Source organism: Helianthus annuus, chromosome 6 (assembly GCF_002127325.2).
Source record: "Helianthus annuus cultivar XRQ/B chromosome 6, HanXRQr2.0-SUNRISE, whole genome shotgun sequence".
Lineage (NCBI taxonomy): Eukaryota > Viridiplantae > Streptophyta > Magnoliopsida > Asterales > Asteraceae > Helianthus > Helianthus annuus.
The window spans coordinates 25939970-26012058 of NC_035438.2; the positions used below are offsets into that span (position 1 = coordinate 25939970).

At 37.8% G+C, this 72089-nt stretch overlaps 2 protein-coding genes and 2 long non-coding RNA genes across 4 annotated transcripts; 3 read left to right on the forward strand and 1 right to left on the reverse strand.

Annotated features, from left to right (window-relative positions):
• Nucleotides 1-11063: 11063 nt before the first annotated feature.
• Nucleotides 11064-11801, forward strand: LOC118479739. Its single transcript, XR_004860359.1, has 2 exons — nucleotides 11064-11177; nucleotides 11580-11801. It is a non-coding gene; the product is annotated as an uncharacterized LOC118479739 (long non-coding RNA).
• Nucleotides 11802-19944: 8143 nt separating this feature from the next.
• LOC110863867 lies at nucleotides 19945-20720 on the forward strand. Its single transcript, XR_002549428.2, has 3 exons — nucleotides 19945-20310; nucleotides 20392-20474; nucleotides 20559-20720. It is a non-coding gene; the product is annotated as an uncharacterized LOC110863867 (long non-coding RNA).
• Nucleotides 20721-20850: 130 nt separating this feature from the next.
• On the forward strand, nucleotides 20851-21247 carry LOC110863869 (protein SCAR2-like). Its single transcript, XM_022113117.2, has 2 exons — nucleotides 20851-21018; nucleotides 21117-21247. Exons 1-2 carry the CDS (start codon nucleotides 20860-20862, stop codon nucleotides 21204-21206), a joined length of 249 nt encoding a protein of 82 aa, XP_021968809.1. The 5' UTR covers nucleotides 20851-20859; the 3' UTR covers nucleotides 21207-21247.
• Nucleotides 21248-29419: 8172 nt separating this feature from the next.
• Nucleotides 29420-30912, reverse strand: LOC110865046 (60S ribosomal protein L38). The gene is made up of 3 exons (XM_022114240.2): nucleotides 30785-30912; nucleotides 29706-29889; nucleotides 29420-29628 (listed from the first exon to the last, which is right to left on the reverse strand). Exons 1-3 carry the CDS (start codon nucleotides 30785-30787, stop codon nucleotides 29606-29608), a joined length of 210 nt encoding a protein of 69 aa, XP_021969932.1. The 5' UTR covers nucleotides 30788-30912; the 3' UTR covers nucleotides 29420-29605.
• Nucleotides 30913-72089: the final 41177 nt, after the last annotated feature.

Consider the following 72089-nt stretch of genomic DNA (forward strand, 5'->3'; position numbering starts at 1 on the left):
AGGCATGAAAGCGTTTGAAGAAGAGAAACCTGAAGAAAAGAATTCTGGTAAGAAACAAAGTGTCAGTTATAACAAGTGTCCACCTCCGATCAAAAATGGATATACTCCACGAAATCCTAATTCAGAAAGAGTCAAAAAGGCTACCAATTTAAAGTGGGAAAATGAACCTTCAGATGGATTGCCAGACAACATTGATGTCACATTCACATCGTCTAACACTGATCATGAGTCTGAGTTAATAAAGAAAGTGGTCGATTAGGTGTTGGATAAAGATGAAACAGAGGAGTCAAAGTCAAAGTCCGATACTTTAAGTCAAACCGTCGAAAAAGTGAAACGGGTTTACAATAAAGATTTTCTGTTATAACAAAATAATTTGAATGACGAAACATTCAAAGTAGCTTATACTTTGAATGATTCCGACAAATTATATTCTGATGAAGAATTTCCAATAAGAGGTGGTAAAATTGAAATGATCAACAAGGTTTTCAAATTAACAGAAATTAATATTTCAGAAATAAAAGATGTAAATTTTACTGAAAAACCTAAAAAATACACCTCAAGAGTTCAACAAAGGTTAAACAAGAAAAAAGGTTACAGTTCTGGTTCGAGTTTTCAAAAGAAACCAAACCATAACGGTAATTTCAAAAAGAAAGGTTTAGGTTTTATTCCACCAGAAAATCATAAAAATGAGAAAACTTATAAACCAAAAACTGTATTTGTTTCAGGATCAAGTTCGGAAGAAGAAGAAAAGAGCTCATTCTAGAAGCAGACGAACAAAGAATTCCTTGCTCAGAAGCAAGAGGGAATGAAGAATGATGAGCAACATCAAAGGAAGGAGACGAGAACCTGTTTTCAATGCAAAACAGTTGGTCACATTGCCAGGAACTATCCAAAGGCAATCCAAACAAAACAGGGAGTCTCTGATAAACTCAAAGAAAAAGTTGTTGAGAAAACCAAACCACCAACCAAAAAATTTAAAGTTTTTGAAAATTCAATATTTGAGGTTGGTGAGTGTCCAAAAGGTTTTTACAAAAGAAAGGTGAATCTTAACAATCAAAAGTGGGTTGTTAAGAAATCTGATGTTAGTTCTGACGATGAATCTGACTCGTCAAAGTCAGAGGAGTTATGTGCTGGCGATGAATCTGACTCGTCAAAGTCAGAGGAGCCACCAGTTGAGCTAAAAGAAGAAAATTCGGTTCCGCCAATGGATGACGTCAACTTTCCACCGTTGCGGACTGAAAATTTTAAACAAAAGGTTGGAAAAGTCGAGATTTCAAATCAATTCTTTTCTGAAAAGAAAGAATTTGATGTTGAAAAAGCCTTTAACCCCAAAGTTCAAAATATTTTTGGAAAAATGGTTGATGGAAAGGTAAAAGGGGTAAAGGAATTTTATGAATTGAAAACGAGTAAACCAGATGAAGATGGTTCACCCATGTTCGTATCGTCATGGGATAGAACCTATCAAGAGTAAAATTCGGACTTGCCGGAGCTCCAAAGTTGGTAATCGTGGAGCAGGAATCAGCATCTTTCTTAAAAATCTCAAAATTGTCATATTTCAATTTACAAATGGTATTGTTGATAAGTGAACCTACTAGTGGTTAATCAAGGTCATTAAGTTGAACTTGAGTTAACTTTCATGCAAGTGGTTTAAAGAACAAAGTGATGAATGAATCCCAGATCCTTAAAGTGTTTGTGAAATAACAAACAAACTAATTTTCTGGAAAAACCATTTTGATTAAAACAAACCTAAGTATTTTGAAATCATAATGGGAAAATAGTTTGTTGTCAGGGGGAGTTCTGATTGTTTATGCTAAGTGAATGGAGAATTGAAGCAATTCACATCGGTTTGTCAAATTTTCTTTAAATGATTTTGAATTTTAGGGGGAGTAAGAAATTTCAGAAAATCCAAAAACATTAGAAAATTTGAAAAATCCAAAAACATGATAAAATCTACAAAATCCAAAAACATCGAAAAATAAAAAATGAGTTTTGTTGTGAAAAAGAGGAAATGATAGTACATCAGTGGACTATCACAGCACGCTAAAGAATTGGAAAGTCAAAGGGATAAACGGTCTCACTGATGATATGCCAGTAGGTTTTTATACATTCAGTAGATTGTTTTCGAGATATAAACCTAAATATCAATACTTTCTTATCTCGTGGGGAACATCTCTCGGATATCTGGGTAACCCCCGAAATCTTGTTTGAAGGGCTTTCTATTTTTGACATACTAGGTCTTTGTGCGTGATGATATCAGGGGTATTATACCTGGACTTCTGATTTTGCGGGAGCAATAGCCTAGTCCTCGTATAATTCTCTGCACTGCTTTAATCATAAAGCTCACCCTCAGCATAAAAAATGATGAAACGTTGAAAAATGCTAATCATGTGCTGTTGTAGAAAAGATCCACAAACGGGACACACCTAAAGACGAGCCATCATCTCTTTGTCTGAACGGAAGTTCTAACCTGAGCTTTCATGGTCTCGCATTACCCGTTTACAGATATCATTAGTGTACACTCACCTGTAAGACTGAATATATGAGTCTGGATACAAGAGTATATCTGAGATGGGACACGCGAATAAGTTTAAGTACTTAAAACACTAATCTCGCATCTCGAATCAATTGAACTTTGTGTGAAAATTTAAGTGGATCAGTATACTGAAAATCTAAGTCAATCGTTTAGAACTTAAAATGTTTAAAGCTTAACGGTGTTAGTGATGTGTCTCATAAACTGATATGATCCTCTTACACAAACTCACAAAAATATTGTCTGTAAATATTTCTTTACTGCTTTTCATTAAAAACAAAAAATCTAAAAAGATTGTGTTAGCATCAAATTTTTGAAAAACAAAAAAGATTTTGTTTCATCTTATTTTCGACAACTGATGTTGAAAAGCTGATTTTCAAAATTCCAAGTGCTAAACATGATGAACAATAGGTTTGGAATAGTTTGTTTAGAAATAAGAAAAATGGAATTCTTTCAAGTGATCATCAGGGAATATAAATTGTTGATGATAGAACAATATCTACAAGTGGTCTCTAAATTTGTCAAATTTTTAAATTTGTGAAATTTATTTTGAGGTAGAGTTTGTGCAGGTAGAAGCAGCTAGGTTTCGACTCCTAAGGATATGCAGATTCTAGCCAGGTTCAAGATCCTGTGGATACGAAGAGCCAGGCAACGTTCCTGAACCAGTAAAAGCTGCAAAGCATGATAAGCAGAGTTTGTGCCAGGTTTCCGATCCAAAGTCTGTAGATTGTGAATTCCAGACTGCGATCCCAGCGTATCGAAAGGGGGAGTCTGAAGACATTAAAGCCAGAAGCTGCTGATGCTGAAAAAGGATAGAGCCAGGATTGAGTTTCTGGAAGAGAAAGAGAAAAAGAGAGAGATAGAAAGAGATTGAAGGATGCGTACAATGGAGAACACTTTGAAGAGAGCGAGAAGACTGATCAAGATTGAAGACTGGTCATACTGAAGACTCGACACCGAAGACTTCGTCAACATCCAAGGGGGAGTCTGATGGTGCATATGTCTGTCGACTTCGTCTTGTATCGAGTCTTATAATATGTTAGATAGATCAGGGCACGTTATACGAGAAAAACGAGAAACATGTAAGATATAGTCACTTCGCACGAACTGGTAATGCCAGTTCGCACGAACTGACACTTCGTGTGAGGCTGTTCAATGCGAAGTGGGTGGTCTATAAATAGGTGCCTTGGTCATTTCATTTGTAAGGTTTGGATTCCGGTAGCGAAGCTCTGCCGAAGTATCTCCAGGCTGTAAATCATCATCAAATCAATACAAGAGATAGTTAAAGTGATTCTTTGTGCAAATCAGCTGAAATAACTACGATACGTCTGATTCCGCCTTTCGTATTGTACGAGATCTCTTCTGAGTCATAGTGATCGGGGTAGCAAATGCATTGTAGAATTCGTTTTCCATGTTTCGGTTTTGAAAATTCACACAAACAGACTTTCAAACGAACTGGAGAATCTCAAACAAACTGGATTTGGTGCGAACTGGTCAATTTCAAGCGAGCTAGGGAATTACAAACGAACTGGAGTCTTGATGCGAACTGCAGACCTTAGAGTCACTTTCACACGACCTGAATAACACTCTCACATGAACTGGTGAAGTTTCAATTCGTGCGAGCTGGTATTTGAACCTCAAACGAATTGGGACTCAATTCGTGCGAACTGATAGATTTCAAATGATCTGAGGTCGACTTCGTACGACCTGGCAAGCAAATTAAAACGAATTGAACCTTTTCAAGCGAACTGGATGATCTGGTGCGAAATGGAGTCCACTTCGTGCGAAATGGAAGTTCAATTCAAGCGAACTGACATATCTCCGAACGATCTGATGAGTTTTTGACAAAATTGATCAAGTTATAGGTCGATTTTAGGTCTGATTCTTTCAAGGATTTGTTAAAACTGTGTTTCGCGTATTATATGTGAAAATTAGCCCATTTTAACCGTAAAATTTTGGTTAATTTAATGAAAACTTGTAAAAGAATGAGTAGAAGTCAAAATTTTCGGTGAAAACAAGCTGAAATGGTAAGAACTCTTCCTCCTGAGCTCTGATACCACTTCTAGGATCGTTGTGATGACCAAACGAGTCGTTCAGAAGAGATCTCGTCCAATACGAAAGGCGGAATCAGACGTATCGGAGTTATTTCAGCTGATTTGCACAAAGAATCACTTTAACTATCTCTTGTATTGATTTGATGACGATTTACAGCCTAGAGATACTTCGGCAGAGCTTCGCTACCGGAATCCAAACCTTACAAATGAAATGACCAAGGCACCTATTTATAGACCACCCACTTCGCATGGAACAGCCTCACACGAAGTGTCAGTTGAACTGGCATTACCAGTTCGTGCGAAGTGGCTACATCTTACATGTTTCTCGTTTTTCTCGTATAACGTGCCCTGATCTATCTAACCTATTACAAGACTCGATACAAGACGAAGTCGGCAGACATATGCACCAACAGAGGCTTGTGAATACCATGTCCATTGTGGTTCTTCACTGACGTCAAGAATGATAAATGGTAATCCAGTTTTGGGGCAAAACCTTTGACTCGAGGAAGCAACTTCGTCTGAGAAAACACAGTGAGGAACAAAAAATTCAGAAAAACGCCATGAAAAATAGAAAATGTCTCGTAATAACATTATAGGTTAAAACGTCATTAATTGAATAATAAACAAGACATAATAAATACATAATTTGAAAACGCCATGATGAAAACGCCAAAATACGCACACCATAACTTTATTGATTAATAAAAATAATGAACTAACAATACTAATGCGACGTGATAATGAAAACGCCATGAGATGAATAGTTAAAAACAGTTAACAACATAAATAATTAACAAAAGTATAACATCATAATGAAAACGCCATAGTTAACAAAACTGATGTTTACACAAATTAACAAATAGTAATAACTGATGTTTACAAATACTACTAAATAATATTCAAAACTAATCAGGTGTAAAACGCCAATGATCGTAAAAACATAAGAAATATACTAGATCCCAAACGACAATTAAAATTAATAATGAAAACTCCAATTATCAGTTCTTACTAATTGTTTAACTACCAATTAAAACGCGAATAAATTGGATACATGAACAACGCCATTGAAATCATACAACACATTATCAAATATTAATTTGAAAAAAAAAAACAAGGAAACAAGCATAACAGAACAAAACGCCATATCTGTTGCATGATTTGCTGGAACAAAAATAGGAAACGTCATCGAATTTTACTTTGTCGAACAGAATCCACGTTAGACGCCATAGATCTGAGAAAGCTTGCAAAGGAGGTAACAGCTAACACGAAATCTTTGGAGTTTTAATTTGAAACAGATTTATAATGCGAAAAAGGAGGGAACGTATAAAAGGACAATCGTACCCCTGCATATCAATTAGCGCCCCCTGCCACGTGTTGAGCCAGGATCCGTTCTCACACTTTTCACCGTTTTCTTTTGATCTCGTACCTATATATATATATATATAGGGAGAGGATCATTAGAAAACTACATATAAATGAGAAAACTAAAAAAACTAACTAAAAGAAAGACTAAAAAACATGGCAATTTTTTTACAATTTTTTTTATAAAAATTCGCTACTTTTATGTATAAAAAAACTTTTTTTTTCAAAAAAAATCTTGTACTGCATATGTGCATTATATGTATATGCTGCACATGTGGATTATATGTATATCCTGCACATGCTATTGAGTTTAGTTTAGCTTTTAGGGTTAGATTTGAGTTTAGTTTAGCTTTTAGGGTTAGATTTGAGTTTAGTTTAGCTTTTAGGGTTAGATTTTTTGAAGGTTTAGGATTAGGATTAGGTTTTCGAGTGTGAGGGGAGGGAGTTAAGGTTTTTTGAGGGGTGAGGGGGGGGGTTAGGTTTTTTGGAGGTTTATGTTTATGGTTTAGTTTTTAGGTTTTTTTTAGGGGGAGGGGGGCTTAGGTTTTTTGGGGGTGGGGGTTTAGGCTTTTGGTGGGAGGGTGGATTTGGGTTTTTTTGGGGGTGGGGGTGTGGGGTTTAGGTTTTTGGGGGGCGTCGGTGGGGGTGGGTTAGGTGGTTCAGTTTTTTTCGTATTATTACACTTGTGCAGTACAACTTTTAAAAAAAATGTTTTTTTTATATATTAAATATAGTGAATTTTAATAAAGAAAATTCAAAAAAAAATTGGTATGTTTTTAGGTTTTTTTAGTTAGTTTTTTGCTTTTTTCATTTAAACTAGTTTTTTCATAATCCATCCCTATGTATATATAAAGATTATTTCAGAACTCTAAATAATTGCAAAACTTTCAAAACTCCTAACAAACAAACATTTTATAGATATATTATTATATTTAAGGTACTTTTATCATTTATTATATGTATTTTTATGATTTCATACATGTTAAGAGTAGTTTACATATGTGTACCAACCAAAATATATATATGTCTAATAACTATTTACATATTTGTAAAACAACTAGTTTACATATGTGTAATTGTAAAATTACATATAGTAACATGATAAAATTACTCTTAACATGTATGTAATGATAAAAATACATATAACAAATGATAAAAGTACTCTAAATGCAAAAATATATAAATAAAAATATCGTTTAGTAAGAGTTCTGAAAGTTCTGCAATTATTTAGAGTTCAGAGATGAACTCAACGATATATATAAAGGGGTTGGATCATGAGAAAACCAAAAAACTAGCTAAAAAAGTCAAAAAAACATACCAATTTTTTTGTATTTTTTTATTAAAAAATATCTACATTTAATATATAAAAAAAATTCTAAAAAATACGAAAAAGCCTTAACCACCTAACTCATTCACCACCTACACACCCAAAAACCAACCCCCCCCCCACCCCCCAAAAACCTAAACACCCCCCTTTCCCAAAAAAAAAAAAAAAAAAAAACCTAAATCCACTCTCACACCAAAAGCCTAAACCCCCCCCCCCCCTGCAAAAAAAAAAAAAAAAAAAAAAAAAAAAAAAAAAAAAAAAAAAACCTAACACTAAACCCTTAATGTAAACCCCACAAAACCTAAACCCCCCACCCGCACCCCCAAAAAACCATAAACCCTCGCCACGCAACCCCCCCACCCACCCACTCAAAAAACCTAATCCTAATTCTAAACCCCCAAAAAACCTAACCCTAAAAGTTAAACTAAACACAAAAGCTAACTTTGAGCATATAATGCACATGTGCAACATATACATATAATGCACATGTGTGTAGTACATAAAAGTAGCAATCTTTTGTAAAAAAAAGTTGGTATGTTTTTTAGATCTTTTTTAGTTATTTTTTAGTTTTCTCATTTATAGTTGGTTTCTCACCATCCTCTCCCTATTTTATATATAATATATATATATATATATATATATATATATATATATATATATATATATATATATATATAGGACAAAGATCCGTTAGCAACACAATTGCACTTTCATTTATACTACCACGTGTAATACACTACTTTTTACGTTAACAATATTAGAAATGCACATATGTATATATATGTATCAACATCAAATAAGGTGTTTTGGTACATCTATCATTCCATCCATAATACACAAACATGCACATGTGCATTTTTGTCATTTTTTGACAAATTCCGTAATTCATTACAACTATTAGACAATTGCACTTTCATTTACAGTGCCATGTGTAATACAATAGTTTTTACATTACCAATATTAGAAATGCACATGTGCATCTATATGTATTAACATGAAATAAGGTGTTTTGGTACACTACTTTGAATACACTTTCCCTTTCATCTATCATACCATCCATAATACAATACCATTATATCCTACCATCCATAATACAATACCATTACCTCCTACCATCCATAATACAATACCATTACCAATATTTTCACTTTATTACATGTATGTAAACACCATTTATACCATCCAATCAACATATTACATCATAAATTGACAACTATAACCAAACCATCAACCACTAGATATAACTAACCAAAAAACATGTATATGGGCCTACTTCTCCATTCAAAATCACAAACTTTTTGTAACAAAACACGTTATATCATGGTTATACCTAATGATGCACATGTGCATTTTGAATATTGGTAATGTAAAAGTAGTGAATTATGAATGGTATTGTAAATTAAAGTGCAATTGTCTATTCCCGATAACGTATTACCGAATTTGTCGAAGTAATGATACATATGCACATGTGCATGGATAACTGTTAATCGAAAAAAAAAACGTTTTTTTTTGTAACTAAATATAGCGAATTTTTTAGGAAAAATATTAAAAAAAAAATTTGAGTGCTTTTTTGATTTTTTTTTTTAGATTTTATTTTGTGTTCACATTGGTTCTCGCAATAAGGGTGGTTCTCGCATGAACCTTACCCTATATATATATATATATATATATATATATATATATATATATATATATATATATGGTGAAAACCATGCAAAGTGTGAAAATGGTGAGAACGGATCTAGAGGCGACACGTGTCCATGGCGCTAAATAATTGGAGAGGGTACTATTGTCATTCAACATTAATTTTTGAACTTTCCCTTATTTTTTAGGGCCTTTTTATTCCTTTTTAAAACAAAACTCTAAAATTATCGTGATAGCTGTTACCTTCTCTCCAAGTTTCAGAGATCTATGGCGTTTGATATGGATTGCGAGTTACAGGGTATTTCTGTTAGATTTTTGTTTGAGCTTATTATATAAAATTCATCGCGTTTTTTATTTTTTGGTGTTTTGTTCTTGGAGCAAATCATGTAAAAGCAATAGCGTTTTGATTATTATATATCTTAGAGTAAACTTCCGTTTTGCTTCCCGTGGTTTGGTCACTTTAACGGTTTTGCCCCAAACCTTTAAAAATAGCCATTTTACTCCCTGATGTTTTGGTTTTGTTGCCAGTTTGCTCCCTGCGGGGAGCAAAATGGAAAAACAAACAATTTGGATGGAGTTAGAGGCGGGGAGCAAACTGGCAAAAAAAACCGAAACATCAGGGAGTAAAATGGCTATTTTTAAACGTTTGGAGCAAAACCGTTAAAGTGACCAAACCACAGGGAGCAAAACGGAAGTTTACTCTATATCTTATAATGGCCTTTATTTTGATATTAGTATAAATTAAAATTAGCAACGAAGTTTATTTTATTTCTCTTAATTAGGTTTTGATTTGTTAAATGTTGTTTTAATTCCGACAAGATAAATATGATGGCATTTTGTTTTGTTTTATTTTATTTGATTTTATTTTTTTTGTCAAGCTATTCATGTAAATGCTACCTGGGTTTCTTAAATAGAGACAACTGAGATCTTGTGTTCATAAAATAATCTTCTAACGCACATCGCTTTCTTCGTATCACTTCCTCCTCTTAAATTAATTTACAAAAAAAATTCATTTAGCACCACTTTTCTCTTTTTCCCCCAACTGCAATTTCCACACCCTGCTCAAAATCGCCCAAATCTACCCCAATTTTCATACCCACTTCTAAAGTACCTGCCACTTCTGGTTCATTCCCTATATCTTGAATTTGTTCGCTATACTTCCTTGATCGAGAAACCCCACCACCCGGGTCATCCTGCACCTTACCATTAAATTCTGCCAAAAAAAAAAAAACTCTCCCCTCGTTTTGTAAAGCATCATCAAGGAGAAAAGTATGAGAAATAGGATCAACCCCTTCCTTTTCCTTGCAGATTTTTGTAAACCCCCCCCCCCCCCCCCCCCCCCTAAATTATACAGTCAATATCAAAGGGATCATCGCCCTTAAATTAAGATCAGGAAGAAAGTCTGGTTTAATGGATCTCTTTTTAGAATTAGTCGTTTCCAAGCCTTTATTAACTTTAACGAGTCCAGATTGAGCATCGCCCAACCCATCATTATTAAAAGAAACCTCCTTCACCTAGGCTCCACCACGTCCACCTAAAACATCCTCTTGGACAGGAGTCGCATGGAAGAAAAAAAAAACATTCCCCTTCTTACCTGGGGACCCCACTTAAGAAGTCTTTTGAGGACTCACCACCTTACGACTGCTTTTAAACATGGTATTGCCTAGACCTGGCAATTTTTACCCAAAAGCTGGAATATGGGCTGATTTGGACTTTAAAAGTAAAGCAATGGGCTGTTTTGGGTTAAGATTTTTAGTGGAATGGGTTAGAATTGACATATCAAAAATTAATTAAAAACATGAATGGTCAGGATGGGCCAACTTAAAAAGAACCGTGGGTCAAGATGGGTAACCCTAAAATAACATAACAATTAACAACTTAAGAGGTCTTCCAAAGTCGTCTTCCAAAGTCCAAACGAAGTAACTCAAATTGGCAATCGTTGCAGGTTTCTATTGAACGTGACCATGCGGCGAGTTCTTTGAACGCGAACCGTTGTTTCAGCAGGTTTTCTCTATCAAGAATCCATTGTTTCAGCAGGTTTTCTCTATCAAGAATCCATTGTTTCAGCAGGTACGTATACATTCGACACCATTTTAGTAATTTAGTCTTCCTTAAATGGATCCTGATGTTGTTGTTTGACATCCTGACTGACAACGACCCTAATCGACTAATCGGTCTTCCCTCTTCAGTTCCGTTTGAATTTGATCGATCTTCAGACTTCAGTCAAGTAGTGAACAGACAGTTTTCGCTGTCTCCATCTGTAAGTCTAATTTTTAACAAAATTGACAACTTATTTGACCTTTTTATCAGAATTTGAGATTTTATGTTTATTGTTATCAACTAGGAATGATAATTTGCACGATGATTATTGTTATAACATGTGTTTTGGGGATAAATTGATAAGAAAATGACGTTACTACATTGGATTTAATTTGTGCATACCAATTGTTCGATGAAATGCCTCTGTGAGTATTTGAGGTGATTTTGGTACTTGTAGTTGTGATCCTCCGTTACTCTTACATGTTGATAAATAATACAACATTTGTAGTTGTAATACCCATGTCAAGTATCTATCTTTCGTGGGCTTTCGTGGGCGGTTTAATTTATTATTATTGATGGTTAATTGATTATGTCATAATACCCGTGTTTTGCTTTATTGCAGATTAAATTAAATATGTCGGGTAACGATGAACACGAAGATGAAGTTAGTTCATTTAGTTCGGGCAAATATTCTTCCGTGGTTTGGAGCTATTTTGATAAATTACCAGTTGGACCCGGGGGAATTCAGAAGGCCAGTTGTACGGGTTGTGGAAAAGTGTTTAGTGCCAATTCGGGAACATCTAATATGAAACGACATCTTCCCAAGTGTTTTGATCTTAATGAACCCGGTCCACCAAAAAAGCGTGCCCCGTTAGATCAAGCAATGTATAGGGAGAAATTAGCATACTCTATCATCAAGCACAACTACCCTTTCAGCTATGTTGAACATGAGGGAACAAGAGATTTGCACAAGTTTTTACACCGCGATGTGAAGCCCATGACAAGAAACACTGCGAAGGCGGATGTTGTAACAACTCTCACAAAAATCAATAATTAGGATGATAATTATCTATTATGGAAACCCTAATTAAGACACCCAAGTGATTCTACATAAACCCTAAAATTTTCAGAACAATCGGAATCAGGATCAGGGCCCCTAAAACTCAAGGGGGGTAAACCCTAGTGACGATTATCAACAATTCTCACTGTCTAAAATTCGTTTGAGAAAAGTGTCAACTCAGCAAAGCTAGTCCCAAACCTAGGCAGCCTATAAATTAGATTGCTTCCCTTACGGACCGTAAGGGATATGGCTTACGGTCCGTAAGCATGCCAAATTTCGTGTATAAATAGTAGACATTGGCACTTGCTTTCTGTGATTGAAACGACGTCAATAATCACTGTGTACGTCGAATTAGAACAGTAGTAGTACAATTAAACACACACGGGTCACGAAGTGCTGCTACGATACAGGGTATTAACTCGATCGCTATTACGATTCATTTTCCGACCGATCAATATATCCAATGGATGTTTAAGTGCCGCCCACATTAGGGTTATACTTTGTCGTTCGTCGTTAAATCGATAGATGTTTAAGTATCGCACTTTGTCGTTCGTTGTGAGAATTTGATCTCGTGAGTTATCGTAATTGCTGTATTAAGTTACCTACCTAGTTCATGTGCACTAGGTTACAAGGCTAAATCAATAGGCTAAGCTCTTCCTGTATAAATCTGCAATATATCAAGGCTTACCTGTAAACTAAACTTTGGCCGTATGAATCTGCATGATTATAATGTGAGTCATTCTCTTTTCTCACAGTTTGTGAGTCATTCTCTTTTTATCAAATGTTTTACAATACTCCAAATTATTTTCAGAATTATAATTACAGTGATTAAGTTTATGTAATCACGAAATTACAGCCAGTATGTGGGGTATTGTGCACATTACTACTGTTTTAATCACGTTAGGTGGGCGAACCTAAAATTAAGTGATATACGTCATTCATTGGGGCAGCCAATGGTGATATGACCACAGTCACAGATCCGGTCGAGTGACAAATACTGTGGGTAGTTGGTAGATATCAGAAACATATGTAAAAACTCTTAATACTGTAAATTATAACAAATCTGTTTTGTATAAAACCTGAATGAACTCACTCAGTGTTTCCCGCTGACAAAACCTTTTTAAAACGCGTTTCAGGTAATTACAGTAGATTGGGGTAAGACTTGGATCCAGCACTGAAGGACTTCAAGAAGTGGCTTATTTTATTAATTTAAATAAAATTAAGAAATATTGTTTTTATTAAAAGCTACCTTTGTAAAAATGGAATTTATTCCATCTATTTAAATAAAATCCGGTGTTTCTAAACTCTGATATTTTTCCTAACTCACGGTCCTAATGAAATTTCCGCTGCAATGTTTTTCAAAAATAATCACCGGTACCACTGGACTGCTCGCGGCGCCCGATTCCGGCCAGGGTGGGGTCGGGGGTCGTGATAGAAGGTGGTACCAGAGCCACTGCTTTAAGCCTATAAGTGTTGTGATAATAATACTTAAGCTTAAATAAAAAGAGTTAGGAGATTACTGTTAAATGGTAGCACAGCCGATAGCAGTTAGACTTGAACATAAGAAAAGATGCCTTAGCATAAGCTAAGCTACTTGTTTACGCAATTAGGTATTATAATAATACCTAAGTTTAAACGGAAAATTTAAAAGCTTAATATTATCTGATAGCACTCCGGATGATATTTAGACTTGAACTTAAGATTTTTGCCTTAAATAAACTTTAAGGTAAATTACTCATATAAGTACAAATGTAATGGATATTGGTATTCCATAAAAATGACGATTAGCAGGCAATAGCACGTAATTGCTTCTTGCTTATTGATATTATTTGGTCGAGAATAAGATATGTTAGGGAGATACAAATTTCCTTGATTCTGGATAAAAGTCCTAATAAAAAAGGCACTTTTAAAAATCTTAAAAAAATACTATTTATGGGAAATAGAAAATTTTCTCCGGCAAAACTAGGTAAAGAGTAGCAGACTCTCCAGCTTGTCTGGATATACTGAAGTTACCTCTCCGGCGCGAACCGGATAAGACGGGGTAAATAATATGTCAAATCAGTGACAAGATTTCCCTAAATAAAATCATGACCAGATATTTGACTTGTTTTTGGAAATATGAATCTGCTAAATGCATTGATCTTATAGAATGTATGTATATTATAGCATGTGAAATATATAATTATATAGATATGTATATCTATAAGGAATTCCAAAAGTCGATTAGGAATAAAACACAAGCATATGTATCTAGATTTCTTTATTAGGAATCTCTTTTCTGATATCAAACATTATTTCGTTTGATCATTTGTCTCGTAATTCGTGTGACAAAATAAACAATGGAAACTCTATAAATTGGAACACCATCAAAAATATAAGAATTACCAATGTGTTATCATAAACTATTAACGCAAGTAAGAAACATCTAAAGTTGTGCTAATGCACAAGAAAACACATAAAACTTAAATTATATATATCCACGGACGTCGAAGTTTATCACACACGACTTCCAAGGCAAGACCTTTGAAAAATATAAATTGGACACGACAACACCGATACTAATTCCGTCAGCATAAGTACTACTAAAAAGCGGCACTTTGCCACATGATCTTACAAACCATCTAAATCTCACTGAGGTACGTTAGAACAAGATTTCATAATCATTAGTGCACAGTCTAATCAGAGTCATAATTATTGTTATTGCAAAAGAAGTCATATACTTTTGCAATTCCTCTATTCTCTTTATTACAAATATACCATATTCGACATTTTCTTAAATGTCACTTACCAACGATTAGCACACGAAATTCCAAATAAAGTTCTTATATTTCTTTCGTTGCAATTCTAACTTCTGCCTATAAAATAAGTTAACTTCCGCGTTTCCATTTCCCCTAAATGGTCATCATACCATGAGGATTTCTTTTATAATAGCAAATATTAATCCATTTCATTTCTTGGTAAATCCACACGTTACACATGCACTGTTTGTTGCGCATGTGGTTCATTTGAGTTATGAAAAACCATAGGAGGGCTTCATTCCAATTTGTATTTTTCTCAAAAGCTCAAATATCATTTCGCTATACTTGATCTTTTCATTGTAAACCGCGTTTTTACAAAGCGATGACTCTTTAATATCGAATCAATAAATTTCTTGAAAAACTCGATTTTCTTTTAAAGGGTATACATGGTTTCAGTTGTGATCATGTCCGAACTTCCTTACTAAAACTCGTTTTATTCAAACCCAGTTAACTTACTTGCGGTACGTATTCAATTCAAGATCCCATATGATGGATTGCAGCTATCATATTCGAAATAATCCCAACAAGCGCTTCGATTCTCTTAAACTATAACATGCTTTCTTGGCCTTCGACTTCACTGAATTATTTCTTTGATCACGATCACCTTGTGATGACATTTTCACAAAATTTGAAGATTGCGCTAATCTAGGATTTAATTATTTATCTATATTGAATCCGCTTTGTTGATTTATTTTATAAAAGCAATCTTAACACAATTGTGTGCTAAGATAATGATCCACCATTTCATGTCCTAATTCCGTAGTCCTTACAACCTAAATCAAGCCTTTCGTGATAATTCTTACTTTATCATCATTGATCGAAAAACATTATATAAATTTAATTGATTATATATAGAAACTTACAATATAGTATTCCTGTATTTAAAATTTCTGTTAAAACCATTAAGGTAAAGAATTTATATTTTTACGTATAAAATTTTGTTTGAAGTATACTCTCATTTAAGTTTATGCATTTATTATTCGCAATTAATATTAGTTTTATTATTAGTAATATTATTAGTATTATTATTTTTAGATACTAGAGTTATTATCAAGGGCATGTATTGAATAGCCTAGCCTTAGTTAGGCATGGACTGGCCACCTATGCTTAAACAAGGCAGCACTAACCAATATCCGCCGTGATAATGACTAGTTAATTAAGTCATCATACTTATTTAGTAAATTTCAAATTATATGTAAAAATATTTTTATATTATATATATAGAAATATATATATACTTCGTACTGTAAAGAGAAAACATATTTTCATAAAACAATTAAAGGAACGAATAAAATTATCTAAATAATTTTCTAAGTATTCATGAACAAGACATATTATAAATAAATGTTCATCTTGATTAATATTTCACAACCATTAAATACTTATAGAAATATTCTTTTATAATAATATATATATATTAAAATATCAAATGTCATTTACGCAAGCCAATATTTAGGTATGCTTAATATTAAAATAAACATTTATTATTTTACTTTTATGATTTAAAATACCCTATTATAAAATCTTATAGTTAAACATACTTGATTTTAAAAATGATAATCGTGAGTTCTAGAATATTGGGTAAACCTATTTATAAAACATATATCATAATTTTGTCAAAACTACCACGGGTTTTGATATCTTAAACCTATCTATATATATTTATTATTTTATTTTATGATAACATAAAAGGAAAATGTATTTAATAAATCAAAATATCACCTATCTTTAAATCAAACATTTTGATTAAGGTCATCTGAATACAATTATGTATTAAGACAAAAATACACTAACTTTATTGTCTTTTCATGTATTCTTACAAATCACCCATCTCAGCACATTGATTTTCTCATATCATAATTCAATATTTGACAAAACATTTTCATGTTTTCATTTCATTTTGAACCTGTCAATCTTAAGTCTTCTTTAGGTACCAATCAAGTAAGTTTTCTTTTGACAAAGAATTTTACTAATTCCAAAAAATTCTTCACATTCATTCTAAAAATCTATAGACCATATATCTTTTGGCTTAAACATAATCACCTTGGAAACTATATCATTTCATCGGAACGTCTCATCTTTTGAAATATCTAGATTCGTTTCCTTGAAACTTTTAGTTAATTTCAAAAATGGTAAAATTATCATAACAATACCTTGCAGTATCCATATATATTTGTAGCCTGTGCTAATAATAAACCATATTCATACGCCATTCGTTTGATTTGTCATATTCTTGGTACAATAATGTACTCAGATTACGATACACTAAATTCTATTGTCCAGTACCATTTAAGTAAACGATATTGATTTTCAGATAATCATTAACAAATCATTTTTCATACTTCCATTTACAAATAGAGATTTATCAATTCGGAATCTCCCTCAATTGATCAAAGTAAGTTCATTTCGAATATTGAATTCAGTTGTTTCTATAAATCATCTTTATTTTCAAAAATTCATACCCCTCGAAATATCTTTTGATTCCATTCCACGATACATTATTTCTCTTAATTAAAAAGAAGAAACATAACCCCAAGAAAATATCATAGTCCAAATCTCGAGGACGAGATTTTTATTAAGGTGGGGAGGATGTAACAACTCTCACAAAAATCAATAATTAGGATGATAATTATCTATTATGGAAACCCTAATTAAGACACCCAAGTGATTCTACATAAACCCTAAAATTTTCAGAACAATCGGAATCAGGATCAGGGCCCCTAAAACTCAAGGGGGTAAACCCTAGTGACGATTATCAACAATTCTCGCTGTCTAAAATGCGTTTGAGAAAAGTGTCAACTCAGCAAAGCTAGTCCCAAACCTAGGCAGCCTATAAATTAGATTGCTTCCCTTACGGACCGTAAGGGATATGGCTTACGGTCCGTAAGCATGCCAAATTTCGTGTATAAATAGCAGACATTGGCACTTGCTTTCTGTGATTGAAACGACGTCAATAATCACTGTGTACGTCGAATTAGAATAGTAGTAGTACAATTAAACACACACGGGTCACGAAGTGCTGCTACGATACAGGGCATTAACTCGATCGCTATTACGATTCATTTTCCGACCGATCAATATATCCAATGGATGTTTAAGTGCCGCCCACATTAGGGTTATACTTTGTCGTTCGTCGTTAAATCGATGGATGTTTAAGTATCGCACTTTGTCGTTCGTTGTGAGAATTTGATCTCGTGAGTTATCGTAATTGTTGTATTAAGTTACCTACCTAGTTCGTGTGCACTAGGTTACAAGGCTAAATCAATAGGCTAAGCTCTGCCTGTAAATCTACAATATATCAAGGCTTACCTGTAAACTAAACTTTGGCCGTATGAATCTGCATGATTATAATGTGAGTCATTCTCTTTTCTCACAGTTTGTGAGTCATTCTCTTTTTATCAAATGTTTTACAATACTCCAAATTATTTTCAGAATTATAATTACAGTGATTAAGTTTATGTAATCACCAAATTACAGCCAGTATGTGGGGTATTGTGCACATTACTACTGTTTTAATCACGTTAGGTGGGCGAACCTAAAATTAAGTGATATACGTCATTCATTGGGGCAGCCAATGGTGATATGACCACAGTCACAGATCCGGTCGAGTGACAAATACTGTGGGTAGTTGGTAGATATCAGAAACATATGTAAAAACTCTTAATACTGTAAATTATAACAAATCTGTTTTGTATAAAACCTGAATGAACTCACTCAGTATTTCCCGCTGACAAAACCTTTTTAAAACGCGTTTCAGGTAATTACAGTAGATTGGGGTAAGACTTGGATCCAGCACTGAAGGACTTCAAGAAGTGGCTTATTTTATTAATTTAAATAAAATTAAGAAATATTGTTTTTATTAAAAGCTACCTTTGTAAAAATGGAATTTATTCCATCTATTTAAATAAAATCCGGTGTTTCTAAACTCTGATATTTTTCCTAACTCACGGTCCTGATGAAATTTCCGCTGCAATGTTTTTCAAAAATAATCACCGGTACCACTGGACTGCTCGCGGCGCCCGATTCCGGCCAGGGTGGGGTCGGGGGTCGTGACAGATGTCCTCAAAATATATGATAGAGAGAAGACAATTCTTAAAGAAAAATTACAAAAAGTAAATGGTAGAGTATGTTTGACTACTGATTTATGGAGTTCTATCACGACAGATGGGTATATGGCTCTAACGGCTCACTACATTGATGAGAATTGGGTTCTAAGAAAAAAGGTCTTGAACTTTAAAGTTATACCACCTCTGCATAGTGGTAAAATTTTAGCAGAGTACATGATTAACTTTTTAGCAGATTGGGGCATTCAGAAAAAAGTTTTTACGATCACATTAGACAATGCTAAATATAATGATGTTTTGGTAAATTGTTTAAGCAGTCACTTGCGTTTGAATTATGTGTTAGTTTGTGATGGGGATTTTACTCATGTACGTTGTTCTGCACATGTGTTAAACCTTATTGTTCAAGAGGGCTTGAAGGTAATTGAAGGAGCTATTGAGAAGGTGCGAGAGTCGGTGAAGTTTGTTAGAGGAAGTGGTGCAAGAAAGTATAAGTTTGCAGAATGTATACACCACCTTTCATTACAATGCGGGAAATATGTGCGTCAAGATATTGTAACTAGATGGAATTCTACATATCTTATGCTCGATAGTGCGTTGGCTTATCGTAAAGCTTATGCTCGGTTAGCACTAGTTGATTCTAGTTATAAGAGTTTTCCAACAGAAAAAGAATGGGCAAGGGTGGAAACAATCACAGAATTATTGAAGCCTTTTTATAACATCACAACTTTGTTTTCTGGTAGCTCTTATCCTACTTCCAACCTATATTTTCATAACGTGTAGAGAATTCAGATGCGTATTGAAGACGCTATCAACAACGCTGATAATGTGATAAGTGGCATGGCAAAAGAAATGAAAAAGAAGTTTGGTAAATATTGGGAAAATTATAGCATGGTGTTGTCTTTTGCAGTTGTTCTAGATCCGCGATATAAGTTTAAGGTTGTTGAGTTTTGTTTTAAAAAACTTAATATGGAGGACAAAGTGCGCAAAGAGAAATTGGACATTATTTTCAACAGTATGCATAAGCTATATGATAAGGAGTATGGTATCTTTTTTCAACAACAAGTTCTTCAACTGTCAAGAGTTCAAATACTAGTGTCAGCACAAGAGACGACTTGGATGGATTGGAGTCATTTACAAGCGAATTTAAAAAGGTTGAGAACGAAAAATAACAATTAGACATGTATTTGGAAGAGCCTGAACTTAATAGGAGAGAAGAACTTGACGTCTTACAATATTGGAAGGATAATCAAGGTAGATATCCTCAATTGTCTCTCATGGCTCGTGATATATTGAGCATCCCAATCACTACTGTTGCTTCAGAGTCATCTTTTAGTATCGGGGGACGGGTTCTAAGTAAATACCGAACTTCACTGCTTTCATCAAGTGTCGAGGCTTTGTTATGTGCTCGTGATTGGTTGTTCGATTTAGAAGGTATTAAATTCTTCTCTTTGTGACTTAACTTTATATAGGATCATAATCATAATTTATCGTTTACTTTTTTGGCATATCCAGAGGAAGATGAGGATGATACGGAGGATGGACTTGCAGAAGATATTGAAGCATTGTATCCAACGTATCAAAGTAGCCAAGTTTAGGTGATATTCACTTTATTTCTAAAACTCGAGCTCAATTCTAAATTTTTTACCTATTGCCAATTCTAAAGTTGTTGTAATTTATAGGGGTCGTGGGACTACGTAGCTTGATGGTGAGGTTGAATGGACCGACTTATGTTGTGATGATTTTGGAGATTTGTGTTTATGTTTTGGTTATATTGTATGTTCGTGGTTCCTTATGTTTTGTATGCGATGATTTTAGAGATATTAACGCTTGGTTAAGATTAACGAACATAGTGATTGTGTCGGAAACTTGAGCGAGAAAGATTTGGGATTGCCTTTGAATCTAAATCTTTGATATATGATTTTAGTGCTTTCATGGCTGTTTTTTCGTATGATTTTATTGCTTTCATGGCTGTTTTTTCGTATGATTTTATTGCTTGGAGTTGCTGAAATTATTAGGCTACCAAGCACATCTTCACTTCCTTCGGGTGATGGTGAAATGCCAAACGGTATTCGGCCAATGAAAATTCAGAGACCTCGTACTCCTCTCATTGATGCAGTTGCTGCTCATGACAAAAACAAGGTAATGTTATTTTTATATAAAAAATAAAGCTTATTTATGTTTTAGATAAATAATAGCCTAAAAGGTGTTTTTTTTCTTTTTTATTTTTTCTGGTGCAGTTGAGGAAGGTGACAGAAAGAGCAATGCCTCTGTTCCCTAAGGAAGAGGAAAAAGACACTTTTCTTGAACAGATTAGGGCCAAGGTATAAAGTTATTTTGTTTGGATTTGTTTTTGCCTTTTATCTTTTTACATAATTTGACAGTTTTATTAAAAAATTGGATTATTATAAATACAGTATACAAAATTTCTGACAAAAAAGTGTTTCGGGTCAATCCAAACCCGACTTTCATCTCATACAGAAGTTACCCGTTTTGACTAGGGGTGTGCACGGTTCGGTTTCATGGTAAAACCGAAACCGTAACCCAAATTTTCGGTATTCTGTTATTGAAAACCAGATTATATCGGACTGATTCTGCAGTGCGGCTAAATAATAAACAGAAACGAATCTGATTTGCAGATCCGTAAAACAGATTCTGCAGTGCGGCTAAATAATCGGACTGATTCTGCAGTGCGGCTAAATATCGGACTGATTCTGCAGTGCGGCTAAATAATAAACAAATGAAACGAATCTGATTTGCAGATCCGTAAACATATTATATCGGCTAAAACAGATCCGATTCTGCAGTGCACGGACCTGTTCTGCACGTTTGTTTAATTTTTTTTAAAACAGATCCGCAAAATAGATTATGTCGACTGATTTGCAGATCCGTAAAACATATTATATCGGCTAAAACAGATCCGATTCTGCAGTGCACGGACCTGTTCTGCACGTTTTTTTAAATTTTTTAAATTTTTTTCGTTTTTATAATTTTTTTTGTTTTTTAAATTTTTTAAAATTTTTTTTGATTTTTTTCATTTTTTAAATTTTTTTTATTTTTTTATAATTTTTTTTCAATTTTTATTATTATTGATTTATTCTCAACCCATCCTGACCCAAACCCATCCTGACCTTCTTCTTTCTTTTACCCATCTTAACCCAAACTCATTCTAACCCAAACCCATCCTGACCCAACAACCAATCCAACCCATGCAAAATTTCACCCCCCACGAACTCCTCCCCATGCACTAATTTCTCTTCCAGATTTTTTGACTCTAGATCATAAAGTTGCCTTACCTCCACCCACGCTTTTTTTTTTTATTATACTCCGACAACGACACGTCATCACCCCAACATACATAATTAGGTGACTACTGTTGGGGAATTTCAGTTTGCCGGATGATCAGAGAGGCGTGTAATCACTCTCAGATCAAATTATTTCGGTGGTTCACCCGAATAATTCAATCGGATACAACTCTGATTTTGAGAAAATGAACCAGTGTATGTGTTTGCGTGAATTGTCTGAACCAGAGGATTGTGACCAAAAAACTCAATACGGATTTTGGGATTTTTGCAGGCAACTGCCAGAGGCAGTTATTTTCGAATTTTTAATCAAATTGAATTAAAAACTGCAATGATTTTTTGTCTGAAAATTTATGACGAATTTTCATGATTTTTTTGCCAGAGGCAGCTCGACCCCAGCCAGGGGCTCTGCCCCTTGGACCCCGCCAGGGGCTGCCGCCCTTGGAACCCCCGTAGAGTACGGGCTTCGCCAGTACGCTTCGAATTATAATAACTCAAATAAGCGTGCACTCCCGCACCTCCTAACTTGCTTGATGTGTATTATTATTCGCTTTGATAACCAAGTCAATCCTCGATTACACTAAAATATCTAACATTCCTCCCCCATTTTAGCGTAATCCTTGATTAACTTAAACAAATTCACAACAATCAAACTTATGCATAACTTAATATCGTGACGATTGAATTTCACATTAGCATATTACACATTCCAAATATTCGAATATAGGGGTGTCGCTAAGGATTGAACCCTTTCTATTCAGTGAATACATGAAGATAATATACACACAAGTTTACATACTTTAATGTTCTTTCCTGACACTATTTTTACTAGCCTGTGTCCCATCCTTCAATGAACATATCAAAGCCAAGTCCTAGCTTCTTGAAGCGGCTAAACTTCATGCTCATATAGGTAGCTCTTTATTCTTGCACCTACATATGCAATTTTTCAAAGAACTATTAAGAAGAAAACCTTCAACCTCCTTTAACTTGTAGGTCTGAACACATACCTTGGGATGATGCTACTAATGTGTTCCAATTTCTAGATGTTAAGCTTTCCACGTTGAATTCAGCACCTAACGTCATATTAGGTGGGAATTGGGTATCTTAACACGAGAAATCTCAGGTGGACTTTAATCCCATCCCTACAGCCGCCTTGTGCACAAGATCTCTACATAACTCTTTGGTTAAGTGGTCGGCTAAATTCTGTTGAGTTCTTACAAACTCCATCGATATCACCCCTTGCGTGATGAGCTCACGAATCATGTTGTGTCTAACACCTAAGTGTCTAGACTTCCCATTATACACTTGGCTATAGGCCTTAGCCAAAGTAGCAGCACTATCAAATCTAATAGATATTGGTGATATAGGTTTAGGCCACAATGGAATCTCATAAATCAAGTTTCTTAGCCACTCAGCTTCTCTACCAGCTGCGGCTAATGCTACAAACTCAGACTCCATTGTCGAATCAGTAATGCAAGTCTGTTTCTTAGATGCCCAAGATATGGCAGCTCCTCTAAGTAGAAAAGTCCATCCACTTGTGGAAGAATGATCTTCCTTGTTCTTAATCCAGCTTGCATCTGAATAACCTTCTAGAACTGAAGGAAATCCGGCATAAGTCAAACCATATTTCATAATTCCTTTCAAGTACCTAAATACTCGATTCATTGCTTGCCAATGACTTGCACCTGGATTGCTAGTATACCTACTAAGCTTTCCAACAGCATAAGCTATATCCGGTCTAGTGTTAATCATGGCATACATGAGGGATCCAATGGCTCTTGAATATTCAAGTTGGCTTACAGCTACACCTTCATTAGGTGAGAGCTTAAAAGCAGGATCCATTGGAGAGCTAACTGGAGAACTATCATGAAAATTAAACTTTTTCAATATCTTCTCCATATAATGAGATTGAGAGATAGATATGCCATTGTTCTCCCGTTTGATCCTTATACCAAGGATCACTTCCGCCTCTCCCATGTCTTTCATGTCAAAACAAGATGACAAAAATTTCTTTGTTTTATCAACTTGATCCTGGTCAGTACCGAAGATCAACATGTCATCTACATATAGACAAATTATGACTCCTTTCCTAGAATCATCAAATTTGCTATATACACACTTGTCTGCTTGGTTTAATACAAAACCATTAGACAAAACCACATCATCAAACTTTTGATGCCACTGTTTGGGTGCTTGCTTTAAGCCATACAATGACTTAACTAGCTTACACACCTTATGCTCATTACCAGGCATAACAAAACCCTCTGGTTGTTTCATATATATCTCCTCATCCAAATCACCATTCAGGAAAGCGGTTTTCACATCCATTTGGTGAATAACAAGATTGTGTATTGCAGCTAAGGCAACCAACAATCTAATAGTGGATATTCTTGCTACAGGAGCATATGTATCAAGGTAGTCAATTCCTTCATTTTGTCTAAAGCCTTGGATAACCAATCGGGCTTTAAACTTATCAATTGAACCATCTACTTTCATCTTCTTCTTGAAGATCCATTTACAACCAAGTGGGTTACACCCAGGGGGTAGATCAGACAGTTTCCAAGTGTTATTCTGCATAATAGAGTCCATCTCATCATTTATAGCTTCTTTCCAGAAAGCTACATCCCGAGATGCCATGGCTTCACTATAGGTTCTAGGATCTTCCTCAATATTAAAACAATATTGATATTGAATTTTAATTTCATCTCTAGATCCTTCAACCAAGTATAGCTGAAAATCATCACCAAATGATTTAGCTTTTCTTGCTCTACCACTCCTCCTAAGATCCGGAGAAGTATCAATCACTTGATCAGCCACGTGAGAGTTACTAGAGCTTGGAACCATGTCTCTAGGCCTAGGTATTGAAGAGAATCTATTCTCATCATACTCTGCAGTTCTTGCCTCAATTACCGTATGCACTAACACGTAGTCATTTGGTTCTATAACATAGAACCTATGAGCAAATGAATGCTCCGCATACCCAATGAAAATGCAGTCTATACCTATTTCCCCTAAGTTCCTTATCTTAGGATCAGTGAGCCTTACCACAGCTCTACAACCCCAAACTCTCAGCTTATGCAGCTCAGGTGGTTTTTTATACCAAAGATCAAAAGGAGTGGTCTTGTTCCTTTTATTTCGAACCCTATTTAGCAAATAGCAGGCTGTCAACAAAGCTCGACCCCAGCCAGGGGCTCTGCCCCTTGGACCCTGCTCCCAGGGGCGCTGCCCCCAGACCCCCGCCAAGGGGGCGCTGCCCCCTTGGAACCCCCATAGAGTACGGGCTCCGCCCATACGCTTCAAATTATAATAACTCAAACAAGCGTGCACTCCCGCACCTCCTAACTTGCTTGATGTGTATTATTATTCGCTTTGATCACCAAGTTAATCCCCGATTACACTAAAATATCTAACAACTACTCCCCTCCTCTTCTTGCACCCACACCTTAATCCAACGATCCTACTATATAACTATAACCTCTTCATTAACCTTCCTACCATGGTTGACTACAACATCCGATATATTAAACGCCAAACACCCATCTGAGGATGAAGCTTCCAACATTTGAACTACCAATCCAAATCTCTCTCCAATAGCATTAACCACCCTTTATCCCATAATTCTGACGGAGTTCCCCGAATTATTAACCGCACAAGCCGATTACACTCCGTTACTTGACCACCCCAAACCTCCATACTACTGGCCCAAACTTCCCTAAAATGTTTCAGCATCTCCAAAAATTCTAATTCCATTCTCGCCTCATTGAAACATATGAGAATTTTCAAACCACCGACATAAGCGGTTTTGGCTCCACTCATATAAATTTCTGAGAAAGGAGCATTCCAAATTATTCAAAACATCTAATGATCTCACCTATGTAAATCAATGACTTACCATTCCAAGCGTTATCAACTTTCGTAATTACCGGGTTTATACAATTAACCTTCTCCTCTTCTGATCCTCGTTTGACTCCACTGAAGATGAAGTGGTACACGAAACTGATGGAGGTGAAGTAGTATCCCGGAACATCCAGAATGTTTCAAGAATGAACGTGAAAATTTTCCGGATTTGTATCAAGTCGTAACAGTTGAAAACACTGGCGTTACTGACAAAATCATTAGATGAAAATATTGTGGTTTGAAAGGGGTATTCATTGTGAAGAGAAAAGGAGGGGTAATTCAATACTTTAGAACAGGTCTTGATCTTCAAACATTGCCAACATGGGATGCTCGCGAGTTGGGAAAGCTAGAAATGATAAATCCAAGCAACAGTAGCATCAGAGCAAATTTTGAAACACTTATTTTGCGTGAATGTCTGGGAGGCTTCTCAATCTTCAAGCCTAGACGGCCAAGATGAAGAGTTTCAAAAACAAGGGATCCAATCACAGGGAAGGAAGAGTAACATGGGTTATCGATCCAGCAAAGGTTGTCACGAGAGTAAAGATACCCCCAGAGCAAGCAGTTAAGCTTACGAATTTCAAAAAGTGGTTTTATGATGGAAAAACTGGCGAAGCTGTAATCAGATCAAACAACAACGAAGACATCAGAATCTTTGATCCGAAGGATGTATTTATATTTTTCTTATCTGGCCTGAACATACTCTACGGGCATAAAATACATGTAGGAGTTGGAAATGAATATCTTGAAGAAGGGATGCTATTTCAAAGAGCCGTAGAAAAAGCTCACCAGAGAAAGAAGGCGATGATGGAGATCATATACCGTATTCAAAAAACAAAAGGAGCTTGACGAAGCAACAAAGAAGAAAGAAGTTGAGCAATCGGCTGCCTCTCAATTTAAAACATCAATTCCAACAGACAAGGATCCGTCATCTGAATTAGAAATTCAAGAAAGTACCACCTCCGACTCCATCCACAAATGAAGCCACAAAGGAGAACCGACAACAAACTTGTGACGCTATTGATACTCAAGCCTCAACACCAAAAGATGCTGAAGACTCCTCAGCAAGCCCCAAGGTCCAAGACAAGGAATGAAGACTCTCAAATACGCAACGGTTAGGGGGATATTGTTAGAGCTTTTGAGACCCTTGGCATTCGAGTTTAATATTTTAGGGCCATTTTGTAAAGTTTAATAGGGGTTTTGTATAGCCTACGCGGCATATTTAATTACCCTGCATATTATAAATACGCAGGGTAGCCAACTTATATAAATGAATCACTACCACCTAGCCATTCCAAGTTTCTTTGACTAGGTGTGTGTTTATTGTGTATTCTCTGGATTGCTCTTATGTTTTTTTTTTTTGTATCAGATCTTTACATCCACGCTCTTGATTAGTGATAAACATTATGGGATTCCAAATCAACATTGGTTGATTCACACATATCATTAAGATTCTTCATCTTCTACTTTGTTTTCTAACTTTCATCACTCAAATACCTAATCAATAGGTGTTTGTGTGTTTATCAATCACTAACATTGTGCTCCATAGTGAATTTGGGACTCACACAAATGTATTAATTGAAGAGTAAATTACTTTTCGATTTCCTGTGTTTTAGTAGTTTTAACCACTTGAGTCCAAAATCAAAAAATTTGACACCCTGACTCCCTAAATTCTCATTTTATAACGTTTTGAGTCCAATTTGCCAACACCATCCACCAAGTCTGTTAACTACGAGGGCATTTTACTCATTTACACATAGAGTACAACTCTTTATCCACAATGTATAAGGAATAAATCTTTAATGAATACACACAAACATCTTTCACATACATACATATGCACTTCACCATCACCACTACACCACCACCATTGCACCACCACTCACGTGCCACCACCACACCTGCCACCATCATCGCACCACCACCACCACCACCGCATACCAACATCCACACAACCACTGTCACACATTCACCACTATCACAACCACCACCGTCCCATACTATCAGACACTTCTTCACACTACCAAAACCCCCAATTTCAACATAAACCCTAGAGTTCTAAACGAGCTTTGACCCGATCTAAACCCACTACCAAAACCCCCCAATTTCAACTATCCTCACTACACACCACTACCATTTAAACACCCCATCTGAACCATCTCTGAACCACCATCCTATTTCACCAACACCAACCGTTGCCTTCCTTACACCAATGACAACCTAGTCTTCAACCTATAACCACTTACGACTATTATCACCACCTTGTCTTTAAATAAAAGAGTAGAAACAGACAAGGGTTGTGTGTGAGAATTGTTGTTGGTGTGTTTTAGAGAGAGAAAGCGGGTGTGGCATAAAATGAGGTCGGCGGCTAGATGTGATTTCAAAATTTAGTACCATTTTCTACTTGGAAGTATCAGTGGGCCAGGAGTTTAATTTAGTGGCGGTGGTGATGGGGCGGTAGTTAATGATTTAATAGCGGTAATTTGTTCATTTAACAATCGTTAACATAATAATTCAAACAACATTAAAAAATAGAGTTAAAAGGTTACAAAATGAGAATTTGGGTACCTAGGGCGTTAAATCTTTTGATTTCGTACTCAAGTCGTTAAAACAACTAAAACACAGAAACTTAAAAAACAATTTACTCTTAATAAAATAATATTGTAATTCTTTAAAAGAAACTTAAGAGGCTGTAAATAGCGAGTATTTGAAGACATATTTGGAAATTTTTGACCCATTTCATCTATCTGACATAGTTCATTTAATTTAATTGACAGACCAAAATGGAGGTTAAAAATACCATACCACTTTTAAAATGTACCGATTTTACTATTGAGGAATAATTAAAATCACGCCAACCATTTTTATAGTTTCCTTTTGTTTGTGGCAATATGGAAAATGTATTGTATAAAAAAAAGGTAAAGTCTTAAATGCAATTAGGTTATGTGGTGCGGTATAAAAGCCCATATGGGCTTTATCACGTCGTATGAGCGCCACGTAAGCAAGGGTAGAGGCGCACAAACCCTTTTTTATTTTTATTTTGTTTAAAAGGGGCTTTAGAGGTGCACTCACACTCCCTTACCAAAGCCACCGTGTGACGACCACCACATGATTGAACTGCCGCTAGCATCTCCGCCCTATTGCCGCAAAGACGTCACAACCACCTAACTAACTAAACTAACCATACCATAGAGGGTCTGATAACTGATGTAAACCGAGTAACCAACGTATGAAGAAAAACTTATGCCTATTGTTGGATTTTAAAACACAAAATTCACCACTACTAAACTCAGTTCCCTAACAAGACTGGAAATAGGCAGAGATAACTGAATATAAACTCACAGAAAGACCGTTAAAATTAAGAAAATTTGTAAATAACGAATCATGACTAATTTCAGAACCATAAAGTCTCAAAAAACCAAAACGGGAACAAGTTCATACAACGCCTAATTAATAGCATGTAGAAACAACAATCTTTTTGATAAAACAAAACCTGAGTTGAAATCAATCCAACTAACATAAAGAACTCGCGTCTAAAGATCTTGTACGCTCAAACCTGCATCATTTACAATCAATTAGTAAAAATAAAAATAAAAAAAACCCAAGTCAATAAAGAACGTCTTTGAAATATACCTGGAGGAAGAGATTGCTTCAACTTGTTAGCCTTCTCAGCATCATGGACACATAATGTGTAGAGATACTTTGAGCATCTAACCTTGAACTTGACAACATCCTTGCTCCTTTTGATTTTCACGGACCGCGCATCCTTCCTTCTTGCGGTGAGGAGAAAATCCTTAATCTCGTGAATTTGCTTCGGCTGATAAATTAATAACATATCACAGAAAATGTATATCAATATCAAATCAAAACTAGACATAACAAAGGGCAGATTCAATTACAAGTATAAACATTTTAAATAACATTGTTTCGGTAATGAGGTACTCAGGCTCAGCTAGAAAATTCGAAACAAGTTCGTTTAGTAAATGAGCCCGAGCCTAAAAACAAGCTTCGCTTATCAAGCTCAAGCCTAAAAACGAACCCGAGCCTAGAAACTAGCCTGAACCTAGGCTTGGCTTATCATGCTAGAGCCAGCTAGCTAGCCTAAACAAGCCCATTATTTATATATTATTTAATTAATATTATATAAAAATAATTAAATAATAATATTTGATATTATTAAAAACTATGAAAAATAACTAAATTATATATGCAATAATAATTATAATTAATTAATAAATAATAAACAAAAGTCGAGCCAAGCTCAAGCTTGAAAAATTTAGAAACAAAGCCTAGATCGAACCAAGCTCAAGCTCGAGCTTTCATATGTTAAACAAGTTCGGGTTTGGCCCGTTTGCACAATTGCACCCGTAATCTCAATCAAATGCAAATGTACAACCCTAAAACTTAATAACCGATTAAAACAGGATCAAATTGAACGTTTCAAGGGACTGAATTCAGGTTTATTATGCAACACGGCCAATAAATAAATTCAGAGTGGCATAAAACAGATACACAGTGCTCAATTAACATCAAATCATACTTAAAAATAGTGAATATGCATATAAACTTTTAAGTTGAAAACTAAAGTTTAATATACTCATACAGGTGATGTGATAACAGAAGGTTATGAACTCAAAGATCAGATCACACCAAATGAAGAACATAATATCTATTTTCTTTATCAAGTGTTAAGAAAATGAAGGAGAGCATACCATTTTGGAGAAAGATTGACGGCCGAGAAGAGGAATACGATGAAACCCTGCCAATGAAAATAACCTAAAATGTGAAACTTATATGGATAACCTAGTGGGTAAGGATGTGGCCCATACTTTTGGATTGGGCTTAACGGATACACCGTTCAAGATTAGGCCCGTCATCCTCATACGGTACCATTTGGATAAGCTCAAATATCCAGAATTTCTATTTATTATAGGTTTTCGTTTGTGTTTTTATTTCTAGGTTTTGTTTTGTTTTTTTTTTTTCCTTTTTGTGTGAACGTACACTCTCCAACTCATCACTGTTAGAAATAACCCGTTGATGTGGCCTTACGGATCATTCGGTAACATTACCAATATGGCATAATAGTCTGGTTTTATCAAAAGCTTTCCCCTTTTTAAAACCGAGTTCACTATAACCAATGGCTCTGATACCAATCTGTCACACCCCCAAAATCCACACGCGGAGTATCACCGCTTGGAGGCGTGACTGACCAGGATCAAGCCACCAACATATTGAACAAGCATATAAGTAAGTTATAAAATCCAAACACAATACGATCGGTGTCCAAACAAAACATAGTTTAAGTTGCAAGAGGAACCATAATGTTGAAAACCAAAACATAAGTTTAAACGTTTCAAATGTTTAGCATGGCACACAGCTGTCCATGTCCCACAACGACTCTTTCCACTCCCACGCAAGCTTCATAGATACCTAACGACCTGCAAGGCATGTAACAAAGAGTCAACAATAAAGTTGAGCGAGTTCACAGGAAGTGTGTGTGTGTGTGTGTGTTTTAAAGTAGTTTCTCAAGAACTAGTTGTTTGTTTCCGACAGTAGGTTAAATCAACATTCCTTATTTTCCAAACCATAAACGGTGGGGGCTACCCCATGTTGTAAACCACTAGACTAGATGTATCTATAGGTGTCCTTCCCAATCCGAGGACAGAGGTACGTATTCAATACATAGGTTTAGCGTCAGTGTCCTTCCCAATCCGAGGACAGTGGTACGTAGTGTATACGTAGGTTTTGCGCAGGCGTCCTTCCCAATCCGAGGACGGAGGTACGTAGCGAGTACGTAGGTTTTGCGTTGGCGTCCTTCCCAATCCGAGGACGGAGGTACGTAGTATATACGTAGGTTTAACGCTGGCGTCTTTCCCAATCCGAGGACGGAGGTACGTAGTATATACGTAGGTTTAACGCTGGCGTCCTTCCCAATCTGAGGACGGTGGTAAGTAGTCTATTAGTGGTGAGAGTACAAGTTCTGTCGTAGCTATTCAATCCCATTCCCAACCCACCGGGAATCCCATGCCTTAGGAGTGTGAACTCACCTTGGTTTGCTCGGCAGATACATGAAAAGATCACTTGATCTATATGTGGTCAACCACGTCCTAACACGGTTACCATACAAGTCAGGTCTAGGTTCAAGTAGTGCACGTAAGTTTACACATAAGCTAACAGGTTACAAACACGCACCGATCATGGCAACACATTAACAGTCAAGTACATAACATATTCATACTTGTGCGATTCAAAAGATTGGGCTCGCACAAGTCTAACAGCCTTGTGCGATTCACCCATTGAAGCCCAAAGATACCCGGCCCAGTAACATAGCAGTCTAACATGTATACGGCCCAACAAATAAACATGAGTCTTGTGCGGTCCGGATGGTCTTGTGCGACTGACCCGTCCTTGTGCGATTGGGATTGGGCTTTGAGGCCCAATTGTCCAAACGTTCGTGTGTGGCCCAAGCCTTGTGCGATCGGCACTGTCTTGTGCGATCCACAAGGTCTTGTGCGATCATGCATAACCAAACAGTACCCTGTGCTTAGATGGCTGTACCTAGCTTGTGCGATCAGATCAGATCTTGTGTGACCTGATCTTGTGCGACCGACAAACTTGTGCGATTGGTTGTGTGATTGCCGTAAATCATGGTAATCAGTTACAAATCATTCAAACAGTTTCCTATTTCATATGTATTTCACCAAATCAATGATAACAGTTTTCCAATCATGCATTTGTCGATCAAATTGAATATTTACCAATTAATTCCTATGAACCCTAATTACAACAAATCATAATCAGCAACCTATCATAACATTCAATCGGATTAAACACCGAGATTAACACATATCATCCGAGTTTAAACACATCGCAGCCGATTTACATGCATCCGATTCAAGGTTATCATCACATAATCATCAACTCTAAATCGGTTTAAACACCCTACACAAGTGAGTCGATCTACATGAACAACCCTAGTGATTTACAATCATAAGCAATCATATATCATTCTCTAAATCGTTTTGTGAAAACATGTAGATCACAACATCAAGTAACATTCAATTAATAATTAAAACACTAACCGGAAAGCCAAAGAATTGGGTTGATCGAGATGGGGCTTCGGCTATGAGGATTGCCGTCGAACAAGAGAGAGAGAGGAGAGGAGAGAACTAGGGTTTTGTGTGTTAAGTGTTTGCAACTAATGGGAGAACAAACCCCCACTAATGGGTATGTCTTAGCTTAAATAGGTGGGTGGCCGAACCCATCATGGGTTGCCCATTGGTTTCGGATACAAGGAGTGCAAGATTGGGCCGAGGGATGTGTAGGACAAGGAACGAGTTGTGCGGCCCAACTGAATTGTGTGATCGGCCAAGTGTTGTGCGATCGGTTCGTTTTGTGTGATCCTATTACATACATACATGCACATAACATAATGATATACATATCAACATAACATTCAATTAATCATCCAGGTTCACATAATCACATAACGTTCACACCGGTTACATCAACGTACAAAGAGAGGTTTGAAATACGAGTTGTCACAATTTCAATCACACACCAACAAACCTATTAATGGTGATTTAATTTGGTATAGATGAAAAGTATTGAAATCGACTAATTAGTTAATTATGTTGGCAAAATTATCTTGCAAATTATGAAATCGTTTTGCAAAGATGTCAAAACCGGTTTGCAAGCCTTAGTTATTTATTTACTTATTTTTGCTCTCATATGGGACTAACTAGTGAATGGCCCAACTTAAGTATGCAAATTAAATGGCGAACTTCAGTGATCAATGATTGAACCAACCGGATATCATTTGATTAAACATTGAAGCTTAAGTTATGCCATCTTATGTGATTATCTGTATTTGCCTAATTTACATAAATATTTCATTTCTGGCCCAAAGGTGTTATGTTATGTTTATGTGCTTTACTTTATTATTTATGTGTGTTCATAATATATGAATTTTGGTCAAAGCCAAAGCGAAGCCAGAGTTCACGTAGAACACTAAAGACGGTCACTTTGCCTATCTTCTCTATGATTTCGAAAGGTCCAACGTCCTAACACGGTTACCATACAAGTCAGGTCTAGGTTCAAGTAGTGCACGTAAGTTCTGCTGGTAGGTTCAGTTTGTAGGCCACTTTGCCTATATTCTCTATGATTTCGAAAGGTCCAACGTATCGTGGGTTAAGTTTGCCTCGTTTGCCAAAACGAACAACACCCTTCCAAGGTGAGACTTTGAGTAGCACTCGATCCCCAACCTGGAACTCGAGTGGTTTCCTGCGCTTATCAGCGTAGCTTTTCTGACGGTCGCGAGCTGCCACCATTCATTGTCGTATCTGAGCAATCCTTTCTGTTGTATCTACCACAAGTTCTGGGCCAGTGATCTGGCTGTCGCCAACCTCTGCCCAACAAAGAGGTGATCGGCATTTACGCCCGTACAATGCCTCAAACGGAGCGGCCTGGATGCTGGTGTGGTAGCTGTTGTTATACGAAAATTCCACTAATGGCAAATGCTTTTCCCAGCCGTTGCCAAAATCAATTACACATGCCCTAAGCATGTCTTCAAGGGTTTGGATGGTGCGTTCAGACTGCCCATCCGTCTGTGGATGATAAGCTGTGCTCATATCTAAACGTGAGCCGAAGGACTTGTGTATTGCTTGCCACAGTTCGGAAGTACAACGTGCATCACGATCTGATATAATAGAGGTTGGCACTCCGTGCCTCGATACTACTTCCTTTAAGTACACGTCTGCTAAAGTAGAGAACTTATTCGTCTCTTTGATAGCCAGGAAGTGTGCAGACTTAGTTAATCGATCCACTATCACCCAAATAGTGTCATTTCCACGTTGAGATCTAGGCAGGCCAGTAACGAAATCCATGGAAAGTTGCTCCCATTTCCATTGTGGAATCTCTGGTTGTTGCAGTAGGCCTGATGGTTTCTGATATTCAGTCTTGACTCTCGCACAAGTCAAACATTTACCAACGTAGGTTGCTATGTGGGCTTTCATGCTAGGCCACCAATACGTAGTCTTCAAGTCGTGGTACATCTTATCCGAACCAGGATGTACTGAGTAACGAGACTTATGCGCTTCATCCATCACAAGCTCGCGTAAGTTTCCATAGAGTGGGACCCAAATACGCCCTGTCACGTAGTAGGCGCCGTCTTCCTTTCGTTCTAACCGTTTCCTCGATCCTCGTAAGGACTCAGCCCTGACGTTTTCTGGTTTCAATGCTTCAACCTGAGCATCTCGTATCTGAGTAGGAAGACTAGATTGAATTGTAAGTTGTAATGCCCGCATGCGCTTAGGTGTAGTATCCTTTTGACTGAGGGCGTCGACCACAACATTGGCTTTTCCCGGGTGGTACTTAATCGCGCATTCATAATCATTCAAAAGCTCTACTCATCGTCGTTGACGCATGTTTAACTCCTTTTGCTTAAAGATATGCTCGAGACTCCTGTGATCGGTGTATATGGTGCACCTGGTACCGTACAGGTAATGTCTCCATATCTTAAGAGCAAAAACAACTGCTCCCAATTCCAAGTCATGCGTAGTGTAGTTCCTTTCGTGAACTTTAAGTTGACATGACGTGTAAGCAATGACCTTGTCACGTTGCATCAACACACAGCCAAGTCCCTGAATGGATGCATCACAATAAACCACAAAATCGTCTATGCCATCAGGCAATGAGAGGATAGGTGCACTACAAAGTCTATCCTTTAAGTGCTGAAATGTCGTTTCCTGTGCATCACCCCAACGATAGGTGACACCCTTCTGAGTCAGCGAAGTGAGAGGTTGCGCAATCTTGGAGAAATCCTTGATAAACCTTCTGTAGTAACCTGCCAAACCCAAGAATTGGTGGATTTCTGTTGGTGTACGGGGCGCAGGCCAGTTCTTGATCGAGTCTACCTTGGATGGATCAACATGAATCCCATCCTTGTTTACCACATAGCCTAGGAAATGGACTTCACGAAGCCAGAAGTCGCATTTTGAGAACTTTGCATACAGTTGCTCTGTTCGAAGTAGTTCCAAAATAAGTTGCAGATGCTGCTCGTGTTCCTCCTGACTCTTGGAATAGATCAGGATATTGTCGATGAAAACTATAACAAACTTATCCAGGTAAGGTTTGCACACTCTGTTCATAAGTTCCATGAAGACCGCTGGTGCGTTTGTCAACCCAAAAGGCATAACCAGGAACTCGTAATGCCCGTAACGAGTTCTGAACGCTGTCTTAGAGATGTCCTTGTCTCGGACTCTCAGTTGATGGTATCCTGACCTTAAGTCAATCTTCGAGTAGTAGCTTGACCCTTGCATCTGGTCGAATAAGTCGTCAATGCGTGGAAGAGGATAGCGATTCTTCACGGTCACCTTGTTGAGTTGACGATAATCAATGCACATCCTGAAGGTACCGTCTTTCTTCTTAACGAACAACACTGGAGCTCCCCAAGGCGAAGAGCTAGGACGTATGAAACCCTTATCCAAGAGTTCTTGTAGTTGCACAGATAGTTCTTCCAATTCTGATGGAGCTAAGCGATACGGTGCACGAGCTATTAGTGCTGCTCCAGGAGCTAGCTCGATCTGAAACTCGACTTGTCGATGGGGCGGAAGTCCAGGTAATTCCTCAGGAAATACCTCTAGAAAATCTCATACAACGGGAATGTCTTCTATTCTCTTCTCTTTCGTTGATGCATCCGTAACGAGGGCTAAGATAGCTGCGTGGCCCTTACATAAACTGTCACACCCCGTTTTTCACGTGTTTCACCGGTGGGCCCGGTAGGGGATTACCGTGACGATGTTGGCAACAATATAGTCAAACCACACAATTATATAAATGCACAGCGGAAGCTTAAGATAAATATATAAACTTCAACCTCTGGTTGTAATATCAAATGTATTACAGAAGTTGAATATTTCCACAGTGGATCAAAATATAATAAAATATTGTTCATTCAGATGCGGCATCGAGTTTGCGAGACTATTCGTGATGCTTAGGAAGCTAATACCAGCCCATTTCGTATAGTACCTGCACTTAATCTTTTTTGGGGAAAATACGTCAGTTTACACTGGTAAATACATTCAACTGACACATTTGAAAATGTTTATTAAAATTGATTTGAATGCACAAGGCACAAACTCTTTTATAACTTGGGAAAATTATAATAAAATCTTGTGAACGTTTTACATGTTCTTTTATGCGTTCAGTAGCCCGGGTCGTGCCGGGTTAAAGATTTATAGACACACCACATTGCGTAAAACCGTAGTATAAAAACCAACGGCTACGTCTTTTAATTTAATGTCGACAATGTATACCGGGTGTACGCCTACACCGGGATGTCGATGGTCGTGGCCATTTCGTAAAATGATGCCAAGGATATCCGGGACAACGGTCATTAAACCCCCCAAAGGCTTTTAAGAAACAAAACTGTTTAAATGAGCCGATCATATTATTTAATTAACCACCTAAGTGATGGAAGAATATAATGCTCAATCAAGCGGTATTAACATACCGTAACCCAAGCCCATTTAGGGGAAATAAGTTAAAGTATTTACCTTTGCAAGTATATTTCCTTAATTTGGATTAAGTCGCCGATAGCTTTTACCGGGGCTCCTAATCTGGAACGAAGGTTTTAATTAACCTCTTAGAATCCTAACGGGTCTTTATATTGGCCGTAGCCTAGACCGGTCGGTTCCGGAATATAAATATGGTTTAATCGCGTGAAAGGCGAAAACCGAGAATGGAATGTGATTCTGCCCCAAACGAGTTCAGAGACTTGTTTTATATGGGTTCAAGGTTCACACTCTGGATTTTGGGGTTCAAATAATATAATTTGACCCGTATCGGCTAATTTATGAAAACTAGTTTCATAAGCCGAACCGTGCGCGCAATAGGCGAAACGGTTAACCATGAGAGTCTTACGCTTATTTCCTAAGTCAATATGCCTTAAAGAGGTTGTGGTATCAGTAGGATACCTTCCGTGATGCCCGTAACGAGTTTAAGTTAATATTATGCCCCGTAGGGGCTTTTTGGTCATTTTAAAGACTTTTAAAGGGCTTTTCGAGTTCTACAGGAAATCTGAGTTTCCCGAACAGCTTATAAAGTCTAAAATACTTTATTTATTATTTAAAATCAGTAGCAACTGGAATCGGGTCAAAAGACCTTGTAGAACTCATGTTTTGGCCGAAAAGGGCATATTCGGTATTTACCGAACCGTAGCCATAACCGCAGGTTATGAGCGAGGTAAAAATTATTAAAAATCTTTAAAATTCCCAAAATATTAATTTATAACAGTGGGTAAAAGTTTTGGTGACGAAATCTTGGTTTAGATAGGCGTTATGCTAATTGCGCCGTTTATTACAAAAGTTTATCTAAATTACGCTAATTAGCATAACTCTCATTCTAGACCTCGGATTGACGTGAAACTTTAAGGACATGCTTATAATTTAATAAGCAAGGTTATGGTGCGTTCACGTGTCTGAAACACTCGTTTTATTTTTAAAATGGCGTTACGGTCAACCTTTAGGCGTTTGACGGAAATACGCAAAAGACTTGGATAACTCATGAACCGATCACAGAGGTTTATACCAACATGTAACCTGGTCCTAAGAGAGTCCTAAGGTATGTCTATACCTCACTAAAACGGGTCAGAACTGAAGTCAATGCAAAAGTCAAACTTTTGCGACATTCGGCTCCGAACCGGTTCAATATAGCAAATGGTCGATTCAAACGAGCGCAAACAAGTTTATATGCTTAATATCATGTTTTATGAACATCAAAACAGGTTTCATAACGTATACATTACAGATTATGTAGGAAACGACAAAATGACTTTCTGTTGACTTTTTAAGTGCGCGTTTGACTCGATATTTGACATAGTTAGAGTGGTGATCAGAGGGAACCCTTTTAGAGGTTTATTACCCACATAAATACCAACTCAAAACCATTTTTGATTCGTCGTAAGACTGAACCATCACTGATTTATTGTAAAGTCAAACCGTAGTTACGACGGTTTGGTTTTTAGCTATTTACTAAGGAAATGTGAAACCACAAAGGGTTAGATCACTTACAGAAGCTTGAGACTTGTCTGTAGAGCAAAGAAGAAGACTTGGATGCTCTTGAAATGATCAGATAGGAGTGTTTTGAGTTGTGATGAACTTATGGACATAACCTTGCTATTTATAGCCAATGTCATGGTCCAAGATCATCACACAAGGGTCTACAAGTGCCCTTGGATGAATGGCAGGTGTCTTGGAGGATTATGGGTCGAGTAGGGGGCACCCATGCCTCATTTATTGGTTCTTGGTCGTTCATAATGCTCAAAAGGCAAGATGTTACAACTTTCTGCATCTGGGCGTCCCACGCGGCCCGCATGGGAGTTCCATGCCATTTTAATGCGGGTCGCCTAAGATTTGAATATCAGGCGTGTAAAAGAGAAGGCTCGCGGCCCGCCTCAACTTAACCATAACCATCACGCGGGTCGCGAGAGGCCTGGTTTCCAGAAATTTTAAATCTTTTGAAATGATTATCAGAATCTGGTAATTAATAACGAAATCTTTCGTAATGATTTGCCTGACCTTTCGGGTTTGAAGGGGTAACTTTGCGGTTTGGCCCTCGGTTAATTACAACTAAGGACCTCGTGTTATTTACCCGCGTTATTAAATCCCCGGTTAGTTTATTAATTATTCAGAAAGACTTAACTTTCATTATTGACGCTTTTAACCCTTCTTCTACGAATTCGATCGTAACTTTCTCGTTTCATAATGAAACTTCGCGAAATTTATATATTATATTTTAGTGAGTGTATAATACCGTTACAAAGCCTTGGGAACGTTAAAGGGTCACTCAGAGGTATAATTAAACATGTTGACACAGTTAACCCCTGTAGCTTGTAATCTCTCACTTTCTTTCGTGTTTCGCTTTCGTACGATCTATGATACATTCGTTTGAAGGTTCAAGCATTTATTTAGGGTTACTATTCAGTATATTTACCCTTGTTGACATTTATAACCCTCGAATTTATATACTTTCAAGGTTTGTCAAAATTAATCCTTTATTCAATATTAATGCCACGTGTAAACAAATGACACGTGTTAACACATTATTGGACGCAAAAATTCGAGGTGTTACATCCTCACCCCCTTAAAATAAATCTCGACCCGAGATTTACTCAAATAAATAGGGGTACTTTTCTTTCATTGTGTCTTCGACTTCCCACGTATATTCGGGACCTCTACGAGCATCCCATTTGGCCTTTACAATCGGTACGTGCTTTCTTCGAAGTTTCTTCACCTGTCGATCTTCAATCGACAAAGGTTTTTCTATGAACTTCAAGCTCTCATCTATATGCACATCTGTGTGTGGAATCACCAATGATTCATCGGCGAAGCACTTTTTGAGATTGCAGATGTGGAACACGTTGTGAATTCCATTGAGCTCTTTAGGCAAGTTCAACTTATAGGCAACTGATCCGATACGTTCAATGACCTCAAAAGGTCCTATGTATCTCGGACTCAGCTTGCCCTTCTTGCCGAAACGCATCACCCCTTTCCAGGGTGATACCTTAAGCAACACTTTTTCACCTACTTCGAAGTGAAGATCCTTACGTTTTGGATCAGCGTAGCTTTTCTGCCTATCACGGGCAGCCTTGAGACGTTCCCGGAACTGGACAATCTTGTCCGTTGTCTGGAAAACAATCTCTGGTCCTGATAATTGGACCTCTCCTACTTCCACCCAACAAACAGGCTGTGACAACCTGTAATTAACGCCTCTTAATTACGCGATTAACCAACGTTTAAGGCGATAATAAACAGTTTTTAAGGCACAAATTAACTTAATAAGGCTCTTGGTATGCCTAGGAACGCTTATCTAACCTTACAGTGCGTGTATGGTGGTTTACGGTAAATCTGCTAAATATTAAGCGACAACGAACTGACTCCGTATAAAATACTGACAACGCCGATAACCACAAATTTTATACGCGTATTTTACACTTATAAATTTGGTTTTGCGAATTTATTGTGCTTACGTACTTCAAAAACGCGAACGTGAACGTAAATGGAAAACGCGACTATAGGAAACGCATCGACAAAGAAATGGAAGCAACGGAGACGCGCATCACCTTCAGAACTGAAACTTTACGATATATTTAGTTTCATAATTAAATTTTAACAACCATAGTCGAAACCGGATCGAAAAACGAGTTGGAACAGCCACCGACGCAATCTACGCGCTTTTACGCAACCGAAGATTAAAATGCGACAACAACAACTACATACACTATTTTAACTATTTTTGAACCAAAAATTATGATTTATGACGTTACGAAGTGTTCGGGTTTTGATAACGAGTCTCGTAGGAATTACGGGCCACATAACTCGGGGACTGGGCTTGTGGGCCCTAGGCCTAAGCCCAAAGCCCACTAACTAACTAACCTAAGTATAAAAGACTAAGCAAACCCTAGTCTTCATTATTTTGATCGACCGCATACAAGACCCCCTTAACCACTTCACCTTCTCTCTACCTTATCCTCTAATTCAACAAATACAGATATAATTTCCTCACCCTCACTCTCGATTTCCCCTCTGTAACACAAAAAGGAATTTTGACTTTCAAATGTCAAGCCCACCTGCACTTCACCCTAACTCCCTCTCTCTCGTTTCCTTCCAGCAACCGGAATGACCGACGGAGCCGGCGACGGCCGGTGCTCCGAGGCGGTCCTCTCCGATGAGCGACACCCCACCCCCCTTCTTCTTCGAAGAGACCAACGGTGGCAGTGGTTGCTTCCAGCCGCGACATTCCCAAACACCTCACCCACACCCTCCGATCTACCTGATTCCGACAACTGGTGTGTCATAGGGTGGAGCCGGTGTCTGTTTCCGGCGAGGTACCCCCTCCGATGAAGATTTGCGGCGGCGGCGGTCCATGATACCGACCGATCAGTTCCCGAGAGATTGAAGATGATGGTCGATTTTGAACATGGGGACTACGGCAGTGAGATGGGCAGACGGGTCGGGTGGACTCGGGTCAACCACAGATTTTCGGTTCAACAATCAGGTTCGGTTTGTACATGATGAGATCGGGTCAGGTCAGAATGGCTTCTGCTCGAGTATGAACGGTTCGGGTCAGGTCAATTTACGGGTCAACTCAGTTCAGTTGGGTGGTGCCAGTTCATGTTTGGTTCGGGTTCGGGTCAAACCCGGTTGAATCGGTCAACAACCGAGTCAACTCGGGTCAACAATGCAGATCGGTTCAGTTTCAGTCAAAGATTGGTTTATTTCGGGTTCGGCTCAGCAAAGGATTAACTCGGTTAAGGTTCTGATTAAACACGGTTCGACTCGGTCAAACCTGGTCAACTTGGCGAGTTAACTCGGTCAACAATTGGTCAACTGAGGTCAAACTCAGTCAACACGACCTGGTAACAACATTTAAACGACGCGAAATATTTAGTTACATTAGTTTAGCTTTTAGTTAGTTATACGCGACCGAGCTTTAACCGTTTCGATTAAAATTAGTTACATTTTGGTAAATTCGACGAGTTTTATATACATTGTTTGCTTGGTGAAAATTGTTGAATTTTGATAAAAATAGCGACAACTTGTGTTGTCGGGGCGTCCAAAAACAGACGAAACTCTGCCCGATTTTCATAAAAATCCGAAACACGAAACGTATTTTATTCCAAAAACGACACTTACAAAAAAATCGAGTTTTCTTATAAGATAAAATATAAAGTGTATCACTTATTTTGACGATGTTTACTAGCTAACGAAAAACCCGATACTTAATTTAAATAAATATAATTCTTTATATTTGTTTCAAACGTACAAACCTCGGAAACTTTCACAACGAAACTATAATTAGTATATTTCGTTCTAACGTCGTTATTCGTGTAATATTTTTTTAAAATAAATATAATTAGTTATATTTATTTCAAATGTCGTTAATATTTACAAATATAATTGTTTTATATTCATTTTAAACGACGGAACCCGGAATTTATATATTCCAAATATTTAGTATATGATAATCTGAGCGTCTTTATAACATAAATATAATAGTTTATATTTATTTCAAATATCGCGAATTCGAATATTTATTTCAAGCGACGACAACTCGATTATTTTCGAGTGTTTTTATAACAACAGTATATTTGTATATTCGTTTCAAGCATCAAGTTTCTGCATAGATATATATATATATATATATATATATATATATATATATATATATATATATATATTTCCATCCTACGAAAACAACGGTATATTACCGCATCATATACGACACAACAAGACGCGCCTTTATCCGTACACATATTTCTATTCGCGACAACTAACACGGCTAAATAAATATATTTTAAATTTATAGATATAAATATATATACGTCCAAAATCACTCGAAAACTAAGTCGATCTCGAAACTTAGTTTTATCCCTATTATAAACGGGATCAATTAACCATAGAATGGTTATTCTAAATCAAGATAGCACCTTAATAGAATCGTTTAGTTGACGATTCGGTAGAGCTCGGACACGTAGTTTAACTACGTTATTTTATTAGAAAACTTATAAGTATTCCTTCGTAGGAATGTTATAGTTGCACGCTAGCTAATTCATGTTCTTGGAAGGACACTTTGGAATCACGCTAAGCTAGTTTTGCACAGGAATGTCAAGGTGAGTTCATAACCCCCACTTTTTACTGTTTTACATTTTTATAAATGTTTTCGGGGGTGGAAAGACATGCAAGTTTTTGCAAAAGTAAATAACTTTTCGATGAACGAAAACTCATATTTCTCAACCATGTTTGCGAAGGGATTTCAAGGAAACTCGAATGGTTTACGAACAATTTATACAAACATACCGGTTTTACGAAACGTGCATGATTTTCTAATGGGTACGGGCGACACAGTCGAGGTGATTCGACACAGTCGAGGTGATTCGACACAGTCGAGGGGAATCGGCACAGTCGAGGGGATTCAACACAGTCGAGGTTATTCGACACAGTCGAGGTGATTCACACAGTCGAGGTGATTCGACACAGTCGAAGTGATTCACACAGTCGAGGTGATTCGACACAGTCGAGGTGATTCGACACTAAAAACCGTCTACACAGGTTGAGTACTTCCTATGTCGCCGCATACGTTAATGTCCTCGCGAAACATTAACGATCAACCTGTTCATAGACGCTTTACATACCCATTTACAACATTAAAACTTTCCTATATTCATAAGATTCATTTGATGGAAACTCACAAATACATGAATTACAAACTTTGGTAACGTTTTTCAAGTTATACCTAAGTAAGAGGAAGCGCTGATCCTGCTTACAAAGGTTCGTTTGGGCTCGGCCCTTTCTCTCTCGTGCAATGCACAAAGACTCTCGTGGGCTAGACCCACATTTTTCATATATCATGCCGAGAAAATGATTTTACTATATTTTCTCAACAACTTTAAAACCGGTTATCAAAAAGATTTCTTTTAAATCTTTTCAAAACAAACTATGAACTCGCTCAACTTTATGTTGACTTTTTTGCATGTTCTTTCTCAGGTTACATTTTTAAAACTATGGAATGGTTGGAATAGGAGAACCCACGGGATCTCGAGTACTTAGCGGGCGTTTATTGTTTAGAAGTCTTAGCCTTTTGCTTCCGCTGTGCAATGAAGATACCAGTCCCGTCACGCCATGCTCTGATAATTCGGGGTGTGACAGATTGGTATCAGAGCTATAGGTTACAGCGAATTAGGTTTCTGTAGAGATACCTAGGCTCTAACCTCATTTCCTCTGGGGACTTAGATTTATAAGACGTTGAATACACACAGAACGCCTAGGACTCGAATATGGGTTCCAACCGTTGCCGAAAACAATGAGTCAATTGTTTTGATTTTAATCATGCACAAGTGTTTCCTTTGATACACGGTACATGAAACGATTACACACAGAAAACAAAAACCTTGAGGGTTTTGGTAACGCGCATTTAGGATCTTTGGAAAACTTATGTCGAAACTTATTAAAGGTCCTCCCTTAGGAACTGTGACTAACAACCATGGCAAACGCCATTATATTATGTCGTCTATGCTATCTTACTTACCCGAACAGGTAACCTACGCGGAACGAAACACTAGTGCACGAGTATACATGAAACTCAAATTATACATCAACGGATGTCGGAGCACATCATATTCTACGCAGAACGAAACGCTAGTGAACAGGTATACATGAAACTTAAGCTATACGTCAGTGGACGTCGAAGTACATCACACACGATTTTCGAGGCAAGGCCTTGGGGAAAACCACAAATGGTCACGACAACAACGATGCTAATCCTGTCAGCGGGAGAACTACGGATCGAAATGCGGCAATTTGCCAAGTGATCCTGCAAGCAACACAAATCATGCTGAGGTACGTTGAAACAAGGTTTCATAACGATCGATACTAGGTCTAATGAGACTCACAACTATGGGCGCTGCAAAAGAAGTCACACGTCTCCGCATTCCCCCTATTTCATTAATGGCGATTACGCTATGTTCGACATTCCATGGTAATGTCAACTAACAAACGATTATCATGCGAAATTCCAGGTAAAGTCCTTAGATTTCTTTTGTTGAAATTTCGACTTTTTGCATATAGTGAGTAGACTTTCATACTTCTACTCCCCCTAATGATCATTGCATCACAAAAATTTTCTTTCGTAATAGTGAATGCTCATTTGTTTCATTCTTGATGAATTCATATTTATACATGCGTCGTTTGTTATGCATGTGACTTCACTCGAAATTGTTGCTTTATCAACGTTCAATATTGTTTCTCTACGTTGATTATTGCATTGTGATTTGGACGATTGCATTGTTGTAAAGCGTTGACTCCTTGATATCGAGTCAATGAAACTTGTTGGATCTCTTTTCCTTTTCAAGCTACATACATGGTTTTTCGTTGTAACCATGTTGAAATTTCGTATCGATACGTGCATTCATTGTTGAAATGTGACTAAACCAAGTTCAATTGTTTGAACTTGCTCATGATATATATTCAATTCAAGGTCTAATATGATGAATTGAAGTCATCATATTCTACATAATCCCAACAAGCACTTCATTTGCTTTGAACCATAACATGCTTGTTTGGTCTTCGACTTCATTGAGTCGTTTCTTTGATCACGATCACCTTGTGGTGGCGTCTCACATATTTGAAGCTTGCGCTAATCTCTTTGCTTAACTCATGTACGGATTTAATTATTTATTTAGTTGTTTATTGATATTAAATCCGCTTTGTTAATTATCATGTTAAAACAGTCTTAATACAATCGTGTGTTAAGATAATGGTACACAAGTTCATGTCATATTTCGGTGTGCCTCTTAACGGATCTTTCATCATCGAACGAACATTTTGGTGATATTCATTGCTTTTCATCTTTACTCGAAAACATTATTTATTTGTTCCATTATCAATTGAAAATCTCATGATGTTTGTTTGGAACAATCATTCACATTTATTTTGTTGAGCCCTTCATCTGATTTCATACACGGTGATACTTGTTCGGTCATCGCTATTATTGAATTGTTTCATTCAATACGACACCTTGTGGTGTCGGTATAAACTTGTAGTTTGGGCTAATCATGATCGAGCGTTTCATGCAAAACACGGTGATACTTGTTCGGTCACCGCTATTATCGAATTATTTCATTCACTACGACACCTTGTGGTGTCGGTATAAACTTGTAGCTTGTGCTAATCACGATCAGCCGTTTCATTGGAAATTATTTATGTTTTTCGTTTGACACATCGTTTGAATAGTCTTAATGCAATTATGTATTAAGACGATGATACACCAGGTTCGGTTGTATTTCGTTTCGGTGTATCCTTGCAACTTGGTAATGTCAACGCGTGATTTTATTCGTTTAAGGGTTCGATAGTTGATAAATCATTTTTATGATTCTACTTATTTGAGTTTGTTGAATTCGAGTTTCAATCATACAACAACCAACGCAAGAATCCGTTGGTAGTAAATTCTATTGTTTCAAAAATTTACTTGCATATTGTGAACGTTCACTTGGAATTCTATTGGTCGAAATTTCTCTTTTGTTGAATCCTCGTAAACTTACTCACATTGGTGATAGTATCACTACGCTTCGTTCACTTGACATCGATTTTCGAAACAAACTCAGTTGAACCGTTGGGTTTTTATTGATGCAAAATGTCCTTACATTCACGCAATCTGAATAAATTTTGATTCGATTACGCGGTCATTTACTTTGATATTTTTCGGACTTACCTAGGAACGGCACAACTTTAAGGAGATAACATAGTCTAAATTTCGAGGACGGAATTTCTGCAACAGGGGGAGAATGTGACAACCTGTAATTAACGCCTCTTAATTACGCGATTAACCAACGTTTAAGGCGATAATAAACAGTTTTTAAGGCACAAATTAACTTAATAAGGCTCTTGGTATGCCTAGGAACGCTTATCTAACCTTACAGTGCGTGTATGGTGGTTTACGGTAAATCTGCTAAATATTAAGCGACAACGAACTGACTCCATATAAAATACTGACAACGCCGATAACCACAAATTTTATACGCGTATTTTACACTTATAAATTTGGTTTTGCGAATTTATTGTGCTTACGTACTTCAAAAACGCGAACGTGAACGTAAATGGAAAACGCGACTATAGGAAACGCATCGACAAAGAAATGGAAGCAACGGAGACGCGCATCACCTTCAGAACTGAAACTTTACGATATATTTAGTTTCATAATTAAATTTTAACAACCATAGTCGAAACCGGATCGAAAAACGAGTTGGAACAGCCACCGACGCAATCTACGCGCTTTTACGCAACCGAAGATTAAAATGCGACAACAACAACTACATACACTATTTTAACTATTTTTGAACCAAAAATTATGATTTATGATGTTACGAAGTGTTCGGGTTTTGATAACGAGTCTCGTAGGAATTACGGGCCACATAACTCGGGGACTAGGCTTGTGGGCCCTAGGCCCAAGCCCAAAGCCCACTAACTAACTAACCTAAGTATAAAAGACTAAGCAAACCCTAGTCTTCATTATTTTGATCGACCGCATACAAGACCCCTTTAACCACTTCACCTTCTCTCTACCTTATCCTCTAATTCAACAAATACAGATATAATTTCCTCACCCTCACTCTCGATTTCCCCTCTGTAACACAAAAAGGAATTTTGACTTTCAAATGTCAAGCCCACCTGCACTTCACCCTAACTCCCTCTCTCTCGTTTCCTTCCAGCAACCGGAATGACCGACGGAGCCGGCGACGGCCGGTGCTCCGAGGCGGTCCTCTCCGATGAGCGACACCCCACCCCCCTTCTTCTTCGAAGAGACCAACGGTGGCAGTGGTTGCTTCCAGCCGCGACATTCCCAAACACCTCACCCACACCCTCCGATCTACCTGATTCCGACAACTGGTGTGTCATAGGGTGGAGCCGGTGTCTGTTTCCGGCGAGGTACCCCCTCCGATGAAGATTTGCGGCGGCGGCGGTCCATGATACCGACCGATCAGTTCCCGAGAGATTGAAGATGATGGTCGATTTTGAACATGGGGACTACGGCAGTGAGATGGGCAGACGGGTCGGGTGGACTCGGGTCAACCACAGATTTTCGGTTCAACAATCAGGTTCGGTTTGTACATGATGAGATCGGGTCAGGTCAGAATGGCTTCTGCTCGAGTATGAACGGTTCGGGTCAGGTCAATTTACGGGTCAACTCAGTTCAGTTGGGTGGTGCCAGTTCATGTTTGGTTCGGGTTCGGGTCAAACCCGGTTGAATCGGTCAACAACCGAGTCAACTCGGGTCAACAATGCAGATCGGTTCAGTTTCAGTCAAAGATTGGTTTATTTCGGGTTCGGCTCAGCAAAGGATTAACTCGGTTAAGGTTCTGATTAAACACGGTTCGACTCGGTCAAACCTGGTCAACTTGGCGAGTTAACTCGGTCAACAATTGGTCAACTGAGGTCAAACTCAGTCAACACGACCCGGTAACAACATTTAAACGACGCGAAATATTTAGTTACATTAGTTTAGCTTTTAGTTAGTTATACGCGACCGAGCTTTAACCGTTTCGATTAAAATTAGTTACATTTTGGTAAATTCGACGAGTTTTATATACATTGTTTGCTTGGTGAAAATTGTTGAATTTTGATAAAAATAGCGACAACTTGTGTTGTCGGGGCGTCCAAAAACAGACGAAACTCTGCCCGATTTTCATAAAAATCCGAAACACGAAACGTATTTTATTCCAAAAACGACACTTACAAAAAAATCGAGTTTTCTTATAAGATAAAATATAAAGTGTATCACTTATTTTGACGATGTTTACTAGCTAACGAAAAACCCGATACTTAATTTAAATAAATATAATTCTTTATATTTGTTTCAAACGTACAAACCTCGGAAACTTTCACAACGAAACTATAATTAGTATATTTCGTTCTAACGTCGTTATTCGTGTAATATTTTTTTAAAATAAATATAATTAGTTATATTTATTTCAAATGTCGTTAATATTTACAAATATAATTGTTTTATATTCATTTTAAACGACGGAACCCGGAATTTATATATTCCAAATATTTAGTATATGATAATCTGAGCGTCTTTATAACATAAATATAATAGTTTATATTTATTTCAAATATCGCGAATTCGAATATTTATTTCAAGCGACGACAACTCGATTATTTTCGAGTGTTTTTATAACAACAGTATATTTGTATATTCGTTTCAAGCATCAAGTTTCTGCATAGATATATATATATATATATATATATATATATATATTTCCATCCTACGAAAACAACGGTATATTACCGCATCATATACGACACAACAAGACGCGCCTTTATCCGTACACATATTTCTATTCGCGACAACTAACACGGCTAAATAAATATATTTTAAATTTATAGATATAAATATATATACGTCCAAAATCACTCGAAAACTAAGTCGATCTCGAAACTTAGTTTTATCCCTATTATAAACGGGATCAATTAACCATAGAATGGTTATTCTAAATCAAGATAGCACCTTAATAGAATCGTTTAGTTGACGATTCGGTAGAGCTCGGACACGTAGTTTAACTACGTTATTTTATTAGAAAACTTATAAGTATTCCTTCGTAGGAATGTTATAGTTGCACGCTAGCTAATTCATGTTCTTGGAAGGACACTTTGGAATCACGCTAAGCTAGTTTTGCACAGGAATGTCAAGGTGAGTTCATAACCCCCACTTTTTACTGTTTTACATTTTTATAAATGTTTTCGGGGGTGGAAAGACATGCAAGTTTTTGCAAAAGTAAATAACTTTTCGATGAACGAAAACTCATATTTCTCAACCATGTTTGCGAAGGGATTTCAAGGAAACTCGAATGGTTTACGAACAATTTATACAAACATACCGGTTTTACGAAACGTGCATGATTTTCTAATGGGTACGGGCGACACAGTCGAGGTGATTCGACACAGTCGAGGTGATTCGACACAGTCGAGGGGAATCGGCACAGTCGAGGGGATTCGACACAGTCGAGGTTATTCGACACAGTCGAGGTGATTCACACAGTCGAGGTGATTCGACACAGTCGAAGTGATTCACACAGTCGAGGTGATTCGACACAGTCGAGGTGATTCGACACTAAAAACCGTCTACACAGGTTGAGTACTTCCTATGTCGCCGCATACGTTAATGTCCTCGCGAAACATTAACGATCAACCTGTTCATAGACGCTTTACATACCCATTTACAACATTAAAACTTTCCTATATTCATAAGATTCATTTGATGGAAACTCACAAATACATGAATTACAAACTTTGGTAACGTTTTTCAAGTTATACCTAAGTAAGAGGAAGCGCTGATCCTGCTTACAAAGGTTCGTTTGGGCTCGGCCCTTTCTCTCTCGTGCAATGCACAAAGACTCTCGTGGGCTAGACCCACAGTTTTCATATATCATGCCGAGAAAATGATTTTACTATATTTTCTCAACAACTTTAAAACCGGTTATCAAAAAGATTTCTTTTAAATCTTTTCAAAACAAACTATGAACTCGCTCAACTTTATGTTGACTTTTTCGCATGTTCTTTCTCAGGTTACATTTTTAAAACTATGGAATGGTTGGAATAGGAGAACCCACGGGATCTCGAGTACTTAGCGGGCGTTTATTGTTTAGAAGTCTTAGCCTTTTGCTTCCGCTGTGCAATGAAGATACCAGTCCCGTCACGCCATGCTCTGATAATTCGGGGTGTGACACAGGCGATCTACATTTCCTACCGTATAATGCCTCGAAAGGCGCAGCCTTTATGCTGGTGTGGTAGCTATTATTGTAGGAGAATTCGATTAGGGGTAGGTTCTTATCCCAGTTTCCACCTAAATCGATCGCACATGCACGAAGCATGTCTTCCAACGTTTGAATGGTACGCTCACTCTGACCGTCCGTCTGTGGGTGGTAAGCCGTACTGAAGTTCAAACGCGTGCCCAAAGATTGCTGGAAACTCTTCCAGAAGTGAGACGTGTATCTAGTATCCCGGTCGGAGATAATAGACACAGGTATGCCGTGTAAGGCTACAATCTTATCCACATAAAGTTGGGCTAACATATCGGAGCTATATGTCTCCTTGATGGGTAGAAAATGAGCTGATTTAGTCAGCCTATCGACTATGACCCATATTGTATCGTTTCCTTTCCTGGTTTTGGGTAACTTGGTTATGAAATCCATAGTTACGCATTCCCACTTCCACTCGGGAAGTTCAGGCTGTTGTAGCAAGCCAGACGGCTTTTGGTGCTCGGCTTTGACTTGAGCACAAGTCAAGCACTTTGCTACGTGGGCGGCCACAGACTTTTTCAAGCCTATCCACCAATAGTTTGCCTTTAAATCTTGATACATCTTGTCTGCACCAGGATGGACTGAGTATTTGGAACTATGGGCTTCCTGGAGGATAACATCTCGTAGTCCTCCATAAATTGGAACCCATATACGTCCGTTCAATCTAAGGATTCCATCCTTGCTAAGAGTCAACTGCTCCTCAGTTACTCCCAGCTTTTCATTAGGATAATTAGCTTCCAACACAGCCTCTCGCTGTGCAGCTAATATCCTCTCAATCAAATTGTTCTTGACTTCAATGCTCTTGGCATTGATTCGAATAGGTTTTACCCTTTCTTTCCTGCTTAAGGCATCAGCGACCACATTCGCTTTGCCGGGATGGTACCTGATCTCGCAATCATAGTCATTCAAGGTTTCCATCCAACGGCGCTGCCTCATGTTCAACTCCTTCTGGTTGAACAAGTGCTGGAGGCTTTTGTGATCAGAATAAATCACAAATTTAATACCATAAAGGTAGTGCCTCCACAATTTCAGTGCAAATACAACGGCACCCAACTCCAAATCATGGGTGGTGTAATTCTTTTCGTGCACTTTTAATTGCCTTGAAGCATAGGCAATCACCTTGCCTTTCTGCATAAGCACGCACCCCATGCCTGTGTGTGACGCATCGCAGTAAACTACGAATTCATCCGTACCTTCCGGTAATGTCAGCACAGGTGCATTGCTTAGCTTTTGCTTCAGTATTTCGAAGGACTCTTGCTGTTTTGGGCCCCAAATAAACTTTTCTTTCTTCTTGGTTAGGGAGGTCAAGGGCGCAGCAATCCTTGAAAAATTTTCAATAAACCTTCTGTAGTACCCTGCTAACCCCAGGAAACTACGGATTTCGGTAGGCGTCTTTGGCTCTTGCCAGTTCATAACTGCCTCTACCTTAGCGGGATCTACTTGGATACCACGCTCACTCACAACGTGACCTAAAAACTGAACCTCTCGTAGCCAAAATTCACATTTCGAGAATTTGGCGTAGAGTTTCTCACGCTGTAGTAATTCGAGAATGCAACGGAGGTGCTTCTCGTGGTCAGCTTGGTTCTTGGAATATATGAGGATATCGTCGATGAAGACTATGACAAATTTGTCCAAATACGGCTTGCAGACGCGATTCATGAGATCCATGAACGCAGCCGGTGCATTTGTGAGCCCAAAAGGCATCACTAGGAACTCGTAATGACCATAGCGAGTCCTAAATGCTGTCTTATGTACATCCTCATCTCTGACCCTTAGCTGATGATAACCCGACCTCAAGTCAATCTTCGAGAAATAGTTTGCTCCTTGCAGCTGGTCGAACAGATCATCGATCCTCGGCAAAGGATATTTATTCTTTATGGTAACTTTATTTAGCTCTCGATAGTCGATGCACAACCGCATCGATCCGTCCTTCTTCTTTACAAACAGGACAGGAGCTCCCCAGGGAGATGAACTAGGTCTGATAAAACCTTTCGCCAGCAGTTCATCCAACTGGGTCCTCAGTTCTTTCATTTCCGTCGGAGCTAATCTGTAAGGTGCTCTTGCTATCGGAGCCGCTCCAGGAATGATGTCTATTCTGAACTCCACTTGTCTATCTGGTGGCAAACCAGGTAGTTCTTCGGGAAAAACCTCGGGGTATTCAAAAATGACAGGAAGATCCTCTATCTTCGGCTTAGGTTCTTCAATTATAACCTGAGCCATGTAAATTACACAGCCTCTGTTCAAACACCTAGAAGCTTTCAGCATAGATACGTCTTCGGGCAATCCGTACTGCGTATCTCCTCGAATAGTAAGCGATTCACCACTCGGAGTCTTTAGCACTATATGCCTCTTGCCGCAAATGATTTGGGCCTGATTACGGGATAACCAGTCCATGCCTAGGACTATGTCGAAACCCGCTAATTTGAAAGGGAGTAGAGATAAAGGAAAAGAATGGTTCCTAATGGACATTTCACATCCGTCTAGAACAGTTGAGACGGTTTCTATCGTGCCGTCTGCTAACTCTACTTCGTATTTCACATCAAGGGTTTTGATAGGCATATTTAGTAGTTGGCAAAATTTCTGGTCTACAAAGGATTTATCAGCGCCAGAATCGAATAGTACTCTTGCAAATATATTATTGACGAGAAAAGTACCTGTAAGCACGTTGTCGTTCTGGACCGCTTCCTTTGCATCCATGCGAAAAACTCTCGCATTTGACTTCTTGGTCTCTTCCGCCTTCTTGGCATACTTAGGGCAGTTACTCTTGATGTGCCCCTTTTCATTACAACCATAGCAGGTTGCATCCTTGATCTTTTTGCACTCCACAGTCTTATGATCCTTGGACTTGCATAGTCCACAGGAAGGAGTCTTTGATTGCGACTGTGAGTTCGATGCAAATCTGCATTTCCCAGAGTGGGGTTTCTAGCAGATTTTGCAGTTGGGCCTTTCACCAGCTTGCCCATCTTTCTTCGCCTCCGACCCCTTTTTGCCATCACCGTTTCCACGGTGCTTTTTCCCTGACCTTCGTGAGGTATCATCCTCACGTTTTATCTTCTCAGCCTCCTTGCTCCTTAGTGTCCTCAAACAGACAGCGTCTAAGGTGAGAGACAAGGAGAGGTCAGTAACTGACCTGAAGGTCGTCGGCCGAGAGGCCTTTACACTCGCCTTTATCGCAGGCTCCAAGCCCCCAATGAAACGGGCGATTCTTCGGGGTTCTGGTGTCACAAGGTATGGGACCAGGCGAGACATCGTATTGAAGCTCGTCAAATATGCCTGGCAGTCCAGGTTCGTCATTACCAGTGACACAAAGTCAGCCTCGATCTTCTCAACCTCATGCTGAGGGCAGTAGTTTTCCTTAATGAGAGCAATAAATTCCTCCCATGTCATCTTGTACAAAGCAGACTTACCAGATGCCTGCACCAACGCCCTCCACCATGCCAGGGCCTCGCCCTTAAATGACTGGGACACATACTTCACCACATCCCTCTCTGCACACCCGCTGATGTCCACAATAGTGTCCATCTCATCTAGCCAGGTGATACAATCCACAGCACCTTTCTCCCCTGTAAATTCTCGGGGCTTACAAGATACAAAGTATTTGTAGATGCAACCCTTAGCATTTGATGCATCAGTATATTCTCTATTGCGATGAACGCTGTTCTCAGTGGACGAGTGTTTGTCGTCATCTTTCTTGGGTTGGGAGGGTGGTTTGGAGTGTGTCTTTGGTTTAGAGGGTGGTTTTGTTACAGATCTGCTATGCGACTCAGTGTATTGACGATCAAGAGCTGCCTGAACAGCATTGTCAATCAGAGCCTTTAGCTGTGCGCCTGTCAAATGCACTGGCGTATTGTCGTAGTCATCTTCATTAGTATGGCTATTCTCTCCGTTGGGATCCGCCATTGTAACTTGAATCTGTTACAGAAGATAACAAAATTTTATTCGGGAGATTATTATATAATTGTCTTTTATGACAATTTGTCAACCATGGTACAGAGACCATATTTGGTTAACTTATTATTTCATTATATATTAGGATTTGAATATATCCTATTTCAGCTATATAAATAGTATTGGCGGCACAAAGCCTAATCACGAGGATGTTTTATAATTTTAGCCGAGATTTCAGAGAATCAAAGGCATAGAGATTTGAACCGTAGTTCTTTTATCTCTTTCTGACAGGGAGTCATAGACCACCACTGTTTTTTTTTTTTGTCGTTATAAGACAATTATTACGGCCCATAGGCACTACACCTCTAATGGATGTTTTAATATGGTTGGCCGTAGGCACTACATCTCTAATGGATGTTTTAATATGGTTGGCCCGTAGGCACTACATCTCTAATGGATGTTTTAATAAGGTTGGCCCGTAGGCACTACATCACTAATGGATGTTTTTAGTAATACTGGCCCGTAGGCACTACATCACTAATGGATGTTTTAATAATATTGGTCACCTTCATCGGTGATTTAACCCTCGATTTATAAATCATTTAGTTGGGTTTTGAAATCCTTAAAGGATTATTGTATAAGAATGACGTGCGTGATTTTAACGAATCACATCTGCCATGATTGTTAACATGCGTACAGAGGTTAACAGGGAATCAGAATCTTTTCAATTAGGTCGTACCATCTTGACTGGATCTTAAAAGACACCAAGCTAGGTTTCACCTTTTAAGATTCTTTATCTAGGCAGATCAATATAAAAGGAATGGTTTTGATTTATTTTATACATATTAAAACAAAACTCATAACATACATTCCATAATCTCAAATACAATTACATATTGCCCTAAACGGGTCTTTCAAATAATACATACCTCCTTAGAGGTATAAAATAAGTGACAAGTCCACGCAGGGACTACATAAGATTAAATGTCCATGCAAGGACTTAAAAGATAAGTCCACGTAGGGACTGAAATACGATAAATGTCCATGTAAGGACTTCTTTTAAAGTAGAAATTACATTAGTACAACTATTAAGGGCTAGTGGTCACGTTTCTTCTTTTTGCCCTTTAGTAGGTTTGCTAAGCCTTTGAGAAATCCTCGGTGGCTCTTTTTCTCTTCTCCGAACTCTATCTCCACACGATCTAGTCGATGGAGTATCTCTTCTTGTTCAGGAGGAGAGAATCGTGGTTGTGGCGCTTGTTGCGGAACTGGAGGTCTGGGAGGTATTGGATACCCATGGGCTGAGTAGTCCGGTGGTCCCATGTTTCCATGAGCTCCGTCTGGGTAGCGCGCATTATATCTCGCCGACACCACATATGGGTCGCGCTCATAGCCGTAGTTGTATTGTGCTTGTGACGGTTCGAACGGGTTGTAAGCCGTTGGACCCGTGTAAGCAGGTATGGGTTGGTCGCACCCAAATGGTGGCGAATTTGGTGCAGCTGGTGCGGAGTTCGCCTCCTGTATAGGACTTGAAGGTCCTTCTTCTTGTAGTGGCGGATAGTGGCTACTACTAGAGTGTCGAGGAGTGCTGAAGTGGATACCCCCTCCTCCTCGTGTAGACATACGAGCATTTGTCCTCCTACGCCTTGGCGGATCAGGTATTACTGGTTGCGCCGGTGGCGGAGGTGGTGGCGTAACTGCCACAAAGCGTGAATCCTCAGAGGGATCCTGTGGATGTCGCGGTTGTTGTGACGTCTGTTGAGGTGGCGTGTAGTACCACTCATGTCGGTCAAACAACGCTTGGAAACTGTCTGGCCCCTGATAGGGTGTGCCATGGAAGGATGACCCATCAGAGACTTCTATCGGATGCGTGGGCGTACCACGAGCAGGTTCAGTTGGATCAGTATCTTCATCCATATGGTCCTCGGAGAAGTGATCTTGTGGCCCTAGTGGGACAAAACCTGAAGGTTCCTGTATGTAGTCAGCTAGATTAAACTGACCTATGAAGTATGGAGTAGGGTCGTCGTAATTTCGGTGTGATACCGAATGTTGTAGAGGTATGAAGGAAGGTTGTGGGTTGTTGGGATCATTTTCTGAGTTTGGCCCAAAGGAGTGCCGATAAGATGGCGTCGAGCTGTGCGAGGTGGAATGCCTCGCGGGTTCGTAGAGATCTCTTCGTCGTTGTGGTTCTTCGCTCCTTGTCATTGAAGGATGCCTTGTACCTGATGGTCCAGCTTCGTTATCGTGATGTGTCACGATATCTCCTCTGCCTCTTCTTCCCCTTCCTCTTCCTCGGAATATAACAGGTGGCATTTTCCTGCTTTATAAAACTTTAAATTCCAATAATAAAAGAAAAAGACAAAATTGGAATAACAATTCGAATTTGTCCTAAGTTCTTGTCTAGACTCAAGTATGTGCAATTGTGTCATTGAGATTAAACACAATAGGATAGTGTTTAATTCACTCAATGTTGGCTCTGATACCAACCTGTCACACCCCGTTTTTCACGTGTTTCACCGGTGGGCCCGGTGGGGGATTACCGTGACGATGTTGGCAACAATATAGTCAAACCACACAATTATATAAATGCACAGCGGAAGCTTAAGATAAATATATAAACTTCAACCTCTGGTTGTAATATCAAATGTATTACATAAGTTGAATATTTCCACGGTGGATCAAAATATAATAAAATATTGTTCATTCAGATGCGGCATCGAGTTTGCGAGACTATTCGTGATGCTTAGGAAGCTAATACCAGCCCATTTCGTATAGTACCTGCACTTAATCTTTTTTGGGGAAAATACGTCAGTTTACACTGGTAAATACATTCAACTGACACATTTGAAAATGTTTATTAAAATTGATTTGAATGCACAAGGCACAAACTCTTTTATAACTTGGGAAAATTATAATAAAATCTTGTGAACGTTTTACATGTTCTTTTATGCGTTCAGTAGCCCGGGTCGTGCCGGGTTAAAGATTTATAGACACACCACATTGCGTAAAACCGTAGTATAAAAACCAACGGCTACGTCTTTTAATTTAATGTCGACAATGTATACCGGGTGTACGCCTACACCGGGATGTCGATGGTCGTGGCCATTTCGTAAAATGATGCCAAGGATATTCGGGACAACGGTCATTAAACCCCCCAAAGGCTTTTAAGAAACAAAACTGTTTAAATGAGCCGATCATATTATTTAATTAACCACCTAAGCGATGGAAGAATATAATGCTCAATCAAGCGGTATTAACATACCATAACCCAAGCCCATATAGGGGAAATAAGTTAAAGTATTTACCTTTGCAAGTATATTTCCTTAATTTGGATTAAATCGCCGATAGCTTTTACCGGGGCTCCTAATCTGGAACGAAGGTTTTAATTAACCTCTTAGAATCCTAACGGGTCTTTATATTGGCCGTAGCCTAGACCGGTCGGTTCCGGAATATAAATATGGTTTAATCGCGTGAAAGGCGAAAACCGAGAATGGAATGTGATTCTGCCCCAAACGAGTTCAGAGACTTGTTTTATATGGGTTCAAGGTTCACACTCTGGATTTTGGGGTTCAAATAATATAATTTGACCCGTATCGGCTAATTTATGAAAACTAGTTTCATAAGCCGAACCGTGCGCGCAATAGGCGAAACGGTTAACCATGAGAGTCTTACGCTTATTTCCTAAGTCAATATGCCTTAAAGAGGTTGTGGTATCAGTAGGATACCTTCCGTGATGCCCGTAACGAGTTTAAGTTAATATTATGCCCCGTAGGGGCTTTTTGGTCATTTTAAAGACTTTTAAAGGGCTTTTCGAGTTCTACAGGAAATCTGAGTTTCCCGAACAGTTTATAAAGTCTAAAATACTTTATTTATTATTTAAAATCAGTAGCAACTGGAATCGGGTCAAAAGACCTTGTAGAACTCATGTTTTGGCCGAAAAGGGCATATTCGGTATTTACCGAACCGTAGCCATAACCGCAGGTTATGAGCGAGGTAAAAATTATTAAAAATCTTTAAAATTCCCAAAATATTAATTTATAACAGTGGGTAAAAGTTTTGGTGACGAAATCTTGGTTTAGATAGGCGTTATGCTAATTGCGCCGTTTATTACAAAAGTTTATCTAAATTACGCTAATTAGCATAACTCTCATTCTAGACCTCGGATTGACGTGAAACTTTAAGGACATGCTTATAATTTAATAAGCAAGGTTATGGTGCGTTCACGTGTCTGAAACATTCGTTTTATTTTTAAAATGGCGTTACGGTCAACCTTTAGGCGTTTGACGGAAATACGCAAAAGACTTGGATAACTCATGAACCGATCACAGAGGTTTATACCAACATGTAACCTGGTCCTAAGAGAGTCCTAAGGTATGTCTATACCTCACTAAAACGGGTCAGAACTGAAGTCAATGCAAAAGTCAAACTTTTGCGACATTCGGCTCCGAACCGGTTCAATATAGCAAATGGTCGATTCAAACGAGCGCAAACAAGTTTATATGCTTAATATCATGTTTTATGAACATCAAAACAGGTTTCATAACGTATACATTACAGATTATGTAGGAAACGGCAAAATGACTTTCTGTTGACTTTTTAAGTGCGCGTTTGACTCGATATTTGACATAGTTAGAGTGGTGATCAGAGGGAACCCTTTTAGAGGTTTATTACCCACATAAATACCAACTCAAAACCATTTTTGATTCGTCGTAAGACTGAACCATCACTGATTTATTGTAAAGTCAAACCGTAGTTACGACGGTTTGGTTTTTAGCTATTTACTAAGGAAATGTGAAACCACAAAGGGTTAGATCACTTACAGAAGCTTGAGACTTGTCTGTAGAGCAAAGAAGAAGACTTGGATGCTCTTGAAATGATCAGATAGGAGTGTTTTGAGTTGTGATGAACTTATGGACATAACCTTGCTATTTATAGCCAATGTCATGGTCCAAGATCATCACACAAGGGTCTACAAGTGCCCTTGGATGAATGGCAGGTGTCTTGGAGGATTATGGGTCGAGTAGGGGGCACCCATGCCTCATTTATTGGTTCTTGGTCGTTCATAATGCTCAAAAGGCAAGATGTTACAACTTTCTGCATCTGGGCGTCCCACGCGGCCCGCATGGGAGTTCCATGCCATTTTAATGCGGGTCGCCTAAGATTTGAATATCAGGCGTGTAAAAGAGAAGGCTCGCGGCCCGCCTCAACTTAACCATAACCATCACGCGGGTCGCGAGAGGCCTGGTTTCCAGAAATTTTAAATCTTTTGAAATGATTATCAGAATCTGGTAATTAATAACGAAATCTTTCGTAATGATTTGCCTGACCTTTCGGGTTTGAAGGGGTAACTTTGCGGTTTGGCCCTCGGTTAATTACAACTAAGGACCTCGTGTTATTTACCCGCGTTATTAAATCCCCGGTTAGTTTATTAATTATTCAGAAAGACTTAACTTTCATTATTGACGCTTTTAACCCTTCTTCTACGAATTCGATCGTAACTTTCTCGTTTCATAACGAAACTTCGCGAAATTTATATATTATATTTTAGTGAGTGTATAATACCGTTACAAAGCCTTGGGAACGTTAAAGGGTCACTCAGAGGTATAATTAAACATGTTGACACAGTTAACCCCTGTAGCTTGTAATCTCTCACTTTCTTTCGTGTTTCGCTTTCGTACGATCTATGATACATTCGTTTGAAGGTTCAAGCATTTATTTAGGGTTACTATTCAGTATATTTACCCTTGTTGACATTTATAACCCTCGAATTTATATACTTTCAAGGTTTGTCAAAATTAATCCTTTATTCAATATTAATGCCACGTGTAAACAAATGACACGTGTTAACACATTATTGGACGCAAAAATTCGAGGTGTTACATAAACACTTCTGGGCCTTAAGGAAAGAAATGATGCCCACCACGGCACCACTCTTGTCACCATGAATCACCAAAGGTTCTTCACCAGAACGAGGAATGCGGACGATCTTCTCTTTGCAAAGAATCTCTGCTCGATGTAGAGATAACCAGTCCATACCAATAACGATGTCGAAACTACCAAGAACGATGGGGATGAGATCGATAGAGAAAGTCTGACCCGCTAAAACGAGATTACAACACTTAACTATGTGCGTGGCCTCTAGACTTTTACCGTTTGCTAACTCTACTATGTGCTTGGTGTTCATAAGTGTTGGTGTGCGCTTGAGCATTTGACTAACTTTTAGGGACACATAACTGGTATCGGCACCCGAATCAAATAAAACATTAACGTAAAAGTCGTTCAGTAGGAACTTACCCATCACAACGTTGGGGTCATTCCTAGCGTCTCCCTGACCAATCACAAACGCACGTCCCCTGGCGACAATGCCGTCGTTGTTACCCCCGTTGTTGCCTCCATTGTTGTTCCCGTTTCCTTGGTTGTTGTTCTGATTCTGATTCTGGTTCAACTGTGGGCAGTGTCTCTTGAAATGACCTTCAGCACCACACTGGTAGCATCCCTTGTTACCCTGCTGTTGCTGTTGCTGGTTCTGTGGGGCTTGTGGCTGCTGTTGTCGATTCTGGTTTGTAGGACGTGAGCTTCTGCAATCTTTGGCTTCATGACCAAGCTTGTTACATCTCTGACAACGATCTTTGTTACATGGCCCGCTGTGGTGCAAATTACATCGATTGCACTTAGGGTGGTTTCCCCTGTATCCACCCTGACTTCGATTACCAAAAGACTGCTGACTGGGGCTCCTGTACTCATCCGTCTTTCACTGCTGGGACTGAGACTGAACCGAAGTGGAACCCTTGCTCGAATTTCCATCCCACTTGCGTTTGTTGTCACTAGGAGCATCTGAAGTGGTTGTAGCAGCATTGATACGTTTTGGTAGTTTGTTCTGCTCGACCGCCTGATCTGTGAGACGATGAGCAAGTCGAGTGACTTGCTGGATGGTGCCCAGATTAGCCGCGGTCACATGACTCTGAATTTCTGGCACGAGACCCTTGAGATACAGCTTGATATGTTTGATGGGAGGGTCTACCATAGTGGGACACAATGTATCTAATTCATTTGATCTCTTCGTATAAGCCTCAATTTCAGATCCCGTCATCTTTAAATTGAAGAACTCCACCTCTAGCTTGTGGATGTCATCACGACTGCAATACTCTTCCTTTATCAGATCCTTAAAGTCGTTCCATGGGGTGGCATTAGCAGCTGCCAGCCCTAACATTTGAACCTGTGCTTTCCACCAGGTTAACGCAGCACCTTCGAGTGTTCCAGTAGTGTATTTTACCCTACGAGCCTCAGGGCATTCACACATCTCGAAGACAGATTCGAGCTTCTCAAACCAGTGGAGGAGGCCTACAGCGCCTTCAGTACCACTGAAGGTACTAGGTCGGCAATCCATGAAGGTTTTGAATGTGCACACAGGTGCCTGAGCATTCTGACCTGTTGCGCGAGAAAGATAAGACAAGGTTAAGCGCGAGAGTTGGGTCACGAGAGTAGGATCTAACATCCTAGGATAGGTTTGGAATAGCAGGTTATACCTCCTGGTTGAGCGGCTGCATGTGCTGCCGTAACTTGTTCATTGATAAGAGCCGTCAGCTGGGCTTGGGTTAGGTTCACACGTCCACTCATGTTCTTCATATCAAAGGAAACATGGGTAAGAAAGGTGTCGCGAATGTGCGTAAGTGTGGAGTGACAGAAGAGAGTAAGCACGCAATGTTGCAAACAGTAGTCACTATGTTATCTAAGCATACCATGAGCAATGTTCTATGTAAACTAACAAGCAGGCAATATAAACGTAAATCTTATCACCTGGTATGTTGAGTCTTGCACGTGGAGCGAAGCGTCGTTGTGGATCGTTGAGCACTGTACAGGTTATAGTCTGGTTTTATCAAAAGCTTTCCCCTTTTTAAAACCGAGTTCACTATAACCAATGGCTCTGATACCAATCTGTCACACCCCCAAAATCCACACGCGGAGTATCACCGCTTGGAGGCGTGACTGACCAGGATCAAGCCACCAATCATATTGAACAAGCATATAAGTAAGTTATAAAATCCAAACACAATACGATTGGTGTCCAAACAAAACATAGTTTAAGTTGCAAGCGGAAGCATAATGTTGAAAACCAAAACATAAGTTTAAATGTTACAAATGTTTAGCATGGCACACAGCTGTCCATGTCCCACAATGACTCTTTCCACTCCCACGCAAGCTCCATAGATACCTAACGACCTGCAAGGCATGTAACAAAGAGTCAACAATAAAGTTGAGCGAGTTCACAAAAGGTGTGTGTGTGTTTTAAAGTAGTTTCTCAAGAACTAGTTGTTTGTTTTGACAGTAGGTTAAATCAACATTCCTTATTTTCCAAACCATAAACAGTGGGGGCTACCCCATGTTGTAAACCACTAGACTAGATGTATCTATAGGTGTCCTTCCCAATCCGAGGACACAGGTACGTATTGAATACGTAGGATTAGCGTCAGTGTCCTTCCCAATCCGAGGAGAGTGGTAAGTAGTGTATACGTAGGTTTTGCGTAGGCGTCCTTCCCAATCCGAGGACGGAGGTACGTAGCGAGTACGTAGGTTTTGCGTTAGCGTCCTTCCCAATCCGAGGACGGAGGTACGTAGTATATACGTAGGTTTAACGCTGGTGTCCTTCCCAATCCGAGGACGGAGGTACGTAGTATATACCTAGGTTTAACGCTGGCGTCCTTCCCAATCCGAGGACGGTGGTAAGTAGTCTATTAGTGGTGAGAGTACAAGTTCTGTCGTAGCTATTCAATCCCATTCCCAACCCACCGGGAATCCCATGCCTTAGGAGTGTGAACTCACCTTGGTTTGCTCGGCAGATACACGAAAAGGTCACTTGATCTATATGTGGTCAACCACGTCCTAACACGGTTACCATACAAGTCAGGTCTAGGTTCAAGTAGTGTACGTAAGTTTACACATAAGCTAACAGGTTACGAACACGCATTGACCATGGCAACACGTTAACAGTCAAGTACATAACATACTCATACTTGCGCGATTCAAAAGATTGGGCTCGCACAAGTCTAACAGCCTTGTGCGATTCACCCATTGAAGCCCAAAGATACCCGGCCCAATAACATAGCAGTCTTACATGTATACGGCCCAACAAATAAACATGAGTCTTGTGCGGTCCGGATGGTCTTGTGCGACTGACCTGTCCTTGTGCGATTGGGATTGGGCTTTGAGGCCCAATTGTCCAAACGTTCGTGTGTGGCCCAAGCCTTGTGCGATCGGCACTGTCTTGTGCGATCCACAAGGTCTTGTGCGATCATGAATAACCAAACAGTACCCTGTGCTTAGATGGTTGTACCTAGCTTGTGCGATTAGCTCTTGTGCGATCAGATCAGATCTTGTGTGACTGATCTTGTGCGACCGACAAACTTGTGCGATTGGTTGTGTGATTGCCGTAAATCATGGTAATCAGTTCAAATCATTCAAACAGTTTCCTATTTCATATGTATTTCACCAAATCAATGATAACAGTTTTCCAATCATGCATTTGTCGATCAAATTGAATATTTACCAATTAATTCCTATGAACCCTAATTACAACAAATCATAATCAGCAACCTATCATAACATTCAGTCGGATTAAACACCGAGATTAACACATATCATCCGAGTTCAAACACATCGCAGCCGATTTACATGCATCCAATTCAAGGTTATCATCACATAATCATCAACTCTAAATCGGTTTAAACAAGTCGATCTACATGAACAACCCTAGTGATTTACAATCATATATCATTCTCTAAATCATTATGTGAAAACATGTAGATCACAACATCAAGTAACATTCAATTAATAATTAAAACACTAACCGGAAAGCCAAAGAACTGGGTTGATCGAGATGGGGCTTCGGCTATGAGGATTGCCGTAGAACAAGAGAGAGAGGAGAGGAGAGAACTAGGGTTTTGTGTGTTAAGTGTTTGCAACTAATGGGAGAACAAACCCCACTAATGGGTATGTCTTAGCTTAAATAGGTGGGTGGCCGAACCCATTATGGGCTGCCCATTGGTTTCGGATACAAGGAGTGCAAGATTGGGCCGAGGGATGTGTAGGACAAGGAACGAGTTGTGCGGCCTAATTGACTTGTGTGATCGGCCAAGTGTTGTACGATCGGTTCGTTTTGTGTGATCCTATTACATACATACATGCACATAACATAATGACATACATATCAACATAACATTTAATTAATCATCCAGGTTCACATAATCACATAACGTTCACACCGGTTATATCAACGTACAAAGAGAGGTTTGAAATACGAGTTGTCACAATTTCAATCACACACCAACAAACCTATTAATGGTGATTTAATTTGGTATAGATGAAAAGTATTGAAATCAACTAATTAGTTAATTATGTTGGCAAAATTATCTTGCAAATTATGAAATCGTTTTGCAAAGATGTCAAAACCGGTTTGCAAGCCTTAGTTATTTATTTACTTATTTTTGCTCTCATATGGGACTAACTAGTGAATGGCCCAACTTAAGTATGCAAATTAAATGGCGAACTTCAGTGATCAATGATTGAACCAACGGGATATCATTTGATTAAACATTGAAGCTTAAGTTATGCCATCTTATGTGATTATCTGTATTTGCCTAATTTACATAAATATTTCATTTCTGGCCCAAAGGTGTTATGTTATATTTATGTGCTTTACTTTATTATTTATGTGTGTTCATAATATATGAATTTTGGTCAAAGCTAAAGCGAAGCCAGAGTTCATGTAGAACACTAAAGACGGTCACTTTGCCTATCTTCTCTATGATTTCGAAAGGTCCAACGTCCTAACACGGTTACCATACAAGTCAGGTCTAGGTTCAAGTAGTGCATGTAAGTTCTGCTGGTAGGTTCAGTTTGTAGGCCACTTTGCCTATCTTCTCTATGATTTCGAAAGGTCCAACGTATCATGGGTTAAGTTTGCCTCGTTTGCCAAAACGAACAACACCCTTCCAAGGTGAGACTTTGAGTAGCACTCGATCCCCAACCTGGAACTCGAGTGGTTTCCTGCGCTTATCAGCGTAGCTTTTCTGACGGTCGCGAGCTGCCGCCATTCCTGCGCTTATCAGCGTAGCTTTTCCAGAAGACAACTAGAGCATGACTAGTGGAATAAGTCAACCATTATATCTCTTATGATAATCAAGAACTAACTTAATTATTGCTATCATGTGAGCTATTCTAGATTCTAAATTTCCGAATACTAATTTGTTTTCTTTGGAAGAATCAAAATAACTCCTAAGATGCATGCATTACTCTAGATTCTTACTATAAAGTTAGTGGCATATGCGAATACATCATGGTGTACAATACCATGACCCATAATTTAAAGGTTTACACATGGAAATCAGTACACTTTTCCGGTGCATTACATATAACTTTTCCACCAATACCATAAGTTGTCTTAAGAATCAACTATACCACTCAAGAGTACCAAAGGAAAATGAGTGTGTTGATTAGCAACATATGTACAGGAAAAGGAATGCATGAATCTGGAAATTAGATGTTGTTCATCTCACCACCACTAAACCTAAAAGGAGGATACTTTTAAGATTCAGAGATAGTGTACAAGTACTACTTCCAGCTATAAGTTTCTTCAAAGAAAAGTCTCACTGCAAATTTTTGCCATTAACTAGGCATGAGCATCGAGACTATCCATAATTCAAGGAGACAGCTGGCTAAGATAAATAGTTAGATATTTATGATATTTGAGTCTGCTAATGATAATATTTCAATCAACACATGACAGGCTGACTCTAGTTCTTTGTGTTTCCTTACCAGAAATCAACAAATACTTAAGATGAGAGTTAGTGACAAAATTTATTGTTAAGACTATAAGAACCATAATAAACTGTTTCATAATTGGGCTTCATGATACCTTATATATTCTGTAGATAATTCAGAATTTGGTATCAATACAAAAGCTACATTGTGACAGTTGTGAGGTTTGCATGGTCACGACAAAGTCACTCTTACCTTAAACTCTCATATTATTTGTCATCACAATCTGGATGGAAACCTTATAAGATAGAACTAGACGATACTACATTTTTCACAACTTTTGTTATCATGAAAATGAAAATTTAACAAAAGAAAAATGAGATCTACAAACTTCATCCATTAAGACCAAATTGCATGCGAAATTTGGACCAGGTTAATGAAGGATGAAATATTATCAAGTCTCATTTTTAGTGACTTATGAGCATGTGTTAAAAGCCTTAATATTTAAATGGCTAAGGGAATAAATCAAGTTCCATCAGAAATTATATTTCATTGGAACTTATCCTAAAATGGAATATTCAGACATAAGTCTTTTATCATTTCAAATAATATTTACTTGTGTCTAATATGTCCCTTATGGATCAAGGTATTAAAGAAATTAATTCATATATACTATGATTCCTTCTAAATATCTGCTTCAAATATTTTATAACATCTGGACATTAAGGAAATCAAGTCTAACATATATGACATGTTCCCACAGCACGTGCATCATTGAAACTTATCTTGTAGCATTCCTAGAGATCTAAAAGGTTAGTGGGAGCATTAAGTGTCTTAATCTTAACTTGTGAGAGTTGCAAGAGGTAGGGGAGTGAAAACTTGTTGTTACCTCAATTTGTACCTCTTGTACAAGACATTGCCCCTTCACAACTTTTCTCCTTAAGAATCTACTGCTACTCTAACAAAAGTTTCATTGTTGCTTAAACATGGGCACACTCAGATTTCTTACCAAAATTATAATCCTCAAACAGAGAAACTACAATGAGTAACATCATTAACTTGTTTCTATTGGTCTTTTAATGTTGACCATAAGCATGCTAAATTGTTAAAGATTTCTAAGTCAGTGGGAGCAGTAAAAGTTCTTATCAGGACTTGCCAGAAGTGCAAGAGGCGGGGGGGGGGGGGGGTGGGGGGGAAAGACCTATTAAATTTTACTCCGATTACACCTCTTGCACATCATACTGCACCAACTCTTACACACTTAGAATCTTGAAAGTGATACCAACTTAATCAAGAGTTAATCCATATAACTGAAACTCATAATACAACCCAATAATCAACTACGGAGGTCATCTAGGTTTACCTTTGATGGTTATGTATCCTCTTTGACGTAAGTTGAAATGGATATTGAAAAGTTTACTGGTCCTACTTCCTCTAATTAAGCCATTAGCATCAATCAATTTTCTAAATGAATAAGAATTGTTATTAGCAAATTTGATTTTAACGTTTGGGATTTGGTTGAATTACCTAAGGGTGTTCATCACTAAACAAAATCTGAATGCAAACGTTAAGACGCTAAAAGTATGATTGATTGTTAAAGGTTATGCTTAGAAGAGAATTATTTATCAAAGAATCATCTTACCTTTCTTACAAAATGTTTCTTTGAGGATCATTGTTGTTCTAGTGGCTTATAGTCATTTAGAGCTACATTATATGAACATTAAAACAACTTTCCGTAAACAAAGACTTACATGTTTATAAAACCACCTGAAAGTTCTAAACTGAAAGTCAAGAACACTTACTTTGTAAGTCAATTAATTCCATGTATGGGTTTAAGGCAAACATCAAAATGTGATGAAATCTTAATGCATTTTTCATCAAGAATTAAGTGGATTTATGTACCTACCTCAAGATGAGTGAGAGCAACTAATGTAAACTTGTCCTTATATAGATAGCACTTTTTGGATAAGTATATGTTATACAAGTCAAATAATTTCTCACACATATTTTGATATAATGAATCTCGGAGATATCCCTTACGCGAGAGATATCAAAATATACCGATATAGACTCAACAGGACATTAGTTTCGTCCCATAAGCTTTACTCTAAAGCGGGCTCTTACATGTGTAACAAACAATATAGCTCTCCTTTAGAAGATAAAATGATAAATGATATTACTTCCTTATGCTTCATTAATTAGAAGCCTTACGAAGGTTCAAGTCTATACTCGTTTAGATATTGCTCACATTTATGAACACTAGAGCACTCTAGATTATTGTGAAGCATCTTACGATATCTTTAAGAAACGAGAAAGACTATAAAGAAGAGGTTGATTATTCTTACCTTGATTTTGTAATATTCAAAAGAACCTAAAAGTCAATTTGGGGTAATCCTTATGTTTGCAGACAAATTTATCTCATGGAGGAGTCATAAGAAACTGTTAACAACAACCTAAATTATAATGACATAATATGTTGTTAATTAACAACACAATTGTCATTAAATGTTGTTGAAATTTTATCAGTAGACTCATAAACTTATTAACTCCATATAAATACTATATTGAAGACTTACTTTGAAAAGTCGGCTACCTTATTTCCTCGAACAGTAACAGTTCGAGAGGTGCTGCATTAAACTTCGATACAAAATTATTGTTCGTTTATGAAAAAGAAGAGGAAACTAATTATTTGTATCGAATACATTTACATTCATGATATGCTTGCGGATCCGATAACTAAGGTCTACACCCAAAGTCTTTTTAAGAGCTCATAATAAAGACGGGTTTTACTAAAGGCCTTACATAATAGCATATCGTACATATGAATGATTAGTTATTATTAAATTTCCTCAATTGTTTAAATTTGTTTGTCTATAAATACGTATATGTGCACCTACTGACATATAGACAATAATTATACAAATTAATTAAAGGGCTTACCTCAGTCATTTTGGTCTTAAATTTACGTATGTTTTGATTTGGGATTATAACATGATTAATGGGGGTCTTGAGTTGACAATAACTCAATGACTGTATTTTTCTTTTGCAATTTCAATTTGAAACATTGATTAATGTTTTAACTTAGCCAAACTTACTTATACTTATCACAAATGATCACTCGGCCAAGTGAGAGAATGTTAGAAATAACCCGTTGATGTGGCCTTACGGATCCTTTGCTAACATTACCAATATGGCATAACTAGTATCCGACAATTACTTGATGGTAGTAATTGTAATTATTGATTAGTTTAAGGGGCAATTATGACTTCCCTTTAGGTACCTCTAATAGAGAATGTAAAGAGTTTTCATAACGGATCACTATTCATGATCATCATTCATTTTGATGTTAAATATATATTGATAATGAACAACTCGATGAAGAACACCAATACTAAAAATACTAAAATTCTCTCTAGTGTGATCCATCAACACAAGGTACCATAACGGGAATCATGACTTCATCTTTATCCCCAAAGATAATCATCCCTACAAGTAAGTATCTCTAACTTGGTATCTATATTTACGTTATGATTGAATAAACATGATTAGGTTCTATTTTTTTGACCCATGTTTATAGATATAATCAACAATCACAACTACAATTCTTAGAAGTCTTGAACTCATAATCACTTAGTACAATACTTTACCATGTGCATTTCCCTCAGTTATCATACTAGGTTAGTTCCCCGTGTATGTTATACGGGTTGAACAATTTAAACTATATAGTATAGATATTTCCTGTAAATGCAAAACAAAGACAAAGACAGAGACATTTACATACCATCTTTACATAAATGAGTTAATATAAATGTAACCCATCGACTCGTACATATTAATTAATGTCGTAGAGTTCGATAAGACGGCTCTAATGTCGGTTGAATGAGGTCAATCAGAGTCTATTTGATATCCTTTGTACGACTTCTTATTTTTTAAATCTTTGTATTTGATCCTAAACCTATTATTAATATTATTGATAATAATTTTAGTTATGTATATCAATAATATATTTAGTCTAACATATTAATATTATTATGAATTTCGAAACTTGTTTAGCTAGGATTTAAGATTCTATTGAAGTTTTAGTTTAACAATAGGTTATTGAATTAATAATAAGAATTTGTATTAGATTAGATTAAATATTATTATTATTTGTATTAGATTAGATTAAATATTATTATTATTAGTATTATTAATAATTTTAATCAATTAAATGAGAGAATGACAAGTGTCCCAAAACAGGTTTCTTTTATTATATAGTATAGATTAGAAAAGATTAAATTAAAATAAAAATATATATAAGACATGGCCTAATATGATGACAAGTGTCCCCATAATAGTTTCTTTTATTATATAGTATAGATTTAAATTTAGAAGTGTAAGGATTAAATAAAAATGAGTTTTAACATACAAAATAATTTAATATTAACATTAAAGTGAAGTGGGGTTTTTTTTTTTTTTTGATTTTTTTCCATTTACTTATGATTTTTAATTGGAAAATGTAAAAAAAGTCATGAATTTACACTATTAGAATAATTATAATTACTTTACTAGTATAAAAACACGATTTTTAAAGATTTTGTGACTAAAATACCTAGTTGACAAGATGGAAGAAAAATTCAAAAACAACCTCCTTCGTTTATCATGTTAAGCCCAATTTATATATTAAAACTTACTTGTACCGGAACCTAACTTTAAATTTATATATGGAGAAAGGGTTAGGTAAAATACCTTTCTTATAATAATAAACTAGTTTAGATTCCCATGTGACACACGGGTAGGGCTGTAAACGAACCGAACGTTCAGCGAACAGTTCGCGAACTGTTTGGCGGGAAGTTCGTTTATCTTCGTTCTATTAGCTTAACGAACGAACACGAACAATAAAAATTTGTTTGGTTAGCTTAGCGAACGAACACGGACACAGGTCTTGTTCGTTCGACTGTGTTCATGAACGTTCGGTAATATGTTCGGTTACGTTCATTCTTGTTCGTTCATGTTCATTTGATTATGTTAAAAAAATAATAAAT

What these genes read in the sequence shown, in the direction of transcription:
- LOC110863869 (XM_022113117.2), top strand. Translation starts at nt 20,860, where the DNA reads ATGATTTTATTGCTTGGAGTTGCTGAAATTATTAGGCTACCAAGCACA. An exon ending in CTGCTCATGACAAAAACAAG is followed by an intron (nt 21,019 to 21,116) that starts GTAATGTTATTT and finishes TTTCTGGTGCAG; the next exon opens with TTGAGGAAGGTGACAGAAAG.
- LOC110865046 (XM_022114240.2), bottom strand. An exon ending in GAAGCAATCTCTTCCTCCAG is followed by an intron (nt 29,629 to 29,705) that starts GTATATTTCAAA and finishes TAAATGATGCAG; the next exon opens with GTTTGAGCGTACAAGATCTT.